Source organism: Crinia signifera, chromosome 6, assembly GCF_055691185.1.
Source record: "Crinia signifera chromosome 6, ASM5569118v1, whole genome shotgun sequence".
Lineage (NCBI taxonomy): Eukaryota > Metazoa > Chordata > Amphibia > Anura > Myobatrachidae > Crinia > Crinia signifera.
This window is the reverse complement of record NC_139222.1, coordinates 277,147,970-277,220,058: the sequence shown is the minus strand read 5'-3', so window position 1 is coordinate 277,220,058 and position 72,089 is coordinate 277,147,970. Positions and strand designations below refer to the sequence as shown.

Genomic DNA, 72,089 nt, shown 5'->3' with positions numbered 1-72,089 from the left:
GCGCAACCACTGTAGCATCATGTTTATGGCTGTAGGCAATGAAATGCTGCATAGTATCATTAATTGTAATTAGAAAATGTGGAAATTCTTCAGCGCATGTGCTGGATTACGCGTGAGCCACAGGGGACAATGGGACAATGGGAGGGGACAATTGGTTACCTCTCAGGGGAAAATGCAGAAAAATGTCCATAGGCTTCTATAAAGTAATGGCATCTATAGATGGCATTGCTTAACGGGTCCAAACCCCAAAATGTTGCATTGCAACACTTGTTACATATGGTAAATGCAGTCAAAACTCCAAAATGGCTGGGTACGAAATCACGGTAGTCAAAAGACAATATCACCCCCCCCCCCCCCATCTTAAACCAAACCTCTCCCCGCAGCCTAACCCCAACCGCTACCCCAAACCAAAAATCAAACCTCTCCGACTCCCCCAGCCTAACTCCAACCACCACCCCCCTTCTTAAATCAAACCTCTCCCACCCCGCAGCCTAACCCCAACCGCTACCCCCAACCTAAATCAAACCTCTCCCACTCCCCCAGCCTAACCCCAACCACCACCCCCCTTCTTAAATCAAACCTCTCCCACTCCTGCAGCCTAACCCCAACTGCCACCCCCACTTTAAATTAAACCTCTCCCATCTCTGCAGCCTAACCCTATACTAGTGCCTAATCCTACCCTAATATTATTACTTATCATTGGAATGGGATGCGGTCAATATGCCGGCGGTCAGAATTGACCACCGCAATCCCAACCGCCGCAATGCCGGCACTTTGTCCCTCCATGGGTGCAGGGGCGGATTTAGGGAGGAGGGCGCCCCTAGGCACAACAATAATGTTTACTAAGTAGGACAGTTTATAGGGGCAGTATCTGCATGTCCTATCCATTTACACTCTATTTAAGATGGAATATAGTACAGTACAGTGGATATTTTGCAGTTATTGGTACATTTTGGGCTGACAGTACTATCACAGGCATCCAAGTGCCGCCCCCAAACATGTGCCGCCCCTAGGCCGGTGCCTCACGTGCCTAATGGGAAATTCGGCTCTGCATGGGTGTCCACGACACCCATAGAGGGAGAATAAAATTGTGTGCCGAGCGTAGCGAGCCCGTAAGGGGGGGGGGGGGGATCCACAGCCCCCCTTGTCGGCATTGCGGTGGTCGGGATTCCGGCGTCGGTATTTCGACTGCTGGGATACCGACCGCCGGCATATCATACCGGACCCATTGGAATATGTAGGGATTCTGGAGCTGATTCAGACCTGCTTGTTATATATATTTATGACTTATTTATCACTCTCCATTTTATCACTTTTGATACTTTTAGTGCAAAGGAAACCAATCCAAACAGAGAGAGAGAGAGAACATACAAACTCCACACAGACAGTGAGTTGAACTCATGTCTTCAGTGGTGCCTGTGTGGGGCCTTAACAACTATTCTGCCCTTATGTAATAATATCATACACATTTACAGTAGTAGGTGCATAAATCTTTATAGCGCTCATATTTTCCTAATTATCACTGGTTGGCTGACATCATGACTTATTGATTATATGTCAGCATTTATACAAATATTACCTACAGGACTGGAACCACTGCTGTAGGCCCTCATTAGTGAGAAATGCTGCTGTACTGATCCTTACCAGTAGAGGGCACCATATGCACAGCTGTATTTGTTCTGTAACATTGGAAACGCTACATCCATTTACAGTATGTTGCATTAGGCCATTGTTAGGATTAATAATGCCCGTTTCATATATTACCCATGATTGTACATAGATGGGTATGAATAGAAAACTCTCCATATTATCGCTCTACAAGGCTTAGTACATCTGCCCTTATATCACATATACTGTGAGATACCTGTCATCTGTAAATTTACAAAACTTCAGGTCATCGCTCCTATTTTCTCCTATTTATGATGACCACCAGCGGAAGCCAGTACCCCGGGGTCCCCAGCGATAGTTTCCACCTGCTCCACCTGTTCATACACGGTCGGTCCATATCCTTGAAACAAGCAGTCACCAAAGGACCGAGGTGCTGTGCGTTGTGTCTCCACACACGCACAGCAACTATCGGTGGGTGCACTAGCTCACCTGGCATACCTACATGCACCATCCACAGCTCCTCCGAAAACCAATACCAACACACTCGTTAACATCTAAAGGGGTACCTGAAGATTTGTTCAAGTACATTTGAGTTAGCGGGACGCCGCGCTCACCACCAATCCGAGACTGCTCTTTTACCATCTGCAACCCACCATCCCCCGTTGTTATTAACAACATAAGGATATATCTCATCTCTGACGTGAAATTTACCATTCAAAACAACAGCTCCGTAAGAGCGTACACACTACCCAACCAGGACAGACCACCAATCTGACTCCTTGGGAATTTGTGCACACATCGGCAACTGTTGCTTATTTAAACAATTTAAACAATATATCCATTTGTGCTGCAACATTGTTTGCAGTCTATGTTTATACTTAAGTTTGTTATTTACCTTTCACTTTTTATTTTATTTTAAATCTTGCATGTCTATGTTATTCGCACCTTGATTTACCAGTAAAGTGTGTTTCTTCAATTCAATAACAGACTGTTATTCAGATCACACACACCTTAATATTTAGGCAGAGTGCAGCACTACAAAACCTAAATATTTCTGTAAAATCAAAGGACTAGTCATCCTTAAGTGCAGCTGCTAGCCAAACACGATTCGGTGCGCTGATAACAAACCCATTTCTTTATGTCACAGACTGTGTTTGAAAAATGTCAGGTAGAAGCTGATTGGCCGGCTGTTTATCACTCTCCTTAGAGAATCTGGCCCATTGTGTGTGCGATGTGACGCCTATGTGTGCACTATATAAGTAACTGGTAATAGGTAAATGAATATTATTTCGGTAGGAAAGCACACAGCAGGGTTTTATCATTATGTAAATCTAGTCCAGCAAATGCCACCTTCGTGCCGGCGGTGGCAGACAAAGTCATTTCGGGTACTTTGCCATCACGGTCAGTAAATACGAAGAGGCGCGAGGCTGTTCTCACTTAGAGTTTCCTACCCGGCGACGTATGTCGTTCTACGCTGACTGCACACAATCTAATGTATTGTTTTCCCTGTCAGCAGTTCTCAGTGTCAGCACTTTCCGTCCACTCAGCACTGACAGCTCAGAGTTATCACGTCACTTACAGTCACATAACACGGGTCTGTGAGTGTGATGCGGGGGGGGGGGGGGGTGGCCTCCTGTGCAGGGAATCAGGCTGGCAGTGTGCAGCACTTCCAAACAGTGGTAAAGTAGAGAGAGATAAAGTACCAGCCAATGCGCTCCTTGCTGCCATGTTAAAGGTGGTGTTTAAAAAATAACCGTTGAGCTGATTGGTTGGTACTTCATAGCCTGGTAACCACCTTGCTGATAACCATACTGTATGCCATTTTGGGCCAATTTGTAATTACATATCGGGCCCTGCGGCAAAAGCTGGCGATTCCCTCCACAGCTGTGCCTCGATGGGGGGGATTTACTGCATATGAAAATGTGGCAAAAACCCTGATAACATGTCCCATAATTATACAAGTATTTCTTTATTTAGTCACAATATGGGGCGAAGTGTTGCACAAGCATCAAATAATGTTCCGTAACACCAGTCGCTGCCCCAATGGAGCTTACAATCTAATTTCCCTCTGCAAAATACACCAACAGGTGGATTTCAGTCAGAAGCCAAGTAATTGGGAGCTGGACTCAGTGCCCGGTGGTGGGTGACTGTGCACATGACCTTGGATGGCCCAATAGCTGCCCTGCGGGACCTTATCAGCGGTAGACCACCAGGGGCTTATTTTCAATATTCTAATATCCTTTGAGCAATTCTGTGTCCTATGATGCAAATGCAGCGGGAGGCATCTGTGGGAGATAGACGGCTCCTGTTTGCGAGATCTGAGGCTGCGTCTGAGGTCTGAGGCTGCGTCTGAGCTCCCAGGCTGCGTCTGAGGTCCAAGGCTGCATCTGAGATCTGAGGCTGCGTCTGAGGTCTGAGGCTGCGTCTGAGATCCGAGGCTGCGTCTGAGATCCAAGGCTGCGTCTGAGGTCTGGGGCTGCGTCTGAGGTCTTAGGCTGCGTCTGAGGTCTGGGGCTGCGTCTGAGGTCTGAGGTTGCGGCTGAGGTCCAAGGCTGCTGCTGAGGTCCAAGGCTGCGGCTGAGGTCCGAGGCTGCGGCTGAGGTCCGAGGCTGCGTCTAAGCTTTGGGGCTGCATCTGAGCTCCGAGGCTGCGTCTGAGGTCTGAGGCTGCGGCTGAGGTCCGAGGCTGCGGCTGAGGTCCGAGGCTGCGTCTAAGCTTTGGGGCTGCATCTGAGCTCCGAGGCTGCGTCTGAGGCTGCGGCTGAGGTCCGAGGCTGCGTCTAAGCTTTGGGGCTGCATCTGAGCTCCGAGGCTGCGTCTGAGGCTGCGGCTGAGGTCCGAGGCTGCATCTGAGCTCCGAGGCTGCGTCTGAGGTCCGAGGCTGCGTCTGAGCTCCGAGGCTGCGTCTGAGGTCCAAGGCTGCGTCTGAGGTCCAAGGCTGCGTCTGAGGGTCACCATTGTGCTGCTTTTAGGTGTCGTCAGCCTGTGAAAACTTGCTTTGGCTGTTCGTTAGATCACAGACCCAGGACCCATTCAAAACGGGGCTTAGGTGTCCACATTTTGAAGAACAGGGTCAGGCCCCCTCCCCATTCTGCCCCCCAAACCCTGCAGCATGTCAATTATATTGCTGACGGGGTTCCGAGCAATAGTGCAAGCCCCGTTCTGCACCTCCGTAGACCCCACACCATCAGAACTGTACATAAGCTTGAGGTCAGGAGGGGGCGCAGAACGCAGCACTACAGCAATATTGTCATACATACAGTATACACGGGGGATATGGTCGACACCATGAAGTCGACAGGGCTTAGTTCGACATATGAAATAGGTCGACATAGCTAAGGTCAACAGGGTTGGAAGGTCGGCACAAGTATTAGGTTGACAAAGGTCGACAGTGAAAAGGTTGACATGAGTTGTTTCCCAAACCAGGCAGTATTTCCTGCCCCTGCCATCGCAACCTGTAGGACAGAGAAGGAGTTTCTGTATCAGATCATTATAGCCGGACATATTCCTTATGAACAATTGATTATAAATTCATGGTTTGGACATTTATAATCAATTCAGGCAATTGCCCATAAAATCCACAACAATGACATAAATAAAGGCGACACAATCACCAATCCTAATGGAGGCATGGAAACAAATGATATATGTATTCGCATCATTGGGTGTGGATGTAACGCCGCCCGCACGGCCGCCGGCCCCACCCCCCCTCACTCGCCGAGTTTCCTGCACAGCTGCGAATGGAGGTTTTGCATAAATATCCATTCCCAGCCTTGGGTGCGGGGGCCAAATAATTCCATGGTCACTGAACTAAAGCTGTGTACACACGGGGGCGATCTATTGCTCAGTGTCTCTATCTCTGGTCGCTGATGAAAGGGAACTTGTGCCGGGGGAGCCGCAGAGGGAATCAGCGATCATAAGAAGGCTAAAGACGGGAGCACGCACCTGGCGATTTATGGCCGGTGCACACTCCAATCACTGGCAGTATGGTTGCTTAGCGACCATATTGCCAGCGATAAATGCCCGTGTGTACGTAACTCTCTGGTGTCACCGCTTTGTGGGCTTCCTGTACGGGAAGAGGACGGGCAGCTGACATCTGGTGACCAGCTGACATCACTGGCTTCCTTAGATCTAGGCACTGGGGCGTGGAGGGAGAATATAACAGTGTGCCGAGCACAGCGAGGCACCGTGCCCGAAGCATGGCAAGCGCAGCGAACCATACGAGGGGATGCGGTGCACTGACACAGTGTCCATGTCGTATGACGTCGAAATTTGGGTAAAAAAACATGAAAAATCTTGTCTTTTGACTGTCGACCTCCCTATTGTCAACCTAATGCTTGTGTCGACCGTATTTATTTATGTAACAGTTTCTTATATAGCGCACACATATTCTGCAGCGCTTTACAGAGAATATTTGACCATTCACATCAGTCCCTGCCCCAGTGGAGCTTACAATCTATATTCCCTACCACATGTACATGCACACACAGACATTCTAGGGTTAATTTGTTGGGAGCCAATTAGCCTACCAGTATATTCTTGGATTGTAGGAGGAAACCGGAGTACCCAGAGGAAACCCACGCAAGCACGGGGAGAATGTACAAACTCCGCACAGTTAGGGCCATGGGGGTATTGAACCCCTGACCTCAGCGCTGTGAGGCAGTAATGTAACCATTACGCCGTCCGGGCTGCCCTTCCGATCCTGTCTACCTTAGCCATGTCGGCATATTTTACCTAAGCCCTGGCAACCTTTCATGGTCCACCTAACGTATGTCGACTTTCATAGTGTTGAGTCGATCCTGTGACCAATACCGAAATAAGGTTCCTGCGGCTGCAGCATAGGGATCCCCTAATCCAGGTTATACCAGATGTACTGGCGTAATATGCTGGCGGAGGGTACAACCGCTGTCTCGTCACACAAAATAATATACTTATGCCGTGTTCACACTGCGAGTGTGAACAACACGGCTTTTATACGGCATTTTAATGCCGGGGACTGCAGCGTCATACCCCATTCTCACTGCTAAGGCAAATTCCCAGAAGAAGCAGTTCTACCGGTAATTTGCCTTTTAACGCTGGTTTTTTTGCAGTGTGAATGGGTCAACCCATGTCTGCATACCCGGATCTCAAACACAGGTAAAAAGAAGGGTTGGAGACCCGGAATTTTGACACGGGTTGACCCGTTCACACTAAAAAAAAAAAACGTGTTAATAGGCAAATTACCGGGTAGACATGCTAGACCCAGGAATTTGCCTTGCAGTGTGAACGGGGTAAAATACCCATTTACACAGTCATTTGCCATTCAACACGGGTCCTTTTTCTGTGTGAAGGGTCTTAAATCCCGGGTCTCCATCCCTGGAATTTACCAGGGTCTCCGACCCGGGATTTACAACCAGGGTTGACCCTTTCACACAAAAGAAATACCCGTGTTATTCAGCAAATTACTGGGTAGAAATTTTCTGTTCATTGTGAAAGGGGGTCAGGCTGCTCCCAGCAAAATGACAGGGGACTCTAAATACCCGGGTAATTGCTGGGTCGTATTCTGCACCCTACAGACACTCTACTACAACATCTATATACCTTAAACCTGTTTATTTTTTAAATATAAACTCTGTACCGAGTGGATAGTTATGTTTTGCAGATATAAGTTATCAAATGAAGAAATTATTTTGAATTCAATTATTTTTGGCCCATAGCAGGGAGAAGGGATTAGACGTGGGTTTGTTCCTGCTGATAGGTATTTTGGGGGAAAAAAATACAAACATTTAAATGCCCATTTAAACCTAAGGAATCATCCAGATAAGTGTGTGGAGGTATAGCGCCAGAATAATAGTGATGGAACATATGGCGTGAAAGTGGCCGCTAGAAAATGACGGATAGAACATTATAGCACTGGATTATATGATCAGGAGCTTTTCTGTTTATATAGAGTGTAAGCCTGTGAGCCAAGCCCTCTGACCTCGTTATCTGCCTGTTATACTTGGTCTCTTCTATTTCTCTTTTGTTCCCAACTGTAAAGCGGAACGGCATATACCGGCACAGTTATGGTTACTGCATTGTTCATACTAATTAATGGGCAATCCAGCGTAATATAGGAATTGTGTCGGATCTTACCTCACTGGTTCCTGAACAATAATTGTATGATTCCTAGGGGGGGTATACAATTAGCCTCATTAAATTACTTCGATTAATGGATCTCTCGGGGGCTATTCAATTAGCCCTAATAGCAGGCATATATCAGAGATTATGAGGCACCTGAATCAAAATTGCAGATTACCAGCCCTTGAAGATCCATTTATCAGCAATAAAACTCGGGTGCGGAAACTTGTCCTGGATCCCATGTGTTATTGGCCAAAAAAATGGTCCTTTTTGTCCAACAAAATTGCTACAATGAAATAGCCCGATAATGGCCATCAGGCTAAAATCACGATATACTGTGACAAGTTCCTCGCTGTATTTCCCGCCCCCTCTTATTTTTAAGTTGATAAAAAAATAATGCAGGCTTTTAAAAATAATATTTCTTATACCATGTCGAAACATCCAGACAGTCGGAATCCCGAGCCATTTTCGTCTGATCCGACAGTAACTCGACAGCTGGAATTCAAAGTTCCGGTTGTCGGATGTCGGAAAGTCTGTGGATCGGCGAAAAACGGACGCGGATTGTCCAAAAACATCTGTGAATTCAACAATCCGCAGCTGTGTCCAACAAAACAAATCCGAATTTAAAATAATTGGATCTGGCATCCTTCAATGCTGTCGTTAACGACAGCATTGAATAGGTGAGTTCTGATATTTCTCCTGTTGGGAATTATTGCTATATATTGAATACCCCCAATATATTGATGAGCTGCAATTTCAATACATTTTTAAGATATTTCCTAAGTTTGGCTTTAAGAAAAGACAGCAAAGAATGAGAAGTTTTACTCAGTCAGACGGAGATCTCCATATAAACTTCTTGGCCTACAACATAATTATAATCATAGTATTTAGTCTTTTCCCTGGAGGATTTTCTGCACCAAACCAATAAACCAAACTCCTCCAAACAGTCAAACACCAGCAATATGGATGCGCAATTTGAACAGTATCCGCCTGATGTTTTCTAACGCCTCTCATGCCACAAAGGACCTTGTGCTTCAGTCCTATATGGTAACAGAGAGTATGGTGGTGATTTCAATTCTCTGCATCACTACAGCTTATTACAGTCCGAGATCTTTGCTTATTTTCCCACGCACATCAATGGGGCGCGGGAAAAAATGAGATAAGATACATTGCCAAAGAGTTTCCGGTGAAATGAATTGTCCCCTTAATGTCAAACTGGAAAACAAAGATTAGACCGGCTCTGGGCACTGACTCTTGCAGGTATTTGACAGCAGGTCTGATGCGAAGCGCGGTCTCGTGTGCGTCGGACCGGAGCCTGCGCGTCCCACCGGCTGCAGGAGAGATCTGTCGGATATGCATGTGATATATCCAGTGGCGGTTCCAGAGGGGGGCTGCAGCACAATCCAAAATTCAAATAAGGGAGCCGCACCCACTGCCAGAGAGTCAGTTTGGAATGGCAGTTGGTGGCAGTTGCTGAGCCTCCCCTATTTGAATTTGGAACTGTGCTGCAGCCCCCTTCTGGAGCCTCCCCAGGATATATCGCATGCGGTCCAGCCAAGTAACCATTATAAATGAAATCAATCCAAAATTGCTATCTGACTGTGGTGCCTATAACAACGGAGTAACATAATTACATGCGGGATCCCGCACAGTATCACAATCTGGCTGATTGTCATTTGTTTAGTGCAATCTGTCGGTGGCCACAGCATGGCCAGATTAAGGGCTTGGAACAGAAAATGTTCATGGGCCTATTAGGAGGAGGTTGTGAGGTCATTGTCATGTAAGCATGTAGAAGCCATACACTATATGCCCCAGTGTCTCCCAAAATATATAAAAGTACAAAAAAATTAAACTGCGAAACCCCGCACACCCAAATGCCGTGCCGCACACAGTAGTTGTTAATGGACAGGATTGTGTCCATTCACACGGGACGACCACGGCCCAGCCGCCCGGTTGGAACCGGATCCCACCACTGGTAGGCACGGCTGCCAGGCTGTGGCCATCCCCTCCATTCTAAATTGCTGTGTGCGGCAAGGCTTCCTGGCCGTGCGGGGTTTCGCCGCCTGGCCGGAGCATGTGAAATAGCCTTCAGGCTACTCTACAGCTGTGGACACAATCTACAAAACCCTCTGTTACTATTTTTAACCCCTTCCCGACATTTGACGTACATTTACGTCATGGCCGGGATGTACTTCCCGACACATGGCATAAATGTACGTCATGACTTTAAACTGTCACTGCGTCTCGAGACGCAGTGACAGAGGGACGATGTCTGCTGTCCCTGACAGCAGACATGTCCCTGCATGCCCAGGGGGGGCTGCGATGCCGCCCCCCCCGTCGGCGATCGCTGTGATTGGCTGTTCAGTGTGAACAGCCATTCACAGCGTTTTCCTGTGTTACCAGCGAATCAGACGCTCGGTAACACAGGTGTCAATCACCGCCGGGCGTCAGGGGGCATGAGGGGGTCATCGGTGACGATGACACCTCACCCCACCCTCACCCCACCTGCCCCCAAGGCTGTGATTGGTCCGTCGGACCGACAGCCAATCACAGCCAAGGCGCGACATTTAAACTAACGGTGACTGCGCTGCAGACGCCATTCCGGTCTGGAATAGCGTGCAGAGCGGTCACCGTGCCTATCTGCCGTGATACTGACCTGATCCTTGCTAATACTTACCTGATCCTTGCAAATACCTTACCTGATCACCTGATCACTGCTTGTAGCGTGCTGGACGCTTCCTGGATCTGACTTCCTGAGACTTCCTGCTGCTGCTGCAGTGTGATAGAGAGATAGAGAGATAGAGAGAGAGATAGAGAGATAGTGACAGAGAGAGCTATATTTTGTGTCTGCTACCCCCCCTTTTTGGGGGTGCAGGGTTTTTTTATATATAAATAACTGTCAGTGCTGCTGCTGCAGTGTCATAGAGTGATAGATAGTGATAGATAGTGATAGATAGTGAGAGATAGTGAGAGATAGAGAGATTTGTGTCTGCTACCCCCCCTTTTTGGGGGTGCAGGGTTTTTTTTTATATATATATAACTGTCAGTGCTGCTGCTGCAGTGTCATAGAGTGATAGATAGTGATAGATAGTGAGAGATAGAGAGATAGAGAGAGATAGTGACAGAGAGTGATAGAGAGTGTATATTTTGTGTCTGCTACCCCCCCTTTTTGGGGGTGCAGGTTTTTTTTATACATATAACTGTCAGTGCTGCTGCTGCAGTGTCCTAGAGTGATAGATAGTGATAGATAGTGATAGATAGTGATAGATAGTGATAGATAGTGAGAGATAGAGAGAGATAGTGACAGAGAGTGATAGAGAGTGTATATTTTGTGTCTGCTACCCCCCCTTTTGTGCTGATCAGTATATCTGTGCTGATCAGCAACTTTTTGGGGGCGCAGGGTTTTTTTTTTTATATATACCTGTCAGTTGCTGCCAGTTGCACTGTCAGTTGCACCAAAGGTTGTGCACCTGCTGCCCCTCACTGGTAATCAGTGTCGCATCACTGATCACCTTTTTTTTTTTTGAGGCTGCTGTGGGGTCTTTTTTTAATTTTTTTTTTACACACACTGTGATTTTGTGGGTGTCCTGTGGCCAGGGGCGGATTGGCCATTGAAGTCACCGGGAGGTTTCCCGGGAGGCCGGCCGCCCTGAGGCCGAAAGCTGTACTGCAGGTGACTTCATGCCTCTCTTCCTGCTTCACGCATATGCACAGCGTGAGCAGGAGGAGGCCAGCTAGAACGGACACCAGCAGCAGCTCATCAGGTAGTAAGTGGAGCTGCTGCTGGGAAGACAGCAGGGATGCCACAGGGGGATTAGTCAAAGTATCACCCCCCCTCCCCTCTCCCCCTGTGACACACAGCAGGACCCCTTGCCTTGACTGCTGCTGCTGCTGCTACTGTCTGTCACAGTACAGCAGCAGCATCAAGCAGAGCAGACAGCAGAGGCTGAGCTAATTCCCAGCTCCCAGGTCTCAACCCCCCTCACCTACATCAGTGTCACAGTCAGCAGCATTAGCAAAGACTGTGCAGGGGGCGGAGCTACACGGGCCGCGAGTGGGCGGGGCTACACAAGCGAGGGGCGGAGCTACACGGAAGAACACCAGCAGGGCTGCTGAAAGGAGAGGGTGAGCTGCCTGGCTGCCACACAGATTGCAAGGTAAAAAAAAACGTTTGTGAGAGAGTGTACTGTCATAGTGGTGTGGGCATTATGTGCAGAAGGAGTCATTCTCATTGTACCTGTCCCCAGCATGCCAATCGCCGTGGTGCGCTGAGGATTCTGACATATGTGCGTCTCCAATGCCCGCCCCATTACCGGCAATGGATATGCGAGTGTCCGAGACGCTGGCGTGTCCATGTATGCTGGTGGGCCACCTGTTTTTTTGGAGCATCTGGCACGCCAGCAGCAACAATGAGGCTGGCACCATCTGCAAAAGTAGCGTAGCACTGTCATCAGCTGGTGTGGGCATAACATATAGGCAACGCTACTACTGTCATCAACTGTTGTGGGCATAACATATAGGCAGCACTACTACTGTCGGCAACTGCTGTGGGCATAATATATAGGCAGCACTACTACTGTCAGCAACTGCTGTGGGCATAACATATAGGCAGCGCTACTACTGTCATCAACGGTTGTGGGCATAACATATAGGCAGCACTACTACTGTCGGCAGCTGTTGTGGGCATAACATATAGGCAGCGCTACTACTGTCGTCAACTGCTGTGGGCATAATATATAGGCAGCACTACTACTGTCGTCAACTGCTATGGGCATAATATATAGGCAGCACTACTACTGTCAGCAACTGCTGTGGGCATAACATATAGGCAGCACTACTACTGTCGGCAACTGCTGTGGGCATAACATATAGGCAGCACTACTATTGTCGGCAACTGCTGTGGGCATAACATATAGGCAGCGCTACTACTGTCAGCAACTGCTGTGGGCATAACATATAGGCAGTGCTACTACAGTCGGCAACTGCTGTGGGCATAACATATAGGCAGCACTACTACTGTCGGCAACTGCTGTGGGCATAACATATAGTCAGCACTACTACTGTCGGCAACTGCTGTGGGCATAACATATAGGCAGCACTACTACTGTCGGCAACTGCTGTGGGCATAACATATAGGCAGCGCTACTACTGTTGGCATTACATATAGGCAGCACTACTACTGTCGTCAACTGCTGTGGGCATAACATATAGGCAGCACTACTACTGTCAGCAACTGCTGTGGGCATAACATATAGGCAGCACTACTACTGTCGGCAACTGCTGTGGGCATAACATATAGGCAGCACTACTACTGTCGGTACTTGTGGAGAATCACGGCTCCCATCGTATGGCATCGTATGCCATATGTAGTGGCATACGATGGCATACGATGCGATACGATTTTTACCGATTTTTGAGCATTTTTGCTAAAAAATCGTATGCGATTGCATCGGATGCCATACAATGCCATCCGATGCGATGCGATGGCACCCGATTTTACACTGAAATGCATTAAAATGTGTATTAAAGTTGCGAAATGCCCCCAAATGCAATTTTTCATAGTGCACCACCCCCACTATCAACGTCAACCCGAAGCGTGGCGAGCGGCGGCGGTACGCGTCCTACGACCTTTTCATACCCCCACTATCCACGTCGGCGTGGAGTTGAGAATAGAAAGTGTGGCGAGTGCAGCGAGCCACCGAGCCCGAAGCATGGCGAGCGGCCGCGGATACCTGTGAAGCCCGCGAGGGGACGCGTATAGCTGTGAAGGTATCCGCGTGCGCTCGCCACGCTTCGGGCTCGGTGGCTCGCTGCGCTCGCCACACTTTCTATTCTCAACTCCACGCCGACGTGGATAGTGGGGGTATGAAAAGGTCGTAGGACGCGTACCGCTGCGCTCGCCACGCTTCGGGTTGACGTTGATAGTGGGGGTGGTGCACTATGAAAAATGGCATTTGGGGGCATTTTACAACTTTAATACACATCTCAATGCATTTTGATGCATTTAAGTGTAAAATCGGGTGCGATCGCATCGCATGCAATTTGATCGTATGCGATGCGATTTTTAGCATACGATCTGCATACGATGCAGGTCGTGGGAGCCATGATACTCCACAAGTACCCTACTGTCTGCAACTGCTGTGGGCATAACATATAGGCAGCACTACTACTGTCGGCAACTGCTGTGGGCATAACATATAGGGAGCGCTACTACTGTCGGCAACTGCAGTGGGCATAACATATAGGCAGCGCTACTACTGTCGGCAACTTCTGTGAGCATAACATATAGGCAGCACTACTACTGTCGGCAACTGCTGTGGGCATAACATAGACAGCGCTACTACTGTTGGCATTACATATAGGCAGCACTACTACTGTCGGCAACTGCTGTGGGCATAACATATAGGCAGCGCTACTACTGTCATTAACTGTTGTGGGCATAACATATAGGCAGCACTACTACTGTCGGCGGCTGGTGTAGGCACTACATATAGGCAGCACTACTACTGTCTGCAACAGTTGTGGGCATGACATATAGGCAGCGCTACTCAGCAACTGGTGTGGGCATTAGGTAAAAGCAGCAATACTACTGTCAGCAACTACTGTGGGCATAACATATAGGCAGCACTACTACTGTCGGCAACTACTGTGGGCATAACATATAAGCAGCACTACTAATGTCGGCAACTGCTGTGGGCATAACATATAGGCAGCGCTACTACTGTTGGAATTACATATAGGCAGCACTACTACTGTCAGCAATCAGCCGTATAATTCCATGTGTGCTGTATCAGGTCAGGGGTGCCACCATCTGTGCCGTATAATTCCTGGGGTAAGCCAAGTCTGGAAAATACTTCCTGGGGTGCTACTGCTGCCAAGTGTGCTGTATCAGTCCAGGGGTGATGCTAAATGTGCTGTATCAGTCCAGGGGTGATGCTAAGTGTGCTGTATCAGTCCAGGGGTGATGCTAAGTGTGCTGTATCAGTCCAGGGGTGATGCTAAGTGTGCTGTATCAGTCCAGGGGTGATGCTTATTGTGCTGTATCAGTCCAGGGGTGATGCTAAGTGTGCTGTATCAGTCCAGGGGTGATGCTAAGTGTGCTGTATCAGTCCAGGGGCGATGCTAAGTGTGCCATATCAGTCCAGGGGTGATGCTAAGTGTGCCGTATCAGTCCAGGGGTGATGCTAAGTGTGCCATATCAGTCCAGGGGTGATGCTAAGTGTGCCGTATCAGCCCAGGGGTGATGCTAAGTGTGCCGTATCAGTCCAGGGGTGATGCTAAGTGTGCCATATCAGTCCAGTGTTTGTGCCACCCACTTGTGTCGCTTATCATAGTCATCCAGCTACCTTGGTGCAACCTTTTGGCCTAAAAACAATATTGTGGGGTGTTCAGAATAGACTGGAAATGAGTGGAAATGAATTCTGCGATTTTAGCAGTTTTTATGCTTTTTGAAAAAAACAAAACCTGAAGAGAATCAGAACCCAAGACATGAAAAGTGGCCGGTGTACACCCCTATATATAAGCAAAACTACTACTGTGGACATTTTGTTTAATTGGCACTACTGTGAAGAGTAATGTGAATAAGGGGCACTAGTTGCTGTGCAGGGCAATAACTAGGTGTGTGCCAGTAGTGCCTTGCTTATTTGCACTGTGGGTACATCATGTGCTCCAGCAACTGCAGTTATTGATTGACTGTCAGACCGAGAGCTCTGATTGGCTCAAAAGCTGGTGCCCTATTTGAAAATCAATTCAGTGCCTCTGCTGGGCTCAGGATTGAACAGGACTGGATTACAGAGTGAGCAGTACTGAAGGCATACTGAAAGGTACTTTTCTGGGCATTGTGTGTAAAAGCAGGAGTACTTGGGGCATTATGCATAGCATAATGTGTGGCATAATGTCATATTTATTTATTATTAACAGTTTCTTATATAGCGCATACAGATTCCGCAGCGCTTTACAAAGTATAGTTGAACATTCACATCAGTCCCTGCCCCAGTGGAGCTTACAATCTATATTCCCTACCACATGCACACGAACACACAGACATTATAGGGTTAATTTTGTTGGGAGCCAATTAACCTACTTGTATATTTTTGGATTGTGGGAGGAAACCGGAGTACCCGGAGGAAACCCACGCAAGTACGGGGAGAATATACAAACTCCGCACAGTTAGAGCCATGGTGGGAATCGAACCCATGACCTCAGCGCTGTGAGGCAGAAATGCTAACCATTACACCATCCGTACTGCCCTACTGTCATATGGGCATTAAAGTGTGCAACATATTGTGTAAGGGGAATTACGGTGTGTGCAAGAATGTGTAAGCGCATCACAATGTGTGTCATAATGTGAATTAGGCAGTACTTTGTGGCATTACCGTGTGTGTCATAATGTGTAATGGGCATTACGGTGTTATTGGTACTGTTATGTTGCCATGCCCCTTCCCCATGAAGCCTAGGTGGAAAAGCATGCATCTTTCAACTTCAAGTTTGGCAGCTATACTGATGTAGTAACCCAGCCCACTGCTATAATGGCCCCGCCCATTTTGTTTTGGTGCCGCCCACATGAGGCCGCTTCCAGAGATTTTCCAGGGCCACTTTTGGTCCCCAATCCGCCCCTGCCTGTGGCCACTGTGCGCTGATCAGTGACGTACATCACTGATCAGCTTTTTCGGCACAGGGTTGATCTATTTTTTTTTTTTTTGATCAAATTCCTGTTGCCTTTGAGCGCTGTTCAGTGACGGACGTTACTGACCAACATCTGTGCTCAATTTTTGGCGCAGGATTTTTTTTTTTTTTTAACCCCTTCAATTTTTTTTTTTTTTAACCCCTTCAATTTTTTTTTTTTTTATTGGGATCAAATTCCTGTATAAAGTATTTTTTTTTTTTCTGCACTACATACACACTACACACTACATACCCCCCGGGTTGAAATAAAGTTTGTAACCCCCCCTACACTATACACGTGTTGAAACATTTCACTACCAGTAACACAAAAATAAAAATGGCATCCCAAATGGCATCCCAAATGTCATCCCAAATGTCATCCCAGTCATCCAGAAGAATGTATTCAGAGGAGGAGGCATATGCCATGCTTGCTTCTGACTCTGACACAGCCAGTGATGCAAGCGGGGAATTTGAAGGATTCGCCTTAAGCTCCTCTTCCTCCTCTGGTGATGAGGGACCCCCTCAAAGACGCCCCCGTAGAGCAGCTGAGACCCCCCCCCAATAATTGATCTCGTATGGACCCCACCACCAGACAATTTTGAGCCCCAGGTTCCTGAGTTTTTGGCCATGCCAGGAATCCAATTTGATTCCACAGGTCTCAGAGAAATTGAGTTTTTCAAATTATTTTTCTCTGATGATTTTATAAATTTAATGGTGGACCAAACTAATTTATATGCCCAGCAGTTTATTGCTCAAAACCCCACGTCATCATTTGCTAGGTGGACCCCTGTAGATGCAGTAGAGATGATGACGTTTTGGGGTCTGGTGTTTCATATGGGCATAGTAAAAAAGCCAGAAATTAGGCAATATTGGAGTACAGATGTTCTGTACAGCACCCCATTTTACCGTATGGCCATGCCCCGGGCTCGATTTGAGACGATCCTTAAATTTTTGCATTACAACGATAATGCACAGTGCCCACCCAGAGATGATCCCACCTTTGACCGGCTATTCAAAGTCAGGCCGGTCATTGATCATTTCAGCAGCGGTGTAGCTAGGTGCAATGGTGCCCGGAGCAAGGGCATGTTTCGCGAACCCCTCCCCGGGGGGGGGGGTGGATCAGCACTGACCATAGATGCGCACACGCACACCCAGCATATGGCTGAGCACATCGCAGGGATGGGTTCCTTTCAGTGCCTGTCCCTGCATGTGCAGGAAGATACATCCCCCGAGATAGGATTGCATATTACAATGCGATCCTGGGCGAGCATTGGGGGTATATTAAATGGGTCCTCAATGCTCTGCCCCTCCAATTGCTTTCACTGCTACAGGACCAGACAGACCCTGGCCAGAGAGGAAGGGTAAGTATATTTGCAGTAGGGAGGGGGGTGGTACAGAGTGGGGGGCAGAATGGGACTGATGTTGGAGCAGGAAATAGCATAAAACTTAAAAGGGAGTAGGCCAGTACAGAGCAGGGAGGAAGACATGGCAGACAATAAAACATAAAAGATTTTATATTCTGCAAAATCAATAGTAAATACATTCATCAATGAAACTATAAACCAGGTCTGTTGACCAGGGGTTAAAGGTAGCCCAGCTGTTGTATTTGGAGGGAGAGATGGTGAGAGGCAGCAGGGATGAGGCTGAGGTGAGAGTCACAGGCAGCAATAAGGCTGGAGAAACATGAAGGGAGTGAGGCAGGAGAGAGGGGGGGGGGGGAGTGATAAAACTGTAGACCCCCCTGTCGCTGGGCCTACCAGTCAGTGACCGGACAATGTGCAGGTTCACACTGCCGGCACTGTTAAATTACCCCCTCTCACCTCTAGCTGCCACTTCCTGCGGAGCTGCATCGTCTTGTGGTGTGTTCTGACGGCAGCAGCTCCGTCTTGAAGTACCCCAAGCCTGGTTACTTACTGGGAGGGGAGAGGACCTGTGGGCTCCCGCTAGCTTGCAGCCAGCCAGCACTGCATTTGAAAATACCTGGCGCCAGCCCGGCCATGGACATACACAGTGCAGGCAGGCGGGGGGTTGGGTCCAGGACTCAGGAGAGGGAGCCGAGCGCGGGTCTACTCCACAGTCAGCAGACACTGCTGTGCAGGGACGGCAACAGAACTCTTGGGGCCCCATACACTGATATCTCTAGGGGCCCCCACCCCCTCTATGCTGAAACAAACTGGATGCCCTGCAGTCTACGTTCCATCCCACTGATGTGCTCCTTCACCCTGCTACCTGTGCCCTGATGCACCCCTCACCCTGCGGCCTGCGTTCCATCAGTCTGACGCACTCTCTCACCCCGTGGCCTGCACTCTATTACACTGACACTCTCCTTTACCCTGTGGCCTAGGCTCTATCACACTGACGCATACCCTCACCCTGCAGTCTATCACACTGATCACACCCTTCCAAACCCCACGGCTTGCGCTACAGTACCATGACAGGCTCCCTAATCCTGTGGCCTAGGCTCTATCACACTGACTCCTTCATCCTGTAGCCTGTGCTCTATCACACTAATGTTCTCTCTCATCCTACAGCCCACAGTAATGCCCCTTACCCACAATGACCTTCACCACAATAGTTAACCACCTCCCAATGGTATACACTTACCCACCCTCCCCTGAGATGCAATTGCCCCCCTCCCCATAGTAGACAGTTAAAACCCCTTCCACATATATCACAGATTCCCCCCCCCCCCCCCCCCCCATGGTACAGCTTTACAAGGAGACTCACAGTTCTGACTCTGCTATACACTGCAGTGCTCAGAAGACTCCAGGGGAAGTTCGGGTCTCAGGGGGCAGTATACAGAGCATCCTCCAGGACCTGCTGCTTGCACCAGTGCCGCAGCTCCCCCTGCCTCCGCCAGCCACATAGTTGTCACAGTGCTGGCTCTATGTAAGCGGCAGCTGGGAACTGCTGCCCGGTGGCTGGGAGGAGACTTTCCCCAGCCTCTGCGTACCAAGACAACACTCGGCTCCCGCCGCGGACCTCCCCTCCTCCCGGCCACTGTACCAGAGAGCATCCAGCTCCCACGGCCGCCGCGGACCTCCCTCCCAGCTCCAGCTGCAGACCTTGCCTCCTCCTGGCCACAGTACCAAGAGAGCACCCAGCTCCCGTGGCCACCGTAGACCTCCCCTCCTCCCAGCCACACTGTGACTGTACCCGGTCCCAGACAGCACCCTGCTCCTGCCGCGGACCTCCCCTCCTCCTGGCCGCAACCTCCGAGCCGATAATCCCAGGCCAGCGCAACAAGTAGGTGTTATGGGAGCAGACATTGGGGGACTATATTTTGCCCACTCTAAATCTGTCTGATCCCCGGGGGCCCCTCTTACCCTCGAGGTCCGTCACGGGTGCCCCCCCCCCCCCTGTCGCCGGGCCTGCTGCTGTGCTGTCTCTCTCCCCCATGCCTGACAATAGCTCCCAAACTGGCGCATGCGTAATGAGAGCGCTGGCCGGGTTTTTTTCTTTCACAGGGCAGGACTGGGCGAGCAGGGCAGGGGAGCCGGCGGCAGATTGCAAAGCTCCGGCGCCAGGTGACATCACCGCGCCCGGAGCAAGTGCTCCGCCGGCTCCACCGTAGCTACGCCTCTGCATTTCAGTGCCAAATTTGAAGAGATGTACATCCCAGATAAATTCATTTGCATAGACGAGTCCCTTATACATTTTAAAGGAAGGGTTAAATTCCGCCAGTACCTTCCAGTAAGAGGGCAAGGTATGGCATAAAAATGTATAAGCTGTGTGAAAGCACCTCAGGGTACACCCACAGGTTTAGGGTATATGAAGGAAAGGATTCAAGAATTGAACCGCCAGAATGCCCCCCCTCCCTCGTAGGTGTTAGTGGAAAAATTGTCTGGGATTTAGTGCACCCCTTCCTGGATAAAGGTTATCACCTCTATGTGGATAACTTTTACACTAGCATCCCCCTGTTTAAGGCCCTTGGTTCAAGAGGTACAGCAGCTTGCGGTACTGTGCGCAAGAACCAAAGAGGCCTCCCAAAAACGCACATTGCCCAAGTAATGAGAAGGGGTGAAAGCAGGGGAATATGCACCGAAAATATGTTGTTGGTCAAATATAAGGACAAGAGGGATGTCCTTATACTGACAACAATTCACGGAGACAGTACCACCTCCGTCCCTGTACGAGGTACCAGTACCCACACCTCAAAACCTAATTGTATCCTGGATTACAATAGGTACATGGGCGGAGTGGATCTTTCAGATCAGGTACTGAAGCCGTACACTGCGGAAAACAAAAATCTGGTACAAGAAGCTGGCCGTGTATATCATCCAGATGGCACTGTATAACGCTTACGTGCTATTCCGTTCTACCGGCCAGAGGGGGACATTTATGCAATTTCAAGAGGAAGTCATAAAGGGCCTAATATTTGGGAACCAGCAGGCAGAGGGCCCCAGTACTTCTAGTACTGGCCCCGTTATTGTACCAGGGCAGCATTTTCCTGATGAAATCCCCTCCACTGGAAAAAAGGGCAGGACACAAAAAAGGTGCAAAGTTTGCTATAAAAAGGGAATAAGAAAGCAAACTATTTTCCAGTGTGACACTTGCCCCGACAAACCCGGCCTATGTATAAAGGAGTGTTTTAAATTATACCACACATCTATGGATTATTAGGTTCATAATTTCACCGTGCTTCGGGGGTCTTGCTAATGCCACATAGCACCCACCATTCATTCCACCAGAATCTGAGCCGCAAAATCCAAAAATCACTCCTTCCCTTCTGAGTCCTGCCATGCACCCAACTGGTATTTTTTGGTCACATATGAGGCATTGCCATACTCGGGAGAAATTGGGGCACAGATTTTGGGGTGCTTTTTCTCCTTCATACCTTCTGAAAATGAAAAATTTTGAGCCAGAACTGCATTTTTGTGTAAAAAAATGTAATTTTTCATTTTCACTGCCCAGTTGTACCACAATTGGTGAAACCCCTGGGGGTTTGAAATGTACACTATACCCCTAGATGAATTCCCTGAGGGGTGTAGTTTGCAAAATGGGGTCACTTGTGGGGGGGTTCCACTGTATTGGTGCTTGGGGGGTCTTGCTAATGCGACATAGCACCCACCAACATTCCACCAGAATTTGTGCTGCAAAATCCAAATATCACTCCTTCCCTTCTGAGTCCTGCCACTTTTTGGTCACACATGAGGCATTGCCGTACTCGGGAGAAATTGGGGCACAGATTTTGGGGTGCTTTTTCTCCTTCATACCTTATGAAAATGAAAAATTTTGAGCCAGAACTGCATTTTTGTGTAAAAAAATGTAATTTTTCATTTTCACTGCCCAGTTGTATCAAAATTGGTGAAACCCCTGGGGGTTTGAAATGTACACTATACCCCTAGATGAATTCCCTGAGGGGTGTAGTTTGCAAAATGGGGTCACTTGTGGGGGGGTTCCACTGTATTGGGGGGGGTCTTGCTAATGCAACATAGCACCCACCAACATTCCACCAGAATCTGAGCTGCAAAATCAAAAATCACTCCTTCCTTTCTGAGTCCTGCCATGCACCCAAATGGTATTTTTTGGTCACATGTGAGGCATTGCCGTACTCGGGAGAAATTGGGGCACAGATTTTGGGGTGCTTTGTCTCCTTCATTCCTTGTGAAAATGAAAAATTTTGAGCCAGAACTGCATTTTTGTGTAAAAAATGTAATTTTGCATTTGCACAGCCCAGTTGTATCAAAATTGGTGAAACCCCTGGGGGTTTGAAATGTACACTATACCCCTAGATGAATTCCCTGAGGGGTGTAGTTTGCAAAATGGGGTCACTTGTGGGGGGGTTCCACTGTATTGGTGCTTGGGGGGTCTTGCTAATGCGACATAGCACCCACCAAAATTCCACCAGAATCTGAGCTGCAAAATCCAAAAATCACTCCTTCCTTTCTGAGTCCTGCCATGCACCCAAATGGTATTTTTTGGTCACATGTGAGGCATTGCCGTACTCGGGAGAAATTGGGGCACAGATTTTGGGGTGCTTTTTTTCCTTCATACCTTCTGAAAATGAAAAATTTTGAGCCAGAACTGCATTTTTGTGTAAAAAAAATGTAATTTTTCATTTTCATTGCCCAGTTGTATCAAAATTGGTGAAACCCCTGGGGGTTTGAAATGTACACTATACCCCTAGATGAATTCCCTGAGGGGTGTAGTTTGCAAAATGGGGTCACTTGTGGGGGGTTCCACTGTATTGGTGCTTTGGGGGTCTTGCTAATGCGACATAGCACCCACCAACATTCCACCACCAAAAATCACTCCTTCCCTTCTGAGTCCTGCCATGCACCCAACTGGTATTTTTTGGTCACATATGAGGCATTGCCATACTCGGGAGAAATTGGGGCACAGATTTTGGGGTGCTTTTTCTCCTTCATACCTTATGAAAATGAACAATTTTGAGCCAGAACTGCATTTTTGTGTAAAAAAATGTAATTTTTCATTTTCACTGCCCAGTTGTATCAAAATTGGTGAAACCCCTGGGGGTTTGAAATGTACACTATACCCCTAGATGAATTCCCTGAGGGGTGTAGTTTGCAAAATGGGGTCACTTGTGGGGGGGTTCCACTGTATTGGTGCTTGGGGGGTCTTGCTAATGCAACATAGCACCCACCAACATTCCACCAGAATCTGAGCTGCAAAATCCAAAAATCACTCCTTCCTTTCTGAGTCCTGCCATGCACCCAAATGGTATTTTTTGGTCACATGTGAGGCATTGCCGTACTCGGAGAAATTGGGGCACAGATTTTGGGGTGCTTTTTCTCCTTCATACCTTCTGAAAATGAAAAATTTTGAGCCAGAACTGCATTTTTGTGTAAAAAAATTTAATTTTTCATTTTCACTGCCCAGTTGTATCAAAATTGGTGAAACCCCTGGGGGTTTGAAATGTACATTAACCCCTAGATGAATTCCCTGAGGGGTGTAGTTTGCAAAATGGGGTCACTTGTGGGGGGGTTCCACTGTATTGGTGCTTTGGGGGTCTTGCTTATGCGACATAGCACCCACCAACATTCCACCACCAAAAATCACTCCTTCCCTTCTGAGTCCTGCCATGCACCCAACTGGTATTTTTTGGTCACATATGAGGCATTGCCATACTCGGGAGAAATTGGGGCACAGATTTTGGGGTGCTTTTTCTCCTTCATACCTTATGAAAATGAAAAATTTTGAGCCAGAACTGCATTTTTGTGTAAAAAATTTAATTTTTAATTTTCACTGCCCAGTTGTACCACAATTGGTGAAACCCCTGGGGGTTTGAAATGTACACTATACCCCTAGATGAATTCCCTGAGAGGTGTAGTTTGCAAAATGGGGTCACTTGTGGGGGGGGGTTCCTAAATTTTAGCATCTTATGGTGCCTAGAAACCTACATGTGCCTAAAAAATAATCTCATAAAAAGGAGGCTCCAAAATCAAGTAGGTGCTCCTTCTATTATGAAGCCTGTGGTTTGGTCAACGTGCACACTAGGGCCACATATAGGATATTTATGAAAACAAAAGAATTGGGGGAATCAATTTTTAGTCACATTTCTCTAGTAAAATGTACTGTGTTCCTTAGAAAAATGTATTAAAATTGCAAATCTGCAAAAAAAATGAAATTTGAAATTTCACCTACACTTTGTTTTAATTCCTGTGAAACACCTAAAGGGTTAACAAACTTCCAAAATGCTGTTTTGAATACTGTGAGGGGTGCAGTTTTGAAATGGTATCATTTATGGGGGTGTCTCACATACAAGTCCCTCAAAGTCACATCAGAACTGAACTGGTCCCTAAAAAATCAGTGTTTGAAATTTTCTTGAAAATTTGAGAATTTGCTATTCATATTGTAAGCCTCCTAGTGTCCAAAAAAATTAAAAGGAAGTTGAAATAATGATGGAAACATAAAGTAGACATATGGTCTATGTTAGTTATTAACTATTTTGAGTGGTATGATTATTTGTCTCACAAGCAGAAAATTTAACATTTTTTCCATTTTTTTACGACATTTTGGTATTTTTCACAAAAAAACACAGACTGTATCGACCCAAATTTACCACTAATTTGAAGTACAATGTGTCACGAAAAACAATCTCAAAATCACTGGGATAAGTAAAAGCAAAAAAAAGTTATCCCCACTTAAGTGATACATGTCAGATTTGAAAAAAAGGGCTCTGTCAGGAACGCAAAACTGGCTCTGTCAGGAAGGGGTTAAAGAAAAACACTTTTTCATATTCCATACGGACTGGCCGGAAGCCTCTCTGCAAAAGGAATCTGTTGAAAACTTTTTGATACGTGGGAAAGTTATATAGAGACTCCGCCAAATTCCGCCAAAGACTCGTCTGAAAATGTTTTCAAAGAACTCTATGAAAAACATTTTGGCCATAGCGGATCCCCGGATTACTCTAATGCACAGGTTCTCAAGATCGGTCCTGCATGTTTTCCAGGTCTCAACGCAGAATCAAATCAAATAATTAGTTCCACTGTGGATATTTAAAAATGTGCCAGTGAGTAATGACTGCACCTGTGCACCTGCCGGGTGACCTAGAAAATGTGAACAGTGTGGGGACTGAGTTTGAGAACCACTGCTCTAATGTCTTGATTATTTATTTGATTCCTTCTTCTCACTTTGTAATATTTGCGATGAAATCTTTTGAAACTGTGATTTCTGTAATATATATTTACTACATATTGTAATTATATATGTATAATTACAGGGTAAGGCTTCATTAAATAAAGAAATTAGAAAAAAAAAAGTACAAAAATTGCATAAATGCGTAAAATAGGAATGCATATAACTATATGGGTGAATAAATCCTCTCCATTTAGAAGGACAAAAGAAGAGGACACACTAAAATAAGGAACATATCTGGGAAAACCCTCACAGCAGACAGGAATTTAACCCTTTGAGTGGCAATATCTGTGAGAGATACGCAAAATAATCGCTGAAAAATACCAGAGTCACTCACATTTGTTTTATAAATTCAAATAGAAAAAATATTGTGAAAAAAAAGATCAGATATCCGATATAAGGTAACATTACAGGTCAATATGGTGAATAAAAATATTTGCTTGCCAACTTCCACACCTATTTTGAAAAAATACACTTGGCGCTCAAAGGGTTCAGCAATTTTCGACTACACCGCCAGGTATCTTTCCTTACTCCCTCTGTACAAGCAGGACCACATAAACATATTATCATATTTATCGGTAACAATCAACAAAATGTACTAAGGCGAGCTGCAATGTATAACGCTAGAGAATAAAAATCATTCCGCAGTTGTATAAAACGCCACGAGAAGGTAAGTTACAGCCACATTATCCCGGGCACAGGTCTGAGTGCACTCTGGGCGAATGCTGCTCAATGTATGCTGTAAATTATTGAATAAGGTCTGGCTGCAGCAATGCCGAGAAAAATAAAATTCATTTTTAAAAGCATAAATAATTAAGCACGCTACAGGAAATTTAAGGAGAATGTTCAGCCACGGACAGCTGCCACGTGTAAAATCACTTTAGTAGAATCTGTAATATACTGTCGGCAGTTGCACGGCTTGTGAGTTTGCAGATCTTGTTGCATAATAAATCAATATAATATAATGTAATATAATAACATAAACCTAAACTCTGTGCTTGGTAACGCATATAATGATTATATTTGACATAATATGAACGGTACAGCACATGGCACACTGATAGATGCGTCAGTTGTTGTACTTGTGTCTGTATATCAGGAACATAGCTAGTCGTAATGAGCGAAACGCGTTACACTTCCAAAGCCATCAGTATTGTTAAAGTCCATTTTAGGATTCTGATCGACGTTATAATATTCTACCACGTTCCTACATGTATTTGATTTTGCTTTCTTTTACAGAAGTTTGGTCCAGTGTATAACGCGTTTCTACAAAATGAATTTCTATTGGATTAGCGCAGCTTCTTTAAATAATATCAATAAAACCAAACAACTGTGTTGAAAATAATAAGAATTCAAATATTCTCCACTAATCAATAATAGTTTTATGGTTGAATCAAAATGATCCATCACAACACGGTAATGTTCTGTAGTGATATATGATGCAACGTCTGTATGTCCAGTGTGCCTTACGCTTATGACCGTTTTCAGGGCCCCTACTGACCATCGAAAACAATTTAAATACTTTATAACTGACAAATAAAACAAATTGAGGCTCCACTGTTATCCCCTATCCCCCATAACCCTTCTGGTATATGATCAGCAGTTCAATTTATTAAATATGTTTGCTCACTATATAATAATTATTATTATTATTATTATTGATATTATTATTATTATTGATGATGATGACAGTTCTATCTTGTATGTTTTTATTAAGCTCTGTATTTAATTCTTAAACTAGTATTAAATTCTTAAACAGCAGCACCCAGTATAAGCCAAGTGCATTTGTGTCTTAGGCAGCCATACCTGGAGAAGACCAAAATCCATAGATGGGGTCATTTGAGCACTGCACCATGACTGAACCATATTGACAACCGGAGTTCTCTGATCAACTAGATTTATCATTCTACCTGATAAACTCTGGCCTCAGAGGCAGAACGCTGGTAGGCAATGGAGTTGCCAGGCTCCTGCTACCAAGGGGGCACCTCTCCTCCCCTGCTTATTTATATCAGTTTATTCAAAACCGTCGATATTGCTTGTGTAGCTGAGTTCTGCATTATATGTGTTCTCTCTGTAAATATATATATATAATATATATATATATATATATGACACATGTATTACAGAAGACACACACACATATATATATATGTGTAATATATAATTTAAGGTTGTGTGTGTGTGTGTGTGGGGGGGGGGGGGGGGCACCAATATAAATGCACCCGAGACAGATCTGTGTCCGTGTTAAATCTGCATGAAATACGAGGACAATATTTCAGTTGAGTATATTCAATTAATTGCAGTCAATAATTTGCTTAGAAAGTTGTTTTGCGCATTTCAGAAATCAGTTATACAAAATAATACATAAATTCTCATGACTTTTTTTATTTTTTAAGGGGTTTTTTTTGTCGTCTTGCACAGACCAGATTTCGTAATTTTTGTTATAAAATGGCTAAGAAAAAAAAAACTACCAAACATTTCCAAATACAACAACGACTAAGCAAAACTAACAACAGCTACTGTACGAGTAAACAGGTTGTAACATTGGTATAAATTAAACTGTGTAGGGGCCTCTTACCTGTAGGATCTGGGGCACAGATGTTTCTGCTCCCAGTGGCCTGTTCCCTCAGGGTTAGATATGTATCCGCCTCCCACCGCACACAGGAAGCTGTGATCTGGGGCATCAAATCACTTTCTGAAGTGTAGACGTTGTTAGACAGCTGAGAGCAAGGTAATAAAATTCACACTTCAGATGACAACGTCGAAACGCGCTCAATTCTGAAGGTTCAGAAACTCATAAGAGAGTAACAGACACAGCCGACGCAGTATAGAAACAGTATACGCTAGCCCCAAAAAAGTCATAGAGAAAGAATATGCATTTGTAAAAGCTGAAATTATAATTGCACAGTTCTGAGCAGGAATTATGTAGAATGTTCTATGAGGAATGAAACTTCTTGTATAAATGTGAGTTTCGCTAACCCTTCAACACTATGCAGTTAGAAAACCTACAGGTATATTTTGGAAGGCTACCTGGGAAGGTTCACTGAAAGGTGGGTAGGCAGAGATGATCGGGGGAAGGGGGGTACACAATGGTCTCTCTCATGTTTGTAGATTTATATTTGAGACCTTGAGTTGGGTATGGGTAAAAACCGGACCAGACAGAACCCCGGCCCCGGAACACCGGACCAGGCAGGCTCCTTTCATCAATATCTGTTATTCTGGAGCTTGTAGTGTCCGGATCGGGGGGTGCCTTTCCGGGGGTGTCCTGTCCGGACACTACAAGCTCCAGAATGACAGATATTGATGAATGTAGCCTGCCTGGTCCAGCGTACCGGGGTTCTGTCCGGTCCGGTTTTTACCCATACCCTTAAGGTCTCAAATATAATTCATCGGGGGGGGGGGGGGGGGGGGCCTGTCCGGGGGCTGCTGTGACACCTGTCACCAGGGAGAGGAGTAAGGGGAGAATACAGCCTCCCTGTATGGTCCGGGGATGTAATAAAAACCGGAACGGTCCGCACCACACAGCGAGACTGTAATCTCCCCTTCCCCATGTCTCTGCACATTTTACATCTGCCCCCCTGCAGTGCACATGGTTTTGTCCTTCTAAGAAGGATTTTGTCAGAAAGAGTGAACTAGAATAAAGCCCATGGTGAGAGTGGGACTATGGGACATTCGTACATGTGAGAGTGGACTATGGGACATGGGGACATGGTGAGAGTGGATTATGGGGCATTGGGACATGGTGAGAGTGGACTATGGGACATTGGGACATTGTGAGAGTGGATTATGGGGCATTGGGACATGGTGAGAGTGGACTATGGGACATTGGGACATGGTGAGAATTTGACATTGCATTGACCGGAGTTGGAGGTCAAACCTGCTTGCAAGTCCAAACTCTGACCCCTCCCAGCAGCAGGGACAGGGCCGGCTCAAGGGACGCTCCATAGGAGCGGCCACGTTGGGTGCCAACGCCTAAGACCGGCCTCAGTCCAGGACGGACACAGGGGGAGGCAGGTGGTACCTGGGAAGTGTGGGGTCCAGGCAGTGTGAAGCACCCTGGGGGCTGTGGGTGAAGCGGCGGAGTGGGCAGTCCGCAGTGTCCGGGAAGTGCTGAGTGAGCGGACATTGCGGACAGCGGGGAAATGGTTGCATGCGAATCATCTCATGTGAAGGTTTTGACAGATGTTAAACTTCAAAGGTGGCACCTACACACATTCACATGATGTTCTGGAAAGTGTGTATTGGTGTTGCATTGGTGGATGGTGATGGCAGAAATAAGCTGACATTTTTCCTAGGGTTCCGAAAACTTTGAACTGGCCTTGGTTGCCACAGACGAACAGTAACAGTTCCTTCAGAGGGATGTTGGAGTGTGGGCTTGTTGATGTGCTATGTATGTGGACACAATTGGCTTTCTAGGTCTTGGAGAATGATGATAGAGATGTTCCAAACCTTCTAAAGAGGACAAGTGGAGAAATGGCCCACAGCAACCAATCAGCTTCTAGTTATCATTTGTCCAGGACATTCTATTATAATGATATAGATTTGTTGTCTTCAGAAGGTTTACAGCATATCCCATTATGTCCTAGCATCCTCTTCCTGGCTGAGGGAACAAGTTGGCTGTTGTTGACTTTGTCAGAGAAGTTCGATTTTTTTAAATTTGGCAGATGAGAACGTAATAGCTGAAATTTATCTTGGAGGAACCAAACCCGGTAACACGGTATGCTATAACAGTAGAAAATCAAACAAGGAAAAATCCAGGAGGCATGGTCATTACGACATGAGATTGGTTCACAGTAAGTAATAGACCAAAATCAATGTTCAAGTGTAGGGTCTGGCAACATATAGGGTGGGGCAGGAAATGGAGAAAGTGTTGCCAATGACCAGACCTCGATATTCCATGGAGGCACTTTAACCAGGGGTTAAATTGAGGGGACGGGGTGGAACTGAGTTCCACCACCTCTAATGGTGAGGTGAAAACATTTTAACCTCCCCATTGGCCCTGCACAGCAAGACATTGGTGACCAGTTTCCCTTAAACTTCAGCAGTGTCCTGGCTGAAACATGTGGTGCATACACACTGAACGATTTGACAAAGGACGAATGATCTAGGTACAGTATATAAGGTTTTTTAAAAGCTATCCGAATTGAGCTGCCTGCACAGTCGACGAACACCCTTGATGAATGACCCGTGGGATCGCGCATCGTCATTCATCCTCCGCAGCACCAAAGCCGACATCTATTTACATCAAGATGCCCCTGCATCATTTGCGTATTTTAGCACAGCTGCTGCACATGAAGACATAATGGTGGTTCCAAAAAAGCTGGGGCACACAACTCAGGCTGACCGTAAAGTCAACTGGGGTCAACTTTGTGCTGACCCCAATTGACATGCGGTCAGCCTGAATTTATGGTTCCCACCATAGATGCCTACATTAAAAACATAGGCGTCTAATGGTGGGAACCGGCCATAGACGCCCATGGTAAACTTACAACATGCGCTTCTATGAAGACACGCACAGCATATCAGGTGAGGAACTCCACTGGTGTCCGCTTCTAATATGCTGAGGGAAGTCAGGGTCCAAAGGTCGACATAAGTTTTTCATATTTTTGGGTGTCTATGCCGACACTATTATATTCTCCCTCCACGCCGTAGTGGATGGCAGGCATGAAATACCGCCTGTCGGCACATATTGGCTCAAATTTTTTTTTTTAAAAGCATGTCGACCTTTTTCATGGCGACATTTTGACCATGTTGACCTTTTGTCTGTCAACCTTTGGACCCTGTATACCTTTTCACTGACGACCTCTAGACCCCGTCGACCTTTTGACTGTTGACCTAGAGTCAATTTATCATGACTCCGGATACCAGTTTATACATAATCTAAAGGACACGTCACACCCTGAGGAAGGGCACAGCAGTGTCAGAAATGCGTTGGTGGTGAATGGAGCTGCTTTTTCCAGATTGCTTGTGCTACCTACCATTTGGCTGGAGATTCCATCGCTTGCTCATTCCAGGTAGGACTGTTGTGTTGGATGACCCCTTGCAATTTCCTGTATGAAATGCTCTTGGATTTTCTATATGAACTCGGAATAAATTTCCTATATATTTGCCCAAATCTGTCACACTGTGAGTGTGTATATCACTGGGCGGAGTCATAGAGTGACAGATGGGGCTAAATAGCCTATCAGCGCAGCTCTGGCCTCCCTCTCTCTCTGTCACTGTTACTGTCCCACCTATAGCTCTCCCCCCTGAGATGGCTAGCCAACAGACAGGCTGCACTGCTCAGCGGGTGGGACCCACTACATGGGACCCGATGGGAGTGGGACAAGAGGGGATTCGGCCGGGTGGCGGAGCTACAAGTGGCTTCTTTCTTTCTCAGCATGAGGGAGAGGAGAGGCTGCTGTATTCCAGGCCTGCCCAGCCAGCCTGCCCTGCACTTTGCATATACTGTAGGTAGACTGAGTGCTGTATGTGTGCATATATGTGGGGTGGTTAGTGTAAGGCTGGGGGGGGGGGGGTTAGACCGCAGGGCACGAGGGTTAAGCACTAGCAGGGAGGCGCAGAACTAGCCTGCAGGGGGGGGGGGGCTGTCTGAATGGAGGATTAGGTAGTGCGTCACTGTGATAGAGCGCAGGCCCCAGGGTGAAGGAGTGCATCAGTGTGATAGAACACAGCCCACAGGGTGAGGGAGTGCGACAGTGGGATAGAGCACAGGCTGTAGGGTGAGGGAGTGCATCAGTGTGATACAACACAGCCCGCAGGGTGAGGGAGTGCGTCAGTGTGATAGAGCACAGGCTGTAGGGTGAGGGAGTGCGTCAGTGTAATAGAGCACAGGCTGTAGGGTGAGGGAGTGCGTCAGTGTGAAGAGCGCCTGTAGGGCACGATGAATCACTTAGTTGTTTTTATTTTGTCACTGGATGTGTGTCTGCGGAGGGAATTTCTGTCTGATAAAGATCAGAGTTGCTGCAATAAAAGAAACCTTTAGATTCCTATAGGGACCATCTTTATAGGTGAATGGGATACAGGCAATTCCTCATAGTTGAAAGAAACCTTTATATGTGCATCACCCACGGTAATGAGGGGAGTGGTCCCCGTCCATCTTGGCATGCGACACGAGGATGTGACTATGTACAGTACAGAATGATTTCTTTTCTCTCTTTGAGAAACAAGTGATAAGAGTAAGTAAGTAAGTTTTATTTATAATAGTACATTTTCTCCAACAGGACTCAAGGCAATAACTTCCAATTATGTTGTCACTGTCATTATTTAAGGGTTATACCCACTCGAGTGGAGTGGAGGGGGTTTTAATCAGCTATTTGCTGGAGGGCACTCTCACATATGCTGATAGTTAAAGTGGCCATTGTGGGAATTTCCTGGTGGGCCCAACTCCCTGAGCCCCCCCTAGATTGTGTACTCCAATTATATTTTGTCACTGTACAGTACGTGAGGGTCTGTTACCAGCTGGAGCAGGACTACTAGGTATAAATATATATATATACGTGCCCTCCCATATGTTTATTACAGCGGCCTATACAAACTCTGCAGGAATATAACACCGGAAGGCCTCAGGAATATTACACTGCATTCCCAGGTCTGTCCACTAGAGATCACTGTTGTACATTATCATGCCCTATCAGTGATTACTATCTATAAGGGCCCACACCATGCGCTACAGTAGCCATGATCTCTGCAGGATGACTATGGGCCGCGCTTACAATAATGGCAACCAATCAGCTTCCATCTGTTATCTTCTAAAAGGTGCCAAATAAATAATAAGTACAATTGGATTGGTTGCTATGGGCAACATCCCATCTTCTCAAGTCACTTTTTTTGTCTCGTGCTAGTGATACCTTACACTATTATAAACGGCATTGGATAACCCAGACTTTTTGCAGGAACAAAAACAGCAGGACTCAGGATGTAGGTCCTCTCTAGTGCTAGTGAAACCTCCGTAGCGGTTGGCCACACCCCTTCCGGTGGCTGACCACACCCCTTAGGCATGGGCCCCTACCACGGTGCTTCCCCTTGGGGTCCTTCATGTCCCATAGACCACTCCCTGGACGATGGTAGCCTTTGAGCTGACCTTTACTTGATAATGAAGTAGAGAGACATAAATCACACTGGAGACAGATGAATTTCTTATGTTATATATATATATATTTTATTATAAAAAAACTGGTGCTTTATACTGTACAAGAGCGGTGCAATCATCTGGCGATTCCAGCAAGTCAGGGGTTAATGGGGGCAATGTACAACAGGTTAATATACTGGCTAAATGTTATGCAAAAGTTTCATGTAGTTTTGGTCATAATAATACAGTCTGCAGATCTCCATCATGAACAGTCTAGAGGAGCAATAGTCTGCAGGACACTCACAGAGAAAAGGTTCTGCATGTATATATGGGTTTTACAAGGAATAGATGGAGAACATCTCAGAGAGAGAGAGAGGCACATGCTGTGCAAGTTGCTAGAAGGACAGGCTGGGCATAATGTAGTCCCATCCGCCCCATTGTTAATCTGGCCACGAGGACAGCGCCATCCTTTGGTGCAATATTCTGCAGAGTAATCAGATGTTCTCCTTGAGCAGCTTGGGTGCAAATCTGAGAAAGAAGTAAATTAAAGTGGAGTCTGGAGGAACTGGTGCCGCCGGGTGCTTATTCACATAAAGACAGACACTTACCCCTTACACTGGCACCGCCTCTGTTGGTGCAAGTTCTGTAACAGCCAGGCCCGGTACCGTGCCCGCCGCTGTAAAGACAACCAACCATGATCAGTACAGCCAGAATCAGCGCATAGAGAATCAGCACACAGCACATGAGAGAATCATCCAGACACCGATATACTAGGGATGGCCATCGACCATCGATGATTTGAAATTGATGGTTTATGGCCGATGTAGAATAGTTTTGCCATTGATGGGGAGAACCGGATGGTACCCATCCATCGATGGCAAGCATAACCGAATAGTTTTGTTTCTGTTTTCCCCAAGGGGACTGGACACAGAGTATAGCTCCACCCCCAGCACCCATGAAGCCCCAGGATTGGCCCACAGGCCAATCAGTCAAAGAAAATCTATGACCATCGATATGTAAAACCATCATCTATTGCATAGTATACCACCATCGATGGCCAGTTGCACTATTGCTATCGATGGCAACCATCAATGACAATGGCAATAATAGCCTTCCATAGGATATACACTACACAGAGCAAACTGTATTACATACAGTATAAAATGATCATTCAACTATCGGAGGCCTCCACAATAGTGATAGATGGACTTCAATCATTTCATCAAAGTGTTATTTGATCATCTAGTTTATTTTAATATCTCCTGAATGTTCTAATGAGCAATTGGCAATTGAAAAATGATCCTCCAAGCCCTTAAATTCAATTTTCTTAAGTAATCCGATCACATTTCACATACTTGCAATGGTAAATGCAATCTGCCCGAATTTACTAAAATTAAATTAGGGTGGGAGCCCTGTGATAATAGCGCTATCTTGATATAGCATTATGTAGGCTTCTCTCCAGTTCCCCTACTCATGCACAGCCTTCCCTGCCTGCTGGCAGTGAAGGCTAAACTAGTATTGACCCCTGTGATCAGCCCTTGAATGTGAACTCAGATGCTGTGAAGCTGACATCACACTACTCCGAGGGTCACAGTGTCAGGTGACCTCTGTCCTCCCCGGTCATTGGCCCTGATGCTACAGGTAAGTCTAAAGGCCCCCATACACTAGGGCGACTTGTCCTTAGGACAAGTCGCCCCCGACTTCCCCCTGAGCTTCCCCGGGGAGCGGGGGGGGGGGGGGGGCTACAGAGCAGGGCTGCTAGTGGGAGCAGGGGGGGCTGGGGACGCTGCGGGGGACACAGGCGGCATAGAGCCGGGCAGGGGGAGCCGGCGGGAGCTGTCAGTGCTAGAAAAAAAAGCCTATACAATGAATGGGCAGCCTGTGATTGGCTGAGCGCTCTCTCAGCCAATTGCTGACTGGCTGAGAGAGCGCTCAGCCAATCACAGGCCGCCCATTCATTGTATGGGCTTTTTTTTTATTCAGTACTGACAGCTCCCAGCTCCCCCTGCCAGGCTCTATGCCGCCTGTGTCCCCCGCAGCGTCCCCAGCCCCCCCTGCTCCCTCCACCGCCGCGCTGCCCCACTAGGTCCCAAGTCGGGTGGTCGGACGTGCAGCAGGTCCGACCACCCGACGCAGATCCGATGCGCACGGGACCGCGCATCGGATCTAAAGGGGACATCAAAACTAGCCGATTTTGGTCCGATTTTGGCCAGATCCGACTGATCTGGCCGAAATCTGACCAAAATCGGCTAGTGTATGGGGGCCTTAAGCGAGGAGGGCACACAATACTGGTCCTTCGTACTATCAGAGATCCTACTGTGCCAGTTCCCATATATCACTCCTAGCCACAACGACATTCCTTCAGGCTGCGTCTAGTATAGCACATGAAGGTAGAGGAAGGGACAAGGATTCCATTACTCACCATCCTGCGGCACCGAGCTGTCATTACAGTGATGGTCACCACAAACAACAACAGAACAAGGACTCCGACTCCAACCGTGACCCAGAACAGCGAGTGAGAGACATCCACTAAGCCAGCCGGCACCGCTGAGGAAGGAACAAATGCTGCTCAGTGTGGAATGGATGAGGCACCGCCTGTAGTCCACATTTTGTCATATTGGAGGCTAACATTGAGCAGTAAAGGTTAAGAGCACCTGGCGCTTAATAATACATAGCAACAGTCTACATTCCACACATTTATTCCACAATAACACATACAGTATAAAATACAAATACCTCCCGGGGGTTAGACGATTCAACAGCATAAACATAATAAGATAATTATTGGTAAAACGGCGTCCAGGCTCAGTAGCTGCTTATATAGGAAGCTCACGGAGGTCATTTCCCTCATACACGCTCAGAAATAACGAGCAGTGTAAGGAAAAAATATCTTATTCATCTATGGATGGATTATTCCAGTAACGATAATCACAGAAAGTCATTGTGAGAAAGAGATGTGCACAGGCAAACTCTAGGTTGAGACTATATAAAAACCGGACCCGGACTAGACTCTGGACTGCCGGACAGGACAGCAAAATCTGCAGTCCGGACCCTACAAGCTCCGGACTGCAGATTTTGATGTCCTGTCCGGGGGGTGCCTTGTCCAGGGGGGTCCCTGTGATAGTTATCACCAGGGACATGGGGGAGGGGAGATTACAGCCTCCCCGTGTGGTCCGGACCGTCCGGTTTTCGCTACATGCCCGGACCATACAGGGAGACTTGATTCTACTACTCCTCCTCTACTTGGTGACAGGTGTCACAGGCAGCCCCCCGGGACAGGACACCCCCCAGACCTGACGCTACAAGGTCCAAAATGCAGAGTTTGATGTCCCGTCCGGCAGTCCGGGGGTTTTGTCCTGGTCCGGTTTTTACCTTGGTTAATTGTTAGCACATACCAAAGGTATGGTCAACTCCAAGGGCCCGATTCAGGTTGAGAAGCTGCCTGCCCGAACACCATCCCCCCATCCCCCCCCCCCCCCCACAGCTACCATTTCCCCTTGGTACCATGCAAAGGGATGTGTAGCAAGGACACATCCCCTCACATGCCCCATAGCAGGAGAACATCAGCTGCCCGTCCGGGAAAGTCGCTCCACATTACGTTCTCGCAGGCTGTTTACTGCATGTTAATAACTAGGGCACTGGAAACTTGGAGTTGGCCGAATGTGGCTGAAATCCCCTTTGGTATGTGCTAACAATGAACCAAGAGTTTGCCTGTGCACAGGATAAAATAACACTTTACTGGAATAATCCATCCATATACAGGTCTCTCTCCCCAGATCAGCACACGGTGCTGAGCTGGGGAGAGAGGCTGTACTGCGGCGGCCGCCTGTCATCTCTCTCCCCACTGCTCAGCTCCCTGCAAAGGAGGAGCGGAACCCAGGACCCTCCAGCAGACCCGGGCTGGGTAAAAAGTACCCGCTCCTCACCCCCTCTCGTCGCCACTGTCCATAAATGAATGAGATTTTTTTCCCCTGAAACGTTATACACTGCTCATTATTTCTGAGCGTGTATGAGGGAAATAACCTCTCTATATAAGCAGCTACTGAGCGTGGACACCGTTTTAGCAATAATTCTCTTATTTTTATGCTATTGAATCATCTAACCCCCGGGAGGTATTTGTATTTGATATGTGTTATTGTGTAATACATGTGATGAATTTATCTGTTTGGGAGGCTTGTGTGGCAGTTAATATACATTCTCTGGATCTCCTACCTCTATTGTCTCCTCTCCTGGAGAAGCCCAGAGAGGAGACTCTCTGCAGTTTTCTGGGGGCGGGACTTACTGTCGTTAAGCCCCACCCAGATTAAGCCCCACCCCATTCGAGTAAAATACTGCTATTTGCGGCTCTCAGGGGAGGGGGCTAAACTAAATGACACGATTGGCGTAATTTCAGCTCCACCCCTTCCACGAAAAGCCACAAATGCCGGTATTTGACCGCCAAAGGTGGGGGGCATGGGGGCTGATGCGGGGGGTACTAAGTGTGGGAGTCTTGCCCACCCTTCCGATTTTTGGGACCCTCCCGGCTAGTCCAGGAGGGTAGGTATGTTCAGGGCACCACAATGTAATACTTTTTGGCACAGTATTTTAGTTTTTTTTATCAATGTAATGGTGCCCATACACCACACACTTGTGTCTGAGGCATAAGCTGGACCTGTTTTCCATTCCTTACATTTAGTAATGGCTGAACACTCACCCAGCATTAGCCTGGCACTGGTCTTCTTCTCTGCTTGAACCATTACACTGCAGGTCCAGTTCCCCATAGTCTCCGGCACAGCTGTGACTTCCGTGGCCAAAGTACTTTTCCCCGCTTGGCCACAGATCTCAGGTTCTTTGTCTGTATGTGACCAGCAGAGAATCCCACTCGGGTCTATGCAGGTAACGTCACACAGGAGAGTAACATTGGACTCCATCCTGATATCAGCGGGTGACACGGACACTGGAAAAGAGATCAGTCAATAAAGTCCTAACACAGCATACTGTAGGTAATACAAGACAGACGTGCAGCCCCAGATATTCCGTACTGTAGGTAATACAAGACAGACGTACAGCCCCAGATATTCCGTACTGTAGGTAATACAAGACAGACGTACAGCCCCACATATTCCATACTGTAGGTAATACAAGACAGACGTACAGCCCCAGATATTCCATACTGTAGGTAATACAAGACAGACGTACAGCCCCACACATTCCGTACTGTAGGCAATACAAGACAGACGTACAGCCCCACATATTCCATACTGTAGGTAATACAAGACAGACGTACAGCCCCAGATATTCCGTACTGTAGGTAATACAAGACAGACGTACAGCCCCAGATATTCCGTACTGTAGGTAATACAAGACAGACGTACAGCCCCAGATATTCCATACTGTAGGTAATACAAGACAGACGTACAGCCCCACATATTCCATACTGTAGGTAATACAAGACAGACGTACAGCCCCAGATATTCCGTACTGTAGGTAATACAAGACAGACGTACAGCCCCAGATATTCCGTACTGTAGGTAATACAAGACAGACGTACAGCCCCACATATTCCATATTGTAGGTAATACAAGACAGACGTACAGCCCCAGATATTCCATACTGTAGGTAATACAAGACAGACGTACAGCCCCAGATATTCCATACTGTAGGTAATACAAGACAGACGTACAGCCCCAGATATTCCATACTGTAGGTAATACAAGACAGACGTACAGCCCCACATATTCCATACTGTAGGTAATACAAGACAGACGTACAGCCCCAGATATTCCATACTGTAGGTAATACAAGACAGACGTACAGCCCCAGATATTCCATACTGTAGGTAATACAAGACAGACGTACAGCCCCAGATATTCCGTACTGTAGGTAATACAAGACAGACGTACAGCCCCACATATTCCGTACTGTAGGCAATACAAGACAGACGTACAGCCCCAGATATTCTGTACTGTAGGTAATACAAGACAGACGTACAGCCCCAGATATTCCATACTGTAGGTAATACAAGACAGACGTACAGCCCCAGATATTCTGTACTGTAGGTAATACAAGACAGACGTACAGCCCCAGATATTCCATACTGTAGGTAATACAAGACAGACGTACAGCCAGAGATATTCCATACTGTAGGTAATACAAGACAGACGTACAGCCCCAGATATTCCGTACTGTAGGTAATATAAGACAGACGTAGAGCCCCAGATATTCCGTACTGTAGGTAATACAAGACAGACGTACAGCCCCAGATATTCCGTACTGTAGGTAATACAATACAGACGTACAGCCGCAGATATTCCGTACTGTAGGTAATACAAGACAGACGTACAGCCCCAGATATTCCATACTGTAGGTAATACAATACAGACGTACAGCCGCAGATATTCCGTACTGTAGGTAATACAAGACAGACGTACAGCCCCAGATATTCCATACTGTAGGTAATACAAGACAGACGTACAGCCGCAGATATTCCGTACTGTAGGTAATACAAGACAGACGTACAGCCCCAGATATTCCATACTGTAGGTAATACAAGACAGACGTACAGCCGCAGATATTCCATACTGTAGGTAATACAAGACAGACGTACAGCCCCAGATATACTGTACTGTAGGTAATAGAAGACAGACGTACAGCCCCAGATATTCCATACTGTAGGTAATACAAGACAGACATACAGCCCCAGATATTCCATACTGTAGGTAATACAAGACAGACATACAGCCGCAGATATTCCATACTGTTGGTAATACAAGACAGACGTACAGCCCCAGATATTCCGTACTGTAGGTAATACAAGACAGACGTACAGCCCCAGATATTCTGTACTGTAGGTAATACAAGACAGACGTACAGCCCCAGATATTCCATACTGTAGGTAATACAAGACAGACGTACAGCCCCAGATATTCTGTACTGTAGGTAATACAAGACAGACGTACAGCCCCAGATATTCCATACTGTAGGTAATACAAGACAGACGTACAGCCAGAGATATTCCATACTGTAGGTAATACAAGACAGACGTACAGCCCCAGATATTCCGTACTGTAGGTAATATAAGACAGACGTAGAGCCCCAGATATTCCGTACTGTAGGTAATACAAGACAGACGTACAGCCCCAGATATTCCGTACTGTAGGTAATACAAGACAGACGTACAGCCCCAGATATTCTGTACTGTAGGTAATACAAGACAGACGTACATCCCCAGATATTCCGTACTGTAGGTAATACAAGACAGACGTACAGCCCCAGATATTCCGTACTGTAGGTAATACAAGACAGACGCACAGTCCGGTCCCTCTCCGGTCGCTCCTTCTCCGTCTCCACTCCGAGCTCCTCCTCTCCTACTACCTCGCAGCCAGTCGGTGTTCCCCAAGGGTCAGTCCTTGGCCCTCTCCTCTTCTCCCTCTACACCACCTCTCTGGGCACCCTCATCAGCTCCTATGGTTTCTATTACCACCTTTATGCTGATGATACCCTAATCTATCTCTCCACCCCCGACCTATCCCCATCACTCCTGTCCAAGTTCTCTGAATGCCTCACGGCCATCTCAGCCTGGATGACCCAACGCTTCCTGAAACTAAACATGGCTAAAACTGAACTTCTAATCTTCCATCCCCCGAACATCCCCTCTTCTCCCACTATCTCCATCAGCATTGGTGAAACCGAGATCACCTCCACCGACCAAATGCGCTGCCTCGGTGTCATCATTGACTCCTCCCTCTCTTTCACCACCCACATTCGTGCTCTCTCACAGTCTTGCCGCTTTCACCTACGCAAAATCTCACGCATCAGACCATTCCTCTCCACTGACGCGACCAAAATTCTCATTCACTCTCTTGTCATCCCCCGCCTTGACTACTGCAACATCCTTCTCTCTGGGCTACCTCTCACCCGCCTCGCACCTCTCCAATCCATTCTTAACGCTGCTGCTAGACTCATCTTCCTCTTCCGCCGTTCTACCTCTGCCTCCCCCCTCTGTCTATCTCTTCACTGGCTCCCCATTCCTTTAAGTTCTCTTTAAACTCCTCATCAACAAGGCTCTCTCCTCCTCCACCGCTCCTTACCTCTCTTCACTGATCTCTATCCACACTCCCTCCCGTCCTCTTCGCTCCATCGCTGACCGCCGACTGACCTCTCACCTTATCACCTCCTCCCACTCCCGTGTCCAAGACTTCTCTCGCACTGCCCCCCTGCACTGGAACAACCTCCCGCCACCCATCAGGCTTTCTGATTCCCTTACCTCCTTCAAGCGCTCCCTCAAAACCCACTTTTTTCGACTAGCCTATCCCTCCTCCTAACCTCTTTTGATCCTCCTATCCTGCCTCCGTTCCCATCCGTTCCTACTTATCCTATTGTTTTTCGTTCGTCCACCCACCTCCTTTTAGTATGTTAACTCTTATGAGTAGGGTCCTCCTTCCTCACGTACTCACCCTACCTCTTTACCTCACCTGTGCTCCTGTCCTGTTCTTCCCTTCCTCTACTTCATCTTCAGTCTCCTCGACAATTTTGACACCTACTTCTGAACTGATGCTGATTTTAGTTCTACCAGCAATACCCCTATTTATACTGTATTTTTCAACACACCCTGTACGTTACCTTGTAATTTGTTTTTTGTTTGCTATGTACGGCACTGTGGACACTTTGTGGCGCCTTATAAATAAACGTACTACTACTACAGTCCAACATATTCCATACTGTAGGTAAAACAAGACAGACGTACATAATACAAGACAGACGTACAGCCCCACATATTCCATACTGTAGGTAATACAAGACAGACGTACAGCCGCAGATATTCCATACTGTAGGTAATACAAGACAGACGTCCAGCCCCAGATATTCCATACTCTAGGTCAGTGAAGGCTAACCTTGACACTCCAGCTGTTTTATCATGGCCAAATAGCAAAACTGTGGCAAGGCATGCTGGGATGTGTAGTTCAACAACATACTGGGACCATGGGCGGGATGTATTAATATACATCGCCGCCCTTCGCCGGCTGTCCGCCGCGATGCCAGCACATATGTACTAACATATGCGGCTGGCATTGCGATGCGGTCTCCGTCACCTCCCTACCGCCTGTGCACCAGCCATTGGTGAGGAAGTCCAGGAACAGAGCATTGTGTCCCTCCTGGAATGGGTCGTGTTGGGCGGTATGGACCACTATAATTCACATATATGGATGAAGCTTGTGAATGTGAGTGAGTAGGTGATGGGAGTATTAGAAGCCATTGAGGGGGCAGAAGCTGTAGTCAATGGGAAAGAGGATGTTGGCCAGGTCAACTGCAAAACATGGAAATACAGTGTAGCCAACTAATTGCTTTACTGCCCAGTAATGTACCGGGAGCAATCGTCGTACCTGTGAGATTAGCCAGACACACGCGTGTCCTCAGCGTCTTCTCTCTCCTGCCCACCTTCAGGGCGATCGCCAGCTCGTAATGACCGCTGCTGGGGTTGGGAAGACTAATACTCAGGTCCTGCAGCTGCTTCGGAGGGGTCTTCTTGTGGCATATTTCAGGCCAGCATGCCGCCCCCGCAGTGACCTCGAGTTCTTTAATCGCCTTGGACTGGTAAGTGATGTTCCCCCCTACTGTGCTCACTCCATTGGACAGAGGTAGTTGCTGCACCTTAAAGTTGAAGATCCATGGGATAGTGACCGGGTGGTTTCCTGTCATGTACACAATGGCTGGAGAAGCCTCAGGACCTGTATATATGGACAAAGGGGGATAACGGTGATGGGCAGCCGGGATATTAGGATAAAGCTGTGATACCTGACTGCTGACATAAACGTGGAACGGGACAAAGGAGGAAGTCAGAACGGGCCTGTCCCAGTGACTCACTAACGGGCCACCTAGGTGAATATATATTCCTTATTGTTATAGGAATACAACATGTTGTCTCTATGGGGGTGATTCTGGTTAGCTCGCTAAGCAGTGAAATCGTTGGCCATTCCCAACAGCTGCTGATGTCACGTGACATCAGCGGCCCGCCCTGTCTTCGTCCGGCAGCCTGCACACATGAGTCCGTTTCCTCTGACTGACTCAGGGGGTTGCGTATTTGCCGGGGCGGTGTCATAAGGACAAATTAAAATCAGGGCCTATGATATGTGCTTTTATTAGGGATTGCACTATCTAGTCTAGGACAACATTTCTCCGGAGTGGACTGTTCGCACTAATGAGTTGCTGCATACAGTGTGTGGCATATATGGGTTACTAGTTAACTTGTGTCTCCTATGCTTTGCCTGTAAAGGTCCATACACACTGGGCAACTATGCCCAGTGTGTATGGACACCGCTGTCATCACTGGGGGGAACGCTGCTCAGTGCATACACACAGCCGCTTTCCCCCTGCCCAGCGCAGTCATCGGGGGGAAGGTATAGTGCAGCAGGAGGGCGCCGCTCATCGCCGCGGCATACACACTGGGCGGCTTTGAGCTGAAAGCCGCTCAAACTTGCTGTTTTGAGAGGCATTCAGCTCAAAGTTGCCCAGTGTGTACGGGCCTTAACTGCTAGGGTAGGGTGCTGCCCAGGTGGCCTGTTCCTTGGAACATTTGCTGACTGCAGAAGCGACAGGGAGACTAAACTTACTCTGGCCTCATGAGTGGGGAATAGAGTTGGTGCTTGTTGTACTTGGACAGACCTCCATGGATGACTCCATTCATTTTTTCTTTCATTAGGTAGGGCCTGCCGAGGGCCCACCAAGGGCCTATTGAGCCAGGACACCAGTGACCGCAGCATATTACGGTAATTATATGATCTGCTCAGCCTTAGATTCTGCACCTAATTCTGTGCTGCATCTCTGTATGCTGGTTCCTACCTGTAACTGTGATCTTTGTACTGATCTTCACTTCATCTCCACCATCGATGTTTATGCGGCAATCGTAACTACCGCTGTCTTCTAACTGAACATCTTTCAGCACCAGTTTGCCGTCCGTATCGATGAGTTTACCACCCTTCATCCAGGAGACTTGCAAACCAGACACTTTCTCAGTGGACGACTTAATGGACAATTCCAGGTCTTCTGACGAAATGAGTTCGGTTGAAGGGTTTGCTAATACTGAAGAACAAAATGATTGTTATTTCAGAATGTAAAGGCTTAAAATGTACATGTCTTCTCCCCCCCCCCCCCCCACAAAACGTCCGCCCCCATACAGTAGACAGTTTTTGAGAATGCTACAGGAGACAGGGGCCTTCTCTAGCATCCTCAAAAACTGTCTGATATATGGGGGCGGACATTTTGTTATCTGTATTCATTAGCAGCAAAAGCCAGGAGGGTAGCCGGGACCGCAGACAAGACAAGTATCAAACCTTCTACAGTGTGGACATGTGGTTAACCACCATAGCAACCAATTGGATTACAGCTGTTATTGTATTGAACAAATACTAGATAAATGATACCTAAAAGCTGAGGAACATCCCCAACATACCTCTTTAGAAGGTGTGATACATTTACACTCAGGGGATATTCAATCCGGGACTCCGACTGCCACTCAGATTGCCCCGACTGTCGGAATCCTGGGCCATTTTTGGTTCTTCTGACAGTAACTCCACAGCCAAAATTCAATGTTCCGGGGCTGTCGAGTGTTGGAAAGTCCGAGGACTGGTGAAAACACATCTGTTTTGTTGGAAAATGGCTGTGGATCCGACAACTCAGGCCCATTCCGACAATACAGACTCACCTCCACAGGGAGCCGGGTCTGTAGGAGGCGAGTCCCGGCTCCCTGTGCCGATATTTCCACTGTCGGAAATACTGTCAGACATTGAATACCCCCCTCAGTGCAGTAAATATTTAATTTGGATTATATTTTTTCAACCAATGGTGTTCAACCAATCATCTGAGTGGTGTCTGTATGTTCTTTCAGCTTTCCCCACATACCCTTAGAGGTGCCGGAGGTGGCATTTAGCGACTATGATAGGGAAACTAGATTTTATGCTCCAAATAATATTATTATTATTATTAATTGTCTAAATGGGATGAGAAGGAAAATAAAACTGTAAAATACTAATGGTGAACATTTCGATTGCCTCGTTTCCCAGCCCTCCTCTGATAAACCCCCCATTTCTGCCACCATCACTCACCTTCGACAACAAAAAGTTCCACGGTTCGTACAACAGCCTTATCTTTTATGCAACTGAAAGTGCCGGAGTCCGACAGTTGTACCTTAGACACTTTCAAGTCATTTGTTTTGTGAGATGGGACGCTAAAACGATCACCATCTGTAAAACGAATCAACAATAAAACCAGATTATTATTATTATTATGATGTGATGCTGTCTGCTGAGCGATCGTGCTGTGAGGCTTTGCCTATATTTAATAGGCAGAGTCCCGCAATTTAAAGAAAGTCAGTGCAAGCACAGGCTCTCCCTGTGGGCGATAGCGATGTGCAGGGCGCCAAGAACCCTTGCACCGGCCCTGAGTACAGGCTGCACACTCGGCGGCTGTCAGTGCTATAGTACAGGCTGCACACTCGGTGGCTGTCAGTGCTATAGTACAGGCTGCACACTCGGCGGCTGTCAGTGCTATAGTACAGGCTGCACACTCGGCGGTTGTCAGTGCTATAGTACAGGCTGCACACTCGGTGGTTGTCAGTGCTATAGTACAGGCTGCACACTCGGTGGTTGTCAGTGCTATAGTACAGGCTGCACACTTGGCGGCTGTCAGTGCTATAGTACAGGCTGCACACTCGGTGGTTGTCAGTGCTATAGTACAGGCTGCACACTCGGCGGCTGTCAGTGCTATAGTACAGGCTGCACACTCGGCGGCTGTCAGTGCTATAGTACAGGCTGCACACTCGGTGGTTGTCAGTGCTATAGTACAGGCTGCACACTCGGTGGCTGTCAGTGCTATAGTACAGGCTGCACACTCGGTGGTTGTCAGTGCTATAGTACAGGCTGCACACTCGGTGGTTGTCAGTGCTATAGTACAGGCTGCACACTCGGCGGCTGTCAGTGCTATAGTACAGGCTGCACACTCGGTGGTTGTCAGTGCTATAGTACAGGCTGCACACTCGGTGGTTGTCAGTGCTATAGTACAGGCTGCACACTCGGCGGCTGTCAGTGCTATAGTACAGGCTGCACACTCGGTGGTTGTAAGTGCTATAGTACAGGCTGCACACTCGGTGGCTGTCAGTGCTATAGTACAGGCTGCACACTCGGTGGCTGTCAGTGCTATAGTACAGGCTGCACACTCGGTGGCTGTCAGTGCTATAGTACAGGCTGCACACTCGGTGGTTGTAAGTGCTATAGTACAGGCTGCACACTCGGTGGCTGTCAGTGCTATAGTACAGGCTGCACACTCGGTGGTTGTCAGTGCTATAGTACAGGCTGCACACTCGGTGGCTGTCAGTGCTATAGTACAGGCTGCACACTCGGTGGTTGTCAGTGCTATAGTACAGGCTGCACACTCGGCGGCTGTCAGTGCTATAGTACAGGCTGCACACTCGGTGGTTGTAAGTGCTATAGTACAGGCTGCACACTCGGTGGCTGTCAGTGCTATAGTACAGGCTGCACACTCGGTGGCTGTCAGTGCTATAGTACAGGCTGCACACTCGGTGGCTGTCAGTGCTATAGTACAGGCTGCACACTCGGTGGTTGTAAGTGCTATAGTACAGGCTGCACACTCGGTGGCTGTCAGTGCTATAGTACAGGCTGCACACTCGGTGGCTGTCAGTGCTATAGTACAGGCTGCACACTCGGCGGCTGTCAGTGCTATAGTACAGGCTGCACACTCGGCGGCTGTCAGTGCTATAGTACAGGCTGCACACTCGGCGGCTGTCAGTGCTATAGTACAGGCTGCACACTTGGCGGCTGTCAGTGCTATAGTACAGGCTGCACACTCGGTGGCTGTCAGTGCTATAGTACAGGCTGCACACTCGGCGGCTGTCAGTGCTAATAGTACAGGCTGCACACTCGGTGGCTGTCAGTGCTATAGTACAGGCTGCACACTCGGCGGCTGTCAGTGCTATAGTACAGGCTGCACACTTGGCGGCTGTCAGTGCTATAGTACAGGCTGCACACTCGGTGGCTGTCAGTGCTATAGTACAGGCTGCACACTCGGTGGCTGTCAGTGCTATAGTACAGGCTGCACACTCGGTGGTTGTCAGTGCTATAGTACAGGCTGCACACTCGGTGGCTGTCAGTGCTATAGTACAGGCTGCACACTCGGTGGTTGTCAGTGCTATAGTACAGGCTGCACACTCGGTGGTTGTCAGTGCTATAGTACAGGCTGCACACTCGGCGGCTGTCAGTGCTATAGTACAGGCTGCACACTCGGTGGTTGTCAGTGCTATAGTACAGGCTGCACACTCGGTGGTTGTCAGTGCTATAGTACAGGCTGCACACTCGGTGGTTGTCAGTGCTATAGTACAGGCTGCACACTCGGCGGCTGTCAGTGCTATAGTACAGGCTGCACACTCGGTGGTTGTCAGTGCTATAGTACAGGCTGCACACTCGGCGGCTGTCAGTGCTATAGTACAGGCTGCACACTCGGTGGTTGTAAGTGCTATAGTACAGGCTGCACACTCGGCGGCTGTCAGTGCTATAGTACAGGCTGCACACTCGGCGGCTGTCAGTGCTATAGTACAGGCTGCACACTCGGTGGTTGTAAGTGCTATAGTACAGGCTGCACACTCTGCGGCTGTCAGTGCTATAGTACAGGCTGCACACTCGGCGGCTGTCAGTGCTATAGTACAGGCTGCACACTCGGTGGTTGTAAGTGCTATAGTACAGGCTGCACACTCGGCGGCTGTCAGTGGCGAGTGAGCAGTGGCAGAGGGAGGACAACGCTGGAGCAGGTAAGTATGTGACACAGGTAATTACAGTGTAAAAGGGGTGCTTATTAAGGTTTTTTTGGAACTAGGACCGGTCCAAGAGCCCGATGCTGGTTTCAGGGGGCCCCTACACTTTTCCCATGTATTTTGGAACCACGACCGGCTCAATGAGTCCGGGGCTACTTTTGATCAGGAGGGGGGAGACACCGCACTCTTTTTTTTTATCTTCACTTAAGGCCCCCATCCATTAGTGAAAGGTATCACATGTGGTACCTTGAGATCGCGATACCCCGCGATCTCACGTGGCGGCTCCCGGGGGAGAGGATCACATAGGATACATTGTATGCAGCCATTTTGCATACAATGTATCTCATGCGATCCTAGCAGGGCTAACGGTCTGCGACAAATATTCGTGGCAGCCAGTCAGATCTGCGACTGCGACGCCAGGGGACATGCCTCACATCGCAATCGCAGGTAAATGACATGCGATGTGCCACTTTTTATGCGATCCGTTTCAGCAAAAAGTGGCCATATCGCACTAGTGGATGGCAGTCTTAACACTTTTTGGGGACCAAAACAGTGAGATCTGTGCATAGTTCTTTCAAATTCAGCAGCCTGAACCTATTTTTGGTGGTTTAACATTTACCAAAAATCGCACCCTATTACATTTGCGAAATTCTATAGTTTATAATGGAAAAACATCTGGATGCAAATTGTAATGTGCGATTTTTACCGCTAAATGTGCAAATTAATTCGCACTTCGCACGCTATTACATTTGCAAATTCGTTATGCAAATTCGTAAAAAAAGTTAACCCTAAAATCGCAAAAGTCACAAAATACTTTTTAAATGTTTGGGGGACGATGTAGCCTGTAAGCCAAGTAAATACAATCACCGTGGCTGTTACCGATCCTTACAGTGTCTATTACCTTTCGTACTCAGAAATTTGAAATAATTTAAGTATTTCAGAAGCTGAGCATTGTTCTTGTTCCACTGAATAACACCCTTGGTTTCCACACCACACGGCAGCGAGACATCCGTTCCAGTCACTGCTACCATCTTCTCATTGGATGCCAGAGACAGCCCTGCAATACAATATACTCATAAATCAGTAATATTCGCATCTACGGCCCGTGCACCGATCACACTGTAAATGGTGCTAAATGTGCGTTTGGGTACAGATAATCCGGTGATAAATCTTTGGGTAATCTGGTGTTACATCTGCCCCCCTGCAGTGCACATGGTTTTGTCCATCTAAGAAGGATTTTGTCAGAAAGAGTGAACTAGAATAAGGCCCATAATGTGTAAGGAACATTACAGTGTGTGGCGTAATGTGGCCACACCTCTTTTGTCATCTAGCCACTCCTCTAGTTTCATGTGACCACACCCCATCGTGACACATAAACACGTCCATTTTTTGGCACTCGCCGCTATCAGTACCAAAAATAAAAAGCTTCTACTTGCACCATTGTCTTCCCCAGCTTATCAGTCCTGCTCTATCACTGAGAATTATAAACTTGGCAAGAATCTATTTGACATATAAAATCTGTGGGTCAGCAGCTATAGCAATACACATACGTATCTACTTTTGAAAACTAGAAAGATTACAGTAGGGTGCGCTGCGAAGGTGTAAGTCCCACTCTGCCCAAGAGGTGTGTCTAGCTTCACATATGGGTGTGTGTCTATGCTTAAATGCTTGATGTTGGGAGATATTTCTATATAACATTAGTAACTGTTTATTTTGGTAAGTTTTGCAAGTATTGATGCTAACATTGCTGTGTTTCTTGTTTGCAACTATATAGTCGCTGTGATATTTCTTTACTTCTCACTCAGCATCAGCGGCTGGTTGACGGTTCAGCGGCGCTGCCCGTACCCGGGGACATAGCGGTGGGTTTTTATTGGGGAGCGCTCCCCAGAAAAAACTCACCCAGTGGGGAGCGCTCCCTAAAAAAAAAACCACCACTGAAGGTGTTAATAGAATGCAATAAATTCCAAATGCTATTTGACCTTGTGTGAATTCATCCCTAAGCATATAAATATTTTTTTGGCGTATTAAATGTCATTTTATTGTGAACACTGACAGTCTGACAGTCTGCAACTATATTTATTGCATGTGCTGATTTCCCATACCAGTATAACATTAGACAAATCAGTATGGACATATATATAAAAATTCTTACCCTGCCTAAGTCACTTACTAAAAGTAGAAAAGCAGCAGCAGCATGCTATAGGTCAGTGCACACCAGCACAGAAGACCCTGTGTGATCATGTGTTGTCTCGCTCTCTCCAGTCAGGGGTTTTCAGAAGGAGGGATAATGAGTCATCAGAAGGGATACTTATCCGCATAACACTTACATGTTTGGAAATACAGGAGGTAAATGCTGATTTTCAGTAATGTCTCCTTCATATCTAAAGGTCCAAGTTGGGTTTGTTGCCTTAAATTTTTTATCTGCACCTAGAATATGTCAGAAGATCTGTGGACAAGATACATAGTAAATAACTGCTCAGCACAAAATGAAGCTTCTGATTTTTTCAATTTACAGTAGGGACATCATGTAGTAATGGTTATTCCAGACAAAGGGTTGGTGCGCAGGATATTGTATTTGATCCATTAATCATTGACAATGTTATTATTATTATTATAATTTTATTTATAAGGTGCCACAAGTGTTTCGCAGCGCCGTACAAAGGAACAGTACAGGGAGACAAAACTTGGCATAACATTGAATAAATAACAAAAATACAGTACAAATAAAGAGCTCCACAGTTCAATACACATTACAGCTTAAATGTAAGTAGTGAGGACTCAATAAACATACTATAAGAGGCTTGAGGCCAATGATGGAGATGAGTATGCAGACGAAGATGGTCACTGAGTGTTGGAGGAGCTTACAATCTAGTAGGAAGGGGAGATAGACAGATTACAAGAGGTGCAAGCGAGTGGGTGGTGGTTAGATAGCAGAATGTAAACAGGCAAGAGGTCGGAGAACCAGCTGGTTTATGCAGTGGAAGGTTATGCTTTGATGAATAGGTGAGTTTTCAGTGCCCGTTTGAAGCTTTGCAAGGTCGGGGAGAGTCTAATGGAGCGAGGGAGTGCGTTCCACTGAAGGGGTGCAGCACGGGGAAAGTCCTGTACTCTAGCATGGGAAGCAGTGATCAGGGAGGAGGAGAGACGACAGTCGTCAGCCGACCGTAGAGGGCGGGAGGGTGTATGAATGGAGATGAGGTTAGAGATATATGGAGCAATGGAATTAGAGATGGCCCTGTATGTGAGTGGGAGGTATTTGAAGAGGATTCTGTAGGGGAATGGGAGCCAGTGCAGATTTTGTTGAAGGGGAGTGGCAGAATTAGAGCGGCGGGAGAGGAAGATAACCCTGGCTGCTGCAGAGTTGAGGACAGATTGGAGAGGAGCCAGTTGGGACCAAGCGAGGCCGGTGAGGAGAGTATTGCAGTGTTCAATTTTTGGTAATCCTATTGGCCTAGTGTTTTTATCAATGTTATATTTTATCATCAAAAATTGTTAAGCAAGAGAAACGTCACTAAAAACACTTTTAGCACAAACACAAACTCTCACACAAACATACAATATACACTACCAGTCAAATGTTTGGGGTCACTTAGAAATGTCCTTATTTTTTAAAGAAAAGCACATATTTTTTTTCAATGAAGATAACATTAAATTAATCGGAATTACACTCCATACAGTACATGGTTAATGTGGTAAATTACTAAACTAGATTCTGTTCTTTAAAGGAATATCTACATACTGTAAGTGTATAGAGGCCCATTTCCCGCATCCATCGCTCCAGTGTCCTATTGGCACATTGTGTTTGCTAATCACGTTAGAAGACTAATGAATGATTAGAAAACCTTTGTGCCATTATGTTAGCACAGCTGAAAATGGGTTAGACCATAATAGTATCCCATATGAATTAAAACTCCCATCTTAGTCAATTTCCCCCACAATGAAAAACCCACCCTACTACAGACTGAGAACTACTGATATAAATGATGCACCAGTTTACCCTGCACCGTTTGTTAGCAGAAAGGCACAATGCAGTGAGGGTAGCAGGAGGAGTCCTGGTTACCTGTGGAAGACAAGCAGAAGAGGGGGACACAACGGCCGAAGGTTCTCCGGTTTATCTCACATCACTCTGCCACAGGACACAGCCACACAAAATTTTTCACTGTTTAAATAGAGATGCAGACCTGTGTTGGAAGGATATGCTGCGAGGTGTGAACATAGAAAGTCCAGTAACCCCCCCCCCCCCAAATACACAGGACTTCCTGTCCTACTACAGACAGAGCCACAAATATAAATTATACACGTTTACCTAGTGCAGGGTTGCCGACTTTCAAATGCTCCTCTCCGGGAGAAGCCCGGAGAGGAAACTTTCATTACCCGTTCGGGGGGCGGGACTTGACTGTGACTACATTAAGCCCCACCCCCATTACAGCAAATAGATGAAATCACTGATCTCCATAGAGGGGGCGGGGCTAAAATGACACGAGTGTGTCATTTTAGCTCCGCCCCCTCCTCTGAGACCCGCGGATTGCGGCATTTAAATGCCGCGATCGGGGGGCTCAGTGGGGGTCCCCCTGATTCCGGGAGGGTTGCCCAGCCTTCCGGGGGGCCGGAAAGGGGGACCCGATTTTCGGGAGACTCACGGTAATTCCGGGAAGGTCGGCAACCCTGACCTAGTGGAGTATGTTAGCAGAAAGGCACAACGCAGGGGTCGCAGGATAGTCACGTTTTTTTGTGACTGCCCCGCTGTCCCACCCATTAGCAGCAGTGTTCCGTGGTGGTGGTGATGGGGCAGATGGGAGAACCTCTGTCCTTTGCTGCCTTGCTTAGCAGAGCAGCGGTGTATAGACGCTGTGCGCATGCGCGCTGCATCCATTCATGGAGACGGGGGAGCTAGGCGCATGGCCAGCAGCTCACACAGCACTGGCCGTGCTCCATAGTGACAAAAAAATGGGGGCGTGGATCGCGAACGCAGCATTGCCACAAAACCACACCCCTGTTACAGAGACCACACCCCTATAATCACCGACCATCGAATGATTTCTACAGTGCTTGCAGATGTGAGACACCTCTCTGCGCGCCCTGTGCGGGAAGTGGGTGGGCAGCGGACATCCACTGATGTCAGCGCTGAATTTCCATGGGAATTTCATATATAATATAATATACAGCACATGATACTTTGACAGGCAAAGTGGGCCCCTTTCAGCTGGGCCCCATAGCAGCTGCACCCCCTGCATCTATGGTAGTTTCGCCCTTGCAAGGAACCCCTCCCGCATATACCGCCACAACGTCGACATGTTTACATTTACAATGTTGATACCAAATCCTAATGCTACCCCTAACCACAATGTTGTCATGTTACTGTGTTGACATGTCATATGCTAATATTTTCTTTGTGTCAGTGTTTTGCAGGTGTCAACATGTTATGAATGTCGACATAATGAATGCCGGCAATCTGACTGCCAAACTATAAAACCATTCTTGCATTGGTTGTCAATTGTCATAGTAACCACAAAAGCAGCATCAACTGAACCCATAAGTTTGCTGCTGCTGTTGGCGAGGGGGAGGGAAGGAAAAGCACAAGGGCTGAGGGCCCTGCTGGTCAGAACTTACAGGGCCAGCTGCATTAAGCTTCAAAAGTGATAAAATGGAGAGTGATAAACAACCAACCAATCAGCTCCTGCCTGACTTTTTTCAAACTCAAGCTCAGTCTGTGACATGGCAGGTAGGAGCTGATTGGTTGGCTGTTTATCACTCTCCATTTTATCACTTTTGAAGCTTAGTGCATCTGGCCCTGTGTCTCTAGGAGAGGGACAGAGAAGGTGACACAGAGGGGAGAGACAGTGAGCCATGCATCTAGGCTGTCAGGACGGCCATAACACGTAAAGTATATCCATATTTTTTTATATTAAATACAGTGACACAAATCCAATGCAAGACGACCCCGCACCGTGATTATATTCTCTAAATACATAAAACGTGAGAGTAAAGTGAGCAGGAGAAGAAGGGTCTGAAGTGGTTTTGTGGGCGCCAGCCACCCCCGCCTTCCGCTAGATGTATCCTCTATCCCTGTATCCACAGGGGGGAAATAATCGCTCACTTCCTGTTCTTGTGGGCAGACCACAGGAAGCACAGAGGGGAGACAGGCAGCCATGCAGTAGGCAGAAATAATATGTAGAGAAAGGGGTATGGCAGGAAACTGAATGGGGAGTAGAACAAGGAGGACTATGGGGGAGATGTATCAAGCAGTGTGAAGAGTGGACAAGCAGAGAAGTTACCATAGAAACCAATCAGCTTCTACCTATTATTTCATAGCGTCTGCTTGATAAATGATAGCTTCTGTACAAATTGATTCGCACAGGTCCGAATTCGTCCCTGTCCCCAATAATGGGGGTCTGCGGGGGTTGCCTATCCTTCTGGAATGTCCGGGAGGGTCCCGGAAATTGGGTCAACCTCCCCCCCCCAGAATGCCCAGAGCCTCCCTGAATCTGGGCAGTGGCAGTGGAGGGGGCCATGGGAGCAAATGACACAATTTGCGTCTTTGTAGCCCCACCCCCCACTATGCAATGCCTGAAATACCGCCCACGAGGACACGATCGTGTTGGCCACTCCCCCACACTGGTCATCCATCGAGCACCCCTGCCTCCATCCCACCCCGTCAGTGGCCCCGCCCCCTGTGTCTCACTGAACTGGCTGCCCTCTCCCGGAGAGGGCAGCCAGAAAGTAGGAAACCCTGATTTAATTAGAGGTTCAGGAATGGAGTTCCTGCTGGTTCCTGCTGGTTCCTGCTGAAAAACACAGCACTGGGTGAGAGTATTTTAATAGTTAAAACAAGTTGTTGGCCTCATCTTTGGAATGAACTGTTCATATTTCATGCATGAGCAGATTAATGGCAATGGCAGCTTAATCCTTATTAATCCTGGCAGTTATATAGTCCCAGCGTTTAGTCCTAAACCTTTACCTATGTTTCTGTGGAACATGTCATGCGGATAACTCCCAGATAATAAGTCCCGTCACAGCTGTTACTGGGTCAGCAGCAATGTCCCTGCTCATACATCACTCTGTAGCCCTCCGTCTGTAGCTGTAGTATCTAATCCGGGAATAACAAGTTCCAGTAGTCTATGTTCCATGTGTCACAATGTTCTTACATCGTGGCTGCGTTGCGCATAAAGTGCGCCATGCAAATCGCGCATGGATCGCGCCTGCTCCTTGCGCTATAGTCCCGTTATAGATCGCGTTATAACGTAACGTAATCTTGTAAATGTAACCTGCACTTACACTCATTGACCACCAGATGTCACTTTTCCCAAACAGTGCAGCGCATGCGTAAAAATCTCTTCTACAAAACAGTGGCCACCACGACTTTTCACTACGGATTTTGTCCTTACTTTACGGACAGAGTGTTTGTATTTACTCGCAGAAGCAGCTACGTACGGTCATTTATGTAATTGGTACAGAAGCCATGCTAACCTTTGCTATTGCTGGATGACTACTTAAAACATTATTTGAGGACCTACAGTATCATACTTTACACTACGGATTTTGTCCTTACTTTACGGACAGAGTTATTTTATTTTATTCGCAGCCGCAGTGACTTACTGTATGGTCATGAACTGTATGTGATTGGTGCAGAAGCCATGCTAACCTTTACTTTTTTTTTAAATGCACTATTTTTATTTTTTTTCATTTTTTTATCAATAAAGTAATTTGGTGCTTTGCAAATTCCTTTTGCACAAAAAAAAATAACTGGCAGGCTGCAATGTACATGATACAGTTATTGTCATTACATACTGTAAGATACAGAGAACGTTTTTTTCTCGCGAGTAAATTTTCCACTTCAGGTAAAAGTCCTTAATTTAGGGAAAGTGTACTTACTTTAAGGAAAGAGTTCTTGGATTAAACTTGCAGGAGGAGATATCAGTTATACATGTTGTTGGTACAGATTGCTACTGCATAAATATGGAATCCATGCTAACCTTTACAAATGCTGGAAACTTTCACATGGTATATTATTTACGGAGGTGTCTATCATTATGCTGTACTGCGCCATGAAAACAGCGCAATCTACTGGGCATGTCTCATACTTGACTATACAGTATATTGTACACCAATGGAGCAGCTGAGATCACAGGTTTCTGTGGCCTAGCGGTTTAAGACACAGTTACTGTATACTGCTAGCAGCAATACTGGTTCGATCCACAGTGTGGTACAGGTTTTTTTTTTAAACGTACTACTTTTTTTCTTTTCATTTTTTAATCAATAAAGTAATTTGGTGTTTTGCAAATTCCTTTTGCACAAAAAAATTAACAATGGCAGGCTGCAATTTACATGATACAGTTATTGTCATTACATACTGTAAGATACAGAGAACGTTTTTTTTTTCTCGCAAGAGTAAATTTTCCACTTCAGGTAAAAGTCCTTAATTTAGGGAAAGAGTACTTACTTTACAGAAAGAGTTCTTGGATTAAATTCGCAGGAGGAGATATGATCAGATATACATGTCATTGGTACAGATTGCTACTGTATAAATATGGAATCCATGCTAACCTTTATTTTTTTTTTTATATGCACTATTTTTTTTTTTTTTAAATCAATAAAGTAATTTGGTGCTTTGCAAATTCCTTTTGCACAAAAAAAATAACAATGGCAGGCTGCAATTTACATGATACAGTTATTGTCGTTACATACTGTAAGTTACAAAGAACATTTTTATTTTCGCAAGAGAAAATTTTCCACTTCAGGTAAAAATCCTTAATTTAGGGAAAGAGTACTTACTTTACAGAAAGAGTTCTTGGATTAAATTCGCAGGAGGAGATATGATCAGATATACATGTCATTGGTACAGATTGCTACTGTATAAATATGGAATCCATGCTAACCTTTACTTTTTTTTAAATGCACAATTTTTTTTTTTTTTTTTTTAAATCAATAAAGTAATTTGGTGCTTTGCAAATTCCTTTTGCACAAAAAAAAATAACTGGCAGGCTGCAGTGTACACAGTGTACATGATACAGTTATTGTCATTACATACTGTAAGATACAGAGAACGTTTTTTTTTTCTCGCAAGAGTAAATTTTCCACTTCAGGTAAAAGTCCTTAATTTAGGGAAAGAGTACTTACTTTACAGAAAGAGTTCTTGGATTAAATTCGCAGGAGGAGATATGATCAGATATACATGTCATTGGTACAGATTGCTACTGTATAAATATGGAATCCATGCTAACCTTTACTTTTTTTTTAAATGCACTATTTTTTTTTTTTTTTTTTTTATCAATAAAGTAATTTGGTGCTTTGCAAATTCCTTTTGCACAAAAAAAATAACAATGGCAGGCTGCAATTTACATGATACAGTTATTGTCGTTACATACTGTAAGTTACAAAGAACATTTTTATTTTCGCAAGAGTAAATTTTCCACTTCAGGTAAAAATCCTTAATTTAGGGAAAGAGTACTTACTTTACAGAAAGAGTTCTTGGATTAAATTCGCAGGAGGAGATATGATCAGATATACATGTCATTGGTACAGATTGCTACTGTATAAATATGGAATCCATGCTAACCTTTACTTTTTTTTTAAATGCACTATTTTTTTTTTTTTTTTAATCAATAAAGTAATTTGGTGCTTTGCAAATTCCTTTTGCACAAAAAAAAATAACTGGCAGGCTGCAGTGTACATGATACAGTTATTGTCATTACATACTGTAAGATACAGAGAACGTTTTTTTTTTCTCGCAAGAGTAAATTTTCCACTTCAGGTAAAAGTCCTTAATTTAGGGAAAGAGTACTTACTTTACAGAAAGAGTTCTTGGATTAAATTCGCAGGAGGAGATATGATCAGATATACATGTCATTGGTACAGATTGCTACTGTATAAATATGGAATCCATGCTAACCCTTACTTTTTTTTTAAATGCACTATTTTATTTTATTTTTTTTAAATCAATAAAGTAATTTGGTGCTTTGCAAATTCCTTTTGCACAAAAAAAAATAACTGGCAGGCTGCAGTGTACACAGTGTACATGATACAGTTATTGTCATTACATACTGTAAGATACAGAGAACGTTTTTTTTTTCTCGCAAGAGTAAATTTTCCACTTCAGGTAAAAGTCCTTAATTTAGGGAAAGAGTACTTACTTTACAGAAAGAGTTCTTGGATTAAATTCGCAGGAGGAGATATGATCAGATATACATGTCATTGGTACAGATTGCTACTGTATAAATATGGAATCCATGCTAACCTTTACTTTTTTTTTAAATGCACTATTTTTTTTTTTTTTTTTTTATCAATAAAGTAATTTGGTGCTTTGCAAATTCCTTTTGCACAAAAAAAATAACAATGGCAGGCTGCAATTTACATGATACAGTTATTGTCGTTACATACTGTAAGTTACAAAGAACATTTTTATTTTCGCAAGAGTAAATTTTCCACTTCAGGTAAAAGTCCTTAATTTAGGGAAAGAGTACTTACTTTACAGAAAGAGTTCTTGGATTAAATTCGCAGGAGGAGATATGATCAGATATACATGTCATTGGTACAGATTGCTACTGTATAAATATGGAATCCATGCTAACCTTTACTTTTTTTTAAAATGCACTATTTTTTTTTTTTTTTTAAATCAATAAAGTAATTTGGTGCTTTGCAAATTCCTTTTGCACAAAAAAAAAATAACAATGGCAGGCTGCAATGTACATGATACAGTTATTGTCGTTACATACTGTAAGATACAGAGAACGTTTTTTTTTCTCGCAAGAGTAAATTTTCCACTTCAGGTAAAAGTCCTTAATTTAGGGAAAGAGTACTTACTTTAAGGAAAGAGTTCTTGGATTAAATTTGCAGGAGGAGATATCAGTTATACATGTTGTTGGTACAGATTGCTACTGCATAAATATGGAATCCATGCTAACCTTTACTAATGCTGGAAACTTTCACATGGTATATTATTTACGGAGGTGTCTATCATTATGCTGTACTGCGCCATGAAAACAGCGCAATCTACTGGACATGTCTCATACTTGACTATACAGTATATTGTACACCAATGGAGCAGCTGAGATCACAGGTTTCTGTGGCCTAGCGGTTAAAGACACAGTTACTGTATACTGCTAGCAGCAATACTGGTTCGATCCACAGTGTGGTACAGTTTTTTTTTTTAAACGTACTACTTTTTTTTTCATTTTTTAATCAATAAAGTAATTTGGTGTTTTGCAAATTCCTTTTGCACAAAAAAATTAACAATGGCAGGTGGCCATGTACATGATACAGTTATTGTCGTTACATACTGTGTTGCAAAGAATGGGGTTTTTCGCACAAGTAAATGTCCCACTTCAGGTAAAAGTCCTAACTTTAGGGAAAGAGTACGTACTTTAGGGAAAGAGTACGTACTTTAGGGAAAGAGTACGTACTTTTTCTAAAGAGTACTTGGATTAAATTCCACATCTTTTTGGTTATGCATGTCGTTGGTACAGATTGAGTTTGAAAGTCAATGCATGCTTCTGCACCTTCCCCCACGATCATTCCCATTGAGCCCACTGTTTACTGTAAACAGTATGTCTGTAGCAAAACACCTCCCCCAGCTCCTTTGTGCATAGTCACATGAGTAAGTGAAGAACTACTATCAATGTTGCAAAATGACTATGTTCACCCTATTGTGTGTTTGTCCCTACATTGTGTACTCAATCCGGGATTGCAATTGCAGACAAAGCAGTGTCATTTTCTGAAGAGTTTTAACTTAATAAAGATACTGTATTTAGTATGCGCTATTCACATGGTACTGTATTGTTCCCATGCTACAGTAGGCACCTGCTGCCCTGTGGTACAGTTTGAAAGTCAATGCATGCTTCTGCACCATGCTTCTGCACCTTCCCCCATGATCACTCATTAGTAGAGACAGGATTATATGCCACATAAAAAGCTTGACATATGCATGCAAATATGCATGAAAAATACTTAAAATATGCATGAAAAGTGTTAAAATAAGCTACATTCAATAATAAAAAAATTAATTTTAACTTATTTATTTAAAAATCAGCATACAATTACTGTAGTTGCAAATAAACCTCCAAAAAAGGCCCACAGCATTTGCAGATGTCTAGTGCTGTTCACAGGAGTTTTTTTCTTCCTGGCTGTTACAGCAGACTGCAGCATCCAAAGCTTTTCTTGCATCAATATATGGACCCTCATCTCCAGCTGTCACGGTTAAAGGTTCTGATGGGGTCGTGTGGTGATCAGTGACTGGAGACGAGGCAGCAGCAGTAGGGTTAAAACGAGCGGGTTTAATAAAAGATTTCATACAGGGACTCAAATACTTCTTTGAGGAAAAGACAGGCAAAATAATAATAAATAACAAGGATGAATGTCCAGATAAAAATGATGAGGAATATCCAGATAACAATGAGGAGGAATATCCAGATAACAATGAGGAGGAATGTCCAGATAACAATGATGAGAAATGTCCTGATGAAGAAGTGGGAAGATGGCAACAATAGTGGATCCGGTGACTGAAAGAATTATGAGGAATGGATGACCTGAGGATGCTGGAGACGAAGTGCATGGCACAGAAGACTTTTTGCACTGACACTGAGCTACCTAGGCAGATCCCCTTTATGCAAAGAGGGCGGCTGCCATTGGCTGTCACAGTGAAACAGGTGAGAATACCTGACCTGGCCGATCCCCTGTTTGCCCTCAAGCAAGATGGCGGCGCTGGCCTCCCGGCATCTATAGCCTTAGAGCGGGACCATGCTGCAGATTCCCATGTTGCCTTCAAACACTGCCAGACCTCTGCCTGCCGCCTCACCTGACATGGTGGCCTACACACGCCAGCCGGCGGCGGACACGGGCGGGTGAGTACAGTACCCGCCGTGTACCACCGTGTCGGCATGTGACAGTACCCCCCTCTTTTCGGGTAACCTCAGGATGCTTGTGCTTCTTATGGGAATTCTTCAGAAAAAAGCCTTTAACGTGATTTGGAGCGTGTAAATCAGCCTTATCTACCCAAGAATTCTCCTCTGGTCCGAAAACAGCCCACTCCACCAGAAATTGATGCCGGGAGTTGCGATAACGAGAGTCTATGATTCGTTTGACTTCAAACTCTGCATCTTTCTCTGTATTGACTTTTGAGGGTCTGGGTACTTTCCTTTGGATGATGCTCAATTTTAAAGGTTTAAGAAGAGATACGTGGAAGGAATTGGATATCTTCATGGAAGATGGAAGTTGCAATCTGTAAGCCACCGGATTGATTACTTGAGTGATGGGATATGGCCCAATAAAGTGTGGGGCAAATTTCATGGAGGGTACACGAAGACGAAGATTGCGGGTGGACAGCCATACTCGATCCCCTACCTTTAATGGTGGAACCGCCTTTCTTTTCTTGTCAGCTGCCCTTTTATATCTGGAAGAAGCTTGAAGAAGAGCTTTATGGACCTCAGCCCATATTTTTGCAAAACCATGAAGAGAAGAAGCAGCTGCGGGAACCTCTGGGGACGGCAGACTTGTGAAGTCAGGGGACCGTGGATGCTTGCCATAAACTGTAAAGAAAGGTGTGGTACCTGAAGAGGAATGGTAGGAGTTATTGTGTGCATATTCTGCCCAAGGTAAAAGATCCTTCCATTCATCCTGAGAGGAGGACATGAAGAGTCAAATGAATGTCTCTAGATCTTGGTTGACACGTTCGGTTTGCCCGTTAGTCTAAGGATGGAAGGCGGTGGAGAATTTCAGTTTTACTTGAAGAGCAGCACATAGAGCTCTCCAGAATTTGGCGACAAACTGAAGACCCCGGTCGGATATAATTTCTTTTGGCAGACCATGAAGCTTGAAGATGGACGATATGAAGAGTTGAGCAAGCACAGGAGCAGAAGGCAGGGACTTTAGGGGCACAAAGTGGGCCATCTTTGAAAATCTATCGACTAAAGTCCATCGAGAGATGCGTCCACGGTTCCGTTGGGATGGATAGTGGTAGCAGAGCTCCAGCCGGAGGATTTCGAGAGGTCTTGTGCTGAGCACACTTGAAGCATGATGACACAAAGTTTGGTACATCCTGCCGAATGGTCGGCCACCAATATGAATGCAGGAGAATTTGCAAAGTCTTTTGAATACAGGAATGTCCAGCAAAACGGGAGACTTCTTGCGTAAATTGGGTGGCACAAAGAACTTGCCTGAAGGAGGTGTAGGATGAGGAGTGACATGAGCGAAGACTACTCGGTTCAGGATGGGCTGCTTTAGAGGTTCAGAGTCTGAACTGGCATCGAAGAAACAAGATAAAGTGTCAGCCTTGTTGTTTAAAACCCCTGGACGATACTTGATTTGGAAGTTAAATCGTGCAAAGAACATAGCCCAGCGGGCTTGTCGAGAAGTGAGACACTAGACATGACGTAAGAAAGAATCTGAAAAGACTGTAATCTGGTGATGAGCCCCCTCCAACAGGTACCGCCACGCCTCAAAGGCTAACTTAACTGCTAGCAGCTCCAATGGGGTAATTCTTTTCTGCCGGAAGAAATTTTTTGGAGAAATATGCACAAGGGTGAAGCTCTGAATCCTCTCCTTTTTGCGAAAGGACTGCCCCTACTCCTTCTGAAGAGGCATCGACCTCCAGGATGAAGGGCCTATTCACATCTGGCTGAAGAAGGATTGGGGCGGTTATAAAGGCCTGTTTTAGTTGTCAAAAGGCCTCGGAGGCCTCGGGTGGCCATTGGGCAGGATTGGCCCCCTTTCGGGTGAGTGCAGTCAGAGGTGCTGCTATGGTGGAGAAATTTCAGATAAAGTGGCGATAGTAATATGGCGGAGGCAGGGAGTTTGGAAGAGGATGCTTGTGACTCACTCAGAAGGACGGGTATGACTCGAGATAAACAAGAAGAAAAGCAGTCTTTACTCCAGGCCTTAATCTCCATAGTTAGCCACTCAACATAGGGGTTGTGCAAGGTAAGCAACGGCATTCCCAGAACTACAGCGTGAGAGGACTGTGGAAGGACCAAAAACTCTAACCTTTCTTGGTGCAGCGCTCCAACTTGAAGATGTACTGGTACAGTCTGAGAGGTAATTTGACCACTGGAGATGTGGCTACCGTCAACGGCTGTCAGGACCAAAGGCTGCTCTAATGGCTGGAGGGGTATGGAGAGCTGTGCAGCGATATCGGCCGAAATGAAGTTTCCCGCTGTGCCTGAGTCTAGCAGAGTCTATGGTAGAGGGAGATGGCAATAACACTCCTAATCTACAGTAACCTCCCTCATGGGGATTAGAAGCGGTCGTTTCCCGGACGGAGTGGACAAGAGGCCAGGAGATGGGAGGAAGAGGCACAGTACATACAAAGATTGTCTCGACGTTGTCGGTTCTTTTCTTCGAGGGAAATGTGAGACCAGTTTATGTGCATTGGTTCTTATGTGGCAGAAGTAGTAGACAATCCACTTTTTACAGGAGTAACAGCAGGGGAGGGACGAGGACAAAGCGATCAGAACGAGCTCTCTCCAGTTGTCGCTCTTGAATCCGCAGATCAACTTTATTGCACAAGAAGATTAGATATGTCAGGGTGGAGGGTGTATCACGGGTGGCCAATCCATCCTTGAGGCGACCGGCTAGGCCATTCCAGAAAGCAGAGTGCCTCTTCATTCCATCCTAACTCAGATGATAGCGTCTGGAATTGCACAACATATTGACCCACTGGTCTGCTATCTTGACAAATTCTCAGAATCTCTGTAGCTGCAGATGATATTCGACCTGGTTCGTCAAAGATTCGCTGGAAGGAAGTGATAAAATCGTCATAATTATTCAGCAGAGCATCTGCTCGTTCCCACAGAGGCGAAACCCAATCCAGGGCTGGACCAGAGAGGAGTGAGACGATGTAGGCCACTCGTGCCTTGGCAGTTTTGAATTTGGATGATTGGAGAGTGAAGTGCACATCACACTGATTCAAGAACCCGCGACATCCTTTAGGAGACCCATCATATTTGCTGGGGGTTGGCAGATGCAGATGAGGAGGAATAATAGACCCGGCTGGCAGCGTGGCAGAGGAACTTCCTGAAGGAGCTTATGATGTTGCTGCAGCAACTGGAGGAGCAGCTGGTGGAGAAGTCAGCGTTTGTAGGAATTGCGCCACTTGCCACTGTGAGGACTCCAACTTTTCCAGGTGGACCATGATGCCTTGCAATACATCTGCCAAAGATCCCTGCCAAAGATTTTCACCCGACTCCATCGGGTCAGTGCAAACTGTCACGGTTAATGGTTCTTATGGGGTTGTGTGGTGTTCAGGGACTGGAGACGAGGCAGCAGCAGTAGGGTTAAAACGAGCGGGTTTAATAAAAGATGTCATACAGGGACTCAAATACTTCTTTGAGGAAAAGACAGGCAAAATAATATTAAATAATAAGGATGAATGTCCAGATAACAATGATGATGTCACGATCACCATGGCTGCTACCCAGTTCCCCTGTGCTGTGCCTAGCCCTGGGTCCTGTATCAGTGTGTCGCCTACCCTGGCGCTCACCTCCACTCCTGTTCCTTGTACTAGTGGGGTGCATGTTCCCGCACTGTCACCACGTGGTGACAGTGGTGCTAAGTGCTCCGGTGCCATACAGGGCATAGGTGGCGTGAGACATGAGCCGCCATGTGTGTCTGTGCCTGGTTAGGCCTCTGTCTGGAAACGCCGGCAACTGCACAGCTGCGCACACTCACCACCGGCTGGTTTCTGTCACCTCCTCTGGCGGCCGCCATCTTTTGGGATCCTGCAACCTGTACTGTGCGGCTCCACCTTGCTGTCAAACGGCTATCCAATCGCCCCACAGCTCACTCCTTAAGTACTGGCTTGCCCTGCAAGACCGGCAGCCAGTACAATGATGTCCATGCCTAAGCATCATTGCTCACTCCTGGCTGTCTGTAGTAGTTACTACAGTTCCTGCGCCTCTGGTGAAGTTCTCTTCTATTCCTGCTGATCGTCTCACTGCTACACCTGTGTACCAAGGAACCTGCTGCCGCCAATACGGACTGGACAAGGTTAGCCCCCCAAAGGGGTATTATCTTTCTCCTCAATCCTGACGGTTATTCTCCACGGTTACTCCTGGTTCTGCAGCCACGATCCAATTCAGCAAGGACATTCAAACTTCATCATTTAATCTTCATCCAACCATCCCATTATTCTTCCAATCATCCAATTGTTCTTCCAACCATCCAATATTCATTCAATCCTCCAATTGTTCTTCCAATCATCCAATTGTTCTTCCAACCATCCAATCTTCATTCAATCATCCAATTGTTCTTCCAATCATACAATTGTTCTTCCAACCATCCAATATTCATCCAATCATTCAACTCTTTATTCAATCATCCAATTCTTCATCCAATCATCCAACCCTAAGAACAGTCATCCAATTCTTTAATCAATCCTCCAATACTTCTTTCAATTACCAAGCATCTCCATCCTCTTCAATAAAGTATTGTATTATTGATTTTTATCATTCCATAACTTACAGTATATTATTGTGCCAGACACTTTTTAAATAATGGGCTGGGTTATGTGCCTAAAGGTGGTCATACATGCTGCAATTGCGCTCCCGCGGGCATCGCATCGCACAGTACAAAAAGTATGTGCTGCACACACTTTTTGTACTGCTTTCGGATCACATCGCACACACATTGCATGCATGCCGTGCGATGCTATCTAGCCCATAACGTATGCGATTCTCATAGCGTGTATGGACACCTTTAGTGCCTGCAACATTTTGCGGACACAGCACTGAGATGGTGTATGCAAACATGTACATGCACCCGAGATCCTCCATAGGATTGCATGCTGCATACGCTCCCACAATCGGGCTGCAGCTCGTTGCATTGGCAATGTTAAAGGGCGCAAAATTTATGGTTTGCATGAGGGCGAAGGACACCCTAGCACCGGCCCTGGTGCCCGGGAGAACTTACGCAAGTTCTGACTGACTGCGCTATTTCCATAGCTTAAGCTTATTCCATAGCTACGGTAACTGAAAAACGTCTATCAGTACTCTATCCATAAACTACTGAGATCGCATTGCATGGATTGCATGGCACTAATGTGACCATGCACAGAGTGGCTGGGGGAGGTGTTTTGCTACAGACATACTGTATACAGTAAACACTGGGCTCAATGGGAATTAATGCTAATGAGTGATCATGGGGGAAGGGGCAGAAGCATGCATTGACTTTCAAACTCAATCTGTACCAACGACATGCATAATCAAACAGATCTACTTGTGTGGAATTTAATCAAAGTACTCTTTCCCTAAAGAATGTACTCTTTCCCTAAAGTTAGGACCTTTAACTGAAGTGGGAAATGTACTTGTGTGAAAAAAAAAACATTCTTTGCAACACAGTATGTAACGCCAATAACTGTATCACGTACATGGCCACCTGCCATTGTTAATTTTTTTGTGCAAAAGGCAAAAGGAATTTGCAAAGCACCAAATAAATTTATTGATTAAAAAATGTAAAAAAAAAGTAGTACATTAAAAAAAAAAAAAAATTGTACCCCACTTTGGCTCGAACCAGTATTGCTGCTACAAGTATACAGCAACTGTGTCTTTAACCGCTAGGCCATAGAAACCTGTGATCTCAGCTGCTCCATTGGTGTACAATATACTGTATAGTCAAGTATGAGACATGCCCAGTAGATTGCGCTGTTTTCATGGCGCAGTACAGCATAATGATAGACACCTCTGTAAATAATATACCATGTGAAAGTTTCCAGCATTAGTAAAGGTTAGCATGGATTCCATATTTATGCAGTAGCAATCTGTACCAACAATTGTATAACTGATATCTCCTCCTGCAAATTTAATCCAAGAACTCTTTCCTTAAAGTAAGTACTCTTTCCCTAAATTAAGGACTTTTACCTGAAGTGGAAAATTTACTCCTGCAAGAAAAAAAACGTTCTCTGTATCTTACAGTATATAACGACAATAACTGTATCATGTACATTGCAGCCTGTCATTGTTTTTTTTTTTGTGCAAAAGGAATTTGCAAAGCACCAAATAACTTTATTGATTAAAAAATGAAAAAAAAAGTAGTACATTAAAAAAAAAAAAAAATTGTACCCCACTTTGGTTCGAACCAGTATTGCTGCTACAAGTATACAGTAACTGTGTCTTTAACCGCTAGGCCATAGAAACCTGTGATCTCAGCTGCTCCATTGGTGTACAATATACTGTATAGTCAAGTATGAGACATGCCCAGTAGATTGCGCTGTTTTCATGGCGCAGTACAGCATAATGATAGACACCTCCGTAAATAATATACCATGTGAAAGTTTCCAGCATTAGTAAAGGTTAGCATGGATTCCATATTTATGCAGTAGCAATCTGTACCAACAATTGTATAACTGATATCTCCTCCTGCAAATTTAATCCAAGAACTCTTTCCTTAAAGTAAGTACTCTTTCCCTAAATTAAGGACTTTTACCTGAAGTGGAAAATTTACTCCTGCAAGAAAAAAACGTTCTCTGTATCTTATAGTGCATTTAAAAAAAAAGTAAAGGTTAGCATGGATTCCATATTTATACAGTAGCAATCTGTACCAATGACATGTATATCTGATCATATCTCCTCCTTTCTGTAAAGTAAGTACTCTTTCCCTAAATTAAGGATTTTTACATGAAGTGGAAAATTTACTCTTGCGAAAATAAAAACGTTCTTTGTAACTTACAGTATGTAACGACAATAACTGTATCATGTAAATTGCAGCCTGCCATTGTTAATTTTTTTGTGCAAAAGGAATTTGCAAAGCATCAAATTACTTTATTGATTAAAAAAATGAAAAAAAAAAAAATAGTACGTTTTAAAAAAAAAAAACTGTACCACACTGTGGATCGAACCAGTATTGCTGCTAACAGTATACAGTAACTGTGTCGTTAACCGCTAGGCCACAGAAACCTGTGATTTCAGTTGCTACATTGGTGTACAATATACTGTACAGTCAAGTATGAGACATGCCCAGTAGATTGCGCTGTTTTCATGGCGCAGTACAGCATAATGATAGACACCTCCGTAAATAATATACCATGTGAAAGTTTCCAGCATTAGTAAAGGTTAGCATGGATTCCATATAGCAATCTGTACCAACAAAATGTATAACCAAACAGATCTGCTTTAATTTAATCCAAGTACTCTTTCTCTAAAGTACTGTAAGTACTTTTTCTCTAAAGTAAGGACAAAATCTGAAGTGGGAAGTTGGACAAAATCTGTAGTGGGAAGTTGCGTGGCAGCCTGACATTTCGTTTTGTAGAAGACAGATTTTTTTTTCTTTTATAAAGTGAAGAATGTTGATTGGCCAGCTTCTCACAGATCAATGTCAACTGCAACATCATTGTATTCAGCACCGTAGTCTTAACGTGGAACATTTGTCACCCAGTGGTTAAACTATGTATTACATGGTGTGGGACATAACGCAGGACATAACGCAATCTACAACTCGCGACTCAGAGACCTCAAAAGCGCGTTGTAAACCACGATGTACTTGGCCACATCTGTAGATCCCTGGTAATTACTCCCCATTACATCTGCAGGGATTCAGTATGGGTTTATAATCGGTGCGTCTGTCTCTGAGTGTATGGATACGTTAATAAGAATCTGTGCAAGATATCCTGATTTTAAATGTGGTCTGAGAGACAGTGGTGTCACTAGGCAGGTGGTGTACCACTCCCAGGTGTCCCCCTTGGGGACACCAAGTGCCGGCTCCTCAGAAGTGACAGGAGCCAAGTGCTGCAGTCTGACATTCTCCTGCAGCACCAGGCTCCTGTCACAGAGGAGGACCTGACAGTGCAGGCACTGGTCTTCAGGGGCGGTTCAACATCTCTGCAGATGTTGGGCACACCCTTGGTGTGATGTCATTAGGATTCCCTGTGAGGCTGGTAAAAAAGATCTGCCTGGAACAGGTGTCCATTGTCTAGTTGCACGCCCCCGAACCTGCAGGTGTGACGAGAGGGGGGACCGTGTACTAATTACCCAGGCTTGGGCCTGTTGGAGGGGCCAAGTGGAGGCCTGGGTCAGCTGCTATTGCCATATGCATGGTACAGTATGTTACAGCGTAGTGCCGGACCTATGTTAGAGGAACAGTTACACAAGGTTATATAATTAAGGAGGAACATGGGCCTTATTTATATTTGTACACAAATGCAATTGCGATTTTCTAGGCTACAGGGCAATGGTTTCCTCTAGCACACACAGTATTGAGAGACGGGAGAGGACCTTTTGGGCAGTGGCATAACTACATATTTTGCACCCCGGAATGCCGCCCAATCCATTTATATATATATTATTTTACCTAAATGTTTGTTGCCAGGGGTTCCAAGATTATTGCCAGGGGTTACATGGCCGTTCCTAGGGGTTTCATGCTCATTGCCAGGGGTTACATGCTTGTAGATAGGCTTTTCATGCTTGTTGCTATGGGTTTCATGATTATTGCCAGGGGTTACAAGCCCGCTCATTGCCACGGGTTACATGCTTGTAGCTAGGCTTTCCATGCTTGTTGCCATGGGTTTCATGCTTATTGCCAGGGGTTACACGGTCATTGCTAGGGGTTTCATGCTCATTGCCATGGGTTACATTCTTGTAGCTAGGCTTTTCATGCTCGTTTCCAGGGGTTTCTTATTCATTTCCAGTTGTTTTTTGCTTGTTACCATTGGGTTACATGGTCATTGGCAGATCATTACATGCCATTGCAAGGGGTTTACATGCTTGCTGCCAGGAGCAATATATATATATATATATATATATATATATATATATATATATATATATATATTTCAGGGGCAAAATATCTATCTATCTATCTATATATATCACTACCTGGAATCAGTAACTCCCAGGTAGTGAGATATATGCTACCCAGTAGGGCCTCTAGCATCTGTTTCCTTCAAGGCGGCGCCCATTTTTGGAGGGACATTTTCAGAATATTCCATACAGACACCCAGGAATCTGAAGAGACCATGGCATACCTCTCATCTTTGCATTGTGCTGAGAAGGGACAGGTTGCGGCCTAGCAATAAGGGGGCATGGCCTATACTCACGATGCTACCACAGGGCCACGCCCACTTTTCGCCACTGTGGGGGCATGCCCAGCAGTCCCCCTGACTGCATGAATAGACACTGTGTCGACCTTTTAACTGTCGACCAATAGTGGTCGAAGTAATGAATGTTGACTTTTTAACTCTCGACCAAACAATGCACACCCATGTGCTCTAACATACAGGAACGTCAGAAGGAAAGTCACCCCACAGGTATGTGCATATGTGTATAGAAATAAGCTGCATACGCCATCGGTCACCATATAAATCTTCCCTGCGACACCATTATAAACCATTATCTTATGTTCTCTGCTCATAAGAGAAGCCGGCAATGTTTATGGTAGGACATGTAGGATAACGCGTGTGTTCTAGGGGACGTGTACACGTGTGTGTGGGTGGGTGTATGTATACCTGTGCACAGAGCCATTCGGGGGGATGTGGTGGGTTCCTGGCATGTCTGATGTTCACCAGAGATAAACTCTGATTTACCAGTCACTTCTGAGAATTACGAGTCTCGCCCACAAACCCCCCCCCCCCCCCCGAGACCCCCAGCCACAGTACTGTGGCAACATTATACACATACTGTACTGTATATAGCTGCAACTTTAAACACAAAGGGAAAAGGGGGAAAAATAATCTAAATAAAGGAATGACGAAGCTCAGGCTGCCGCAAGAGAAAAAATAATCTTTGTTTTAATGTACTGTGTGTGTGTGTGTGGTATGTGTGTGTGTGAGCGCGCGCGTGTGTGTGTGTATATATATATATATATTGTGGTTCGGACCTGATACAAAGACTGTGTTGGACTTAATTGCGCTGGGTATCTCTCTCTCTCTCTATATATATAATCAGGGACGTGCAGTGAGGTAAATGGCTCAAGAGGCCCTGAAAAGTACCAGAGCCAGATATGCCCACAATATACACTGCTGGAGATTCGCTGAGTTTTGATGTGCATCTGCCATAGACTTTTCACTCCAGAGTTTTGACTATAAAAATGATTAGAATAATAAAAATAATATATCTTTTTTATATTCTTTGTATTTTTGACATTCTTTACAAATTTAAAGCGTCGGCATATACGCTAGTATGACAGGAAAGGCTGTGCTTCACCCCACCACACGCCACTGATATATATATATATATATTAAAAAAAATTGGGGGGCTGGAGGATCGTCACTCACCCTCCAGCTGGAACACCCGCTCAGGTGCCTTCCAAGTAGTTGTATGTATATGCTGGTCGACGGCGGCACTCTGAGACTTCCAAACGTTTCACAAAATGTATTCAAGGGTGCATTTATACCAACATTTCGGGGTTAGCTATACCCCGTTATCACGGTACAGAATATCTATCCCAGCGATAGGGACACACTGGGCCACACACCGCTGTCACTATGGGGCATATACACACAGCGATTTGTGCTTAATTTCTAAGTGATCCGGTCAAATCTAGTCAGATCGCTTTGAAAATAGGCAAAATAGTGTCTACTATACTACTCGGGGAAATCACTCAGTTCATGAGCAGGGCCGTCGAGAGGGGGTGAGGAGCGGGCCTGGGTCTGCTGGAGGGAGCAGCCCTTTTCCCTCTTTTCAGGGAGCCGGGCAGTGGGGAGAGAGATGGCAGGATGCAGCCGCAGCACAGCCTCTCTCCCCAGCTCAGCACCCGCTTGTCATCTCTCTCCCTCTTGTTTATTTATTTTTTACAGAGATATGGCTACGGCCCCTCTGGAGGGGCGGTTCCTCTGATGCGTAGGTATGGCCTCAGTGCATGACCCTATTTTTATCATTTTGGGTGAGCGTTTAGCACTTCCAGAGGAGATGGTCACCTCCCACGTGCGCACATACCTCCCCACTGCTCCTGCTGGAATCGGGGCAGTCGGGAGGTAGGAATTAAGGGATGACATATGTGTTTGGACAAATCTGATCTATACGGTAAGACTGTACGGCATGAGGCTTACAAATCTGATTTTGTTTGATCTGTACGGACGTGGATAATAAATCTTACAGAGACGCCAATGCGTATCGTTATTCTTCTAGAACAATAGCACATCTAGCGGCTGGCTCTGGAATCTTTCCATGTACTGTGTCTATTGTCTAGATAATGGTTCCCTTGTCACAGTGCTGTGGGGTTCCCTCTGCGGATTCTCACTCTCTCTCTGAGTCAGAAAAACACAGAAAATCGTTATTTAGTCATCTGTAACAAAATAGCAGAAATAGCAAAAAAAAAGGGAGACACTCCGTGAGAT

The 72,089-nt window shown here is 45.9% G+C and overlaps 1 protein-coding gene across 1 annotated transcript; it reads right to left on the bottom strand.

The window, feature by feature from the left end:
* Nucleotides 1-33,152: 33,152 nt before the first annotated feature.
* Nucleotides 33,153-50,288, bottom strand: CD4 (CD4 molecule). Its single transcript, XM_083145644.1, has 9 exons — nt 50,167-50,288; nt 48,741-48,896; nt 45,123-45,260; nt 43,861-44,100; nt 42,405-42,749; nt 37,736-37,978; nt 35,465-35,589; nt 33,651-33,718; nt 33,153-33,570 (listed from the first exon to the last, which is right to left on the bottom strand). The coding sequence occupies exons 1-9, from the start codon at nt 50,216-50,218 to the stop codon at nt 33,537-33,539; spliced, it is 1,401 nt and encodes a 466-aa protein (XP_083001770.1). The 5' UTR covers nt 50,219-50,288; the 3' UTR covers nt 33,153-33,536.
* Nucleotides 50,289-72,089: the final 21,801 nt, after the last annotated feature.

Coding starts and splice junctions, on each gene's coding strand:
- CD4 (XM_083145644.1), bottom strand. CDS start 50,218: ATGAAGGAGACATTACTGAAAATCAGCATTTACCTCCTGTATTTCCAA. Junction 45,261..48,740: donor CAAATTTCTGAGTACGAAAG/GTAATAGACACT, acceptor TTCGTTTTACAG/ATGGTGATCGTTTTAGCGTC. Junction 37,979..42,404: donor GTGTCTGGCTAATCTCACAG/GTACGACGATTG, acceptor TCTCTTTTCCAG/TGTCCGTGTCACCCGCTGAT.